The sequence below is a fragment of the Aspergillus heteromorphus genome (assembly GCF_003184545.1).
Source record: "Aspergillus heteromorphus CBS 117.55 chromosome Unknown BO70scaffold_82, whole genome shotgun sequence".
In the NCBI taxonomy this organism is placed as follows: domain Eukaryota; kingdom Fungi; phylum Ascomycota; class Eurotiomycetes; order Eurotiales; family Aspergillaceae; genus Aspergillus; species Aspergillus heteromorphus.
Window position 1 is genome coordinate 1 of NW_020290487.1, and position 59,247 is coordinate 59,247.

The 59,247-nt window shown below is 20.5% G+C and overlaps 5 protein-coding genes across 5 annotated transcripts; 4 read left to right on the top strand and 1 right to left on the bottom strand.

Moving 5' to 3' along the window:
* The first annotated feature begins 21,185 nt into the window (after positions 1-21,185).
* Positions 21,186-22,641, top strand: BO70DRAFT_367149 (uncharacterized protein). The gene is made up of 4 exons (XM_025544515.1): positions 21,186-21,793; positions 21,844-22,050; positions 22,103-22,255; positions 22,307-22,641. The coding sequence occupies exons 1-4, from the start codon at positions 21,413-21,415 to the stop codon at positions 22,541-22,543; spliced, it is 978 nt and encodes a 325-aa protein (XP_025394106.1). The 5' UTR covers positions 21,186-21,412; the 3' UTR covers positions 22,544-22,641.
* BO70DRAFT_391172 (uncharacterized protein) lies at positions 22,429-24,866 on the top strand. Its single transcript, XM_025546215.1, has 2 exons — positions 22,429-23,085; positions 23,150-24,866. The coding sequence occupies exons 1-2, from the start codon at positions 22,826-22,828 to the stop codon at positions 24,759-24,761; spliced, it is 1,872 nt and encodes a 623-aa protein (XP_025394107.1). The 5' UTR covers positions 22,429-22,825; the 3' UTR covers positions 24,762-24,866.
* On the bottom strand, positions 24,687-28,373 carry BO70DRAFT_347467 (rRNA-processing protein UTP21). The gene is made up of 5 exons (XM_025541591.1): positions 28,195-28,373; positions 26,582-28,087; positions 26,263-26,520; positions 25,554-26,192; positions 24,687-25,457 (listed from the first exon to the last, which is right to left on the bottom strand). Exons 1-5 carry the CDS (start codon positions 28,315-28,317, stop codon positions 24,873-24,875), a joined length of 3,111 nt encoding a protein of 1,036 aa, XP_025394108.1. The 5' UTR covers positions 28,318-28,373; the 3' UTR covers positions 24,687-24,872.
* A 15,580-nt stretch (positions 28,374-43,953) lies between these two features.
* On the top strand, positions 43,954-48,095 carry BO70DRAFT_325785 (inositol polyphosphate kinase VIP1). Its single transcript, XM_025540656.1, has 3 exons — positions 43,954-46,548; positions 46,599-47,943; positions 48,006-48,095. The coding sequence occupies exons 1-3, from the start codon at positions 44,157-44,159 to the stop codon at positions 48,067-48,069; spliced, it is 3,801 nt and encodes a 1,266-aa protein (XP_025394109.1). The 5' UTR covers positions 43,954-44,156; the 3' UTR covers positions 48,070-48,095.
* Positions 48,096-52,159: 4,064 nt separating this feature from the next.
* Positions 52,160-53,797, top strand: BO70DRAFT_367153 (diacylglycerol/lipid kinase family protein). The gene has a single exon (XM_025544516.1). The coding sequence runs from the start codon at positions 52,244-52,246 to the stop codon at positions 53,666-53,668; it is 1,425 nt and encodes a 474-aa protein (XP_025394110.1). The 5' UTR covers positions 52,160-52,243; the 3' UTR covers positions 53,669-53,797.
* The last annotated feature ends 5,450 nt before the right edge of the window (positions 53,798-59,247 follow it).

The following is a 59,247-nucleotide window of genomic DNA, read 5'->3' on the forward strand; positions in this document are numbered from 1 at the left end:
AAATTTTTATAAATATTAATTATAAGAAATTTTATATTAGATTATTTTTTTTTTCTTTATAGAATTTTTTAATAAGATTTATAAGTAAATTATTATTTATAAATATTTTTAAATAAATTATTAATATTAGTTTATAAATTTTATAAATTATAATATATTTTTTATAGTCTATAACTCTGACTACTTATAAATTATTATAATTTATTTTAATATTTATATATTCTTACAGCTGATAATAAATCTAAAAAAATTAATCTTTATTTATATAAAATAATACTTACTTAGTTTTATATATAAATCTATCTTAATTAAAATATATATAATTTTATAAATTTGATTTTTATATTTCTTAAATCTTGTAAGTATATTATAATATTATTAAATAAATAATTATAAAATTATTTAAATATTTTATAAATAAAAAATTTATAAAATCTTAAAATTCTATAGATATATTAGTTAGTTTAAATAATATAATTAAATATTTAAATAAGTTAAATTTTATTTAAAAAACTATTTTTATTTATAATCTATTATAATTCTTATTTTATAATAAATTTTATAAAAATTAAATTATATAAATTATAATATTTCTATAAGCTGATTAATATAGCTATTAATTTATAATAATAAATATTTATTTTAATAGTTTATTTATTTAATTTATAATAATTAATATATACTTACAAGTTTCTATTCTTTTTTTTTATAAAGAACTAATATTTAATAAATAATTTTAAATATTAATTTATTTTTAATTTATAGTTTTCTTTTAGATTAATCTTTAAAATAATATTTAATTATAAAAATAAGCAGTCTATTGTTTTATTCTCTGTAAATATTATTTATTAAATTATAAATTATTTTAAAAATATTTTTAAATCTGTCTTTTTATAAATAAATCTAATTATTATAATTTATAATTATTTAATTTTTAATCTCTTTATAAGAAATTTTATTATAATAATATATTATATTTTAATTTGTTATTTCTTATAAAATTTTAAATAATATTAATTAAATTTTATAATAGAGATTTTTATCTAGATTTATAATATATTTAATATAATTTTTTTATATTAGATATTATAATAATAATTTTTTTATAAATCTTATAATTATTTTTTATATTTATAAAATTAATCTTAAATATTATAGTTTCTTTTAATTAAATATTATTATTATTTAATAATCTTATAAAAATCTTTATAAATATTATTAATTATTCTGTAATTTTTATTATTATTATAAATATTAGATTTATTTCTACATTTATATTAATTACAATATTAAAATTTTTAAATAGATTAATCTTATTCTATATAAATAATTATTCTTATAATCTTAAAATAAAATATATTATAAAAGATATATTTACTAGTTTTTTATAATCTATTCAGATTATAAATTATTTCTTAAAATTTTTATTCTTGCACTAGTAATAATTTTTTATAATATAATCTTATTTTTTATAATTAAAATATTTTATTATTTTTATAAATATTAATACAGAGTCTTATAGAATAAATATTTTTAATATATTTAATTATAAGATATTTTTCTGTAGAAATCTCTTATAATAGCTTTAATTATTAAATTATTTTATTTAATTTATAAATAATAATAACTTTTTTTTATAAGTAATTAATCTTTTTATTTTATTAGTTAATATTTAATCTTAATTTTATAAGTAATATAATTAAATCTTATTTAATAATAAACAAATTCAGCTACTTATAAATTTTTTATTTTATATTTTATAAAAATAATTTAAAGAATAAATATAATTATATAATATTTAGTTTTTATATTTTATAATCTAATTTTATTTCTATCTTTTTTTAATATTATAAATATATAAAATTCTTTTTTTTATAAAAGATTATTTTTAAAATTTATAATTATATTTTTTATTTATAATTCTCTGAGTTATCTAGCTATATTTTATTAAATTTATAAAAATTTATTTAATTATTTTTTTAAAAGAATTTTATAACTTTATTTTTGGATAAATTATTAAATATATAATTTAGATAAATTATTATAATTTATATTTATTAATTTTTATTTTAATTATTAATCTCTGTGATAAATTTTTATTAAATAATAAATAAATAAAAAATAGTATAATTATAAATATTATAATATTTATTATTTTATAAAGAATATATATATATATTAATTTTTTTAATTTTATAGATAAGATATTAGGATTACTTAAAGATTTATAAATTTTTTTATTATTTATAAAAATTTTAAATCTTTATTCTAGTTCTATAATTTATTAAAATATATTTAACTATTTATAAAAATTCTTAGAGAATAATAAGATTATATTTATTTTAATTATTTTTTTTATAATAATTTCGCGGTTAATCTTTAGAAAATCTGAAAAATTCTTATAAATATAATATCTAATATTTTATATAGATATAATTATAATAAATTATTTTATAGATTTTAAGTAATAAAATTATAAGAATATATATTAAGATTATATAAAAAAAATATATCTATTATAAAATTAAAATAATATTTATATTATTTAAAATATTATTACTAGTTTTTTATCTAGTTTTTTTTATAAATAGATATATCTATAAGAATTCTGTAAATTATATATTATATTAATATAATTACTTCGCAAGAGACTGTCTCCGCAGTATAAGTATTTCTTGTGATATATTATATCACAAGGGTTATAAGGATTACTATTCTTACATATAGTATAGTCTGTATATATACATATGAATTTTTATAAAATAAAAGAATTATAAAATAATATATACTACTTTCTGAGTAACTATTTTAAATTATAAATAATTTTAAAAAATTATTTATAATAATCTAATTTCTTAACGCTTTTTAGAAATTAAATATAAAATAGTTTATATAATTTAATATATAAAAAATAACTATAATATTGATATTATATAAATATTATTTAAACTTTCCGGTTAATATAATAAAGACTTTTAAATTTATTAATTTGATAATAACTATATAAACTTTATATATTTTAAAGTTCTTATTTAATTATTATTTATAATTCTTAATTATAAAATATACTTTATAAGTATTATTAGACTTGATTTATTAAATTTAATATATTAATAAAAATCTTATTTTTTTCTTTCTATAAATAATATAAAAAATTTTAAATAAAAATATTATTTAATCTTATAATAAACTATTTTATATTATTTTATTAACTTTTTATATAATATAGTATTTAATTATAAAAATAGAATATATTTTTATTAAATAATTTTAATAGAATAATAATATTATATAATATTTTATTTAAAATATTAATATTAGTAGTATCAGCTATTAAATTAAATAAAATATTTATAATATACAGCTATTTTAAAAAATTAATAAATCTAATATTCTTATATCAATTAGAATCTACTTATAAAATTATAGTATATAATTATATATATTTTAAAAATTTTAAACTTAATTTCTTAATTTTTATAAATTATTTAAAAAATTAATTTAAGATCTTAGCTTAAGTATTAAACTGTTTTATATAATAAAATAAAAAGATATCTAATAAATTAATTTTATTATTATTAATAATTAATAAAATTTTTAATTACTGATATTAATATTAAAAAAGATAATTTAAATTAAGATTCTAATATAAGATCTCTGACTGAATTTATTATATATATATATTAATAAAAGAATTTAAAATTATAATTAGAAATATTCTTTTAATTATTTTATATTTTCTGAGCTATAAGAAATTATTAGTAATTAATTAATTAAATCTAATCTATAATTTTATAATTTAGAATTAAATAAAAGAATTAATAATATTAAACTTATAAAAATTAATAAATTTAGATTTATTATTTTATATAAATAGAAATTTAGATAAAATATATTAATAATTTTTAATACTTTAATTTCTAGTTAAAGAGTTAATTAAAATATTATCTAATTTATATTTAATATTTAAAAATAATAGTATAAAAACAGATTTTTTATAAAATATAATATTTTTAATTATAATATTATTTTTTAATTTTAAGTTAAATTTTATATAGATTTTTATTATAATTAATAAATTAATCTTTATTTATTCTAGAGTCTAGTTTATTATAGATTTTCTCTAATATAAGATATTAATATTAATAATTAAAAACTCTTTAATAAAAAATATCAGATTAAATATTATATAGAATCTTATAAAATATTATATTAATAATATTATAACTAAATTTATTTCTAATATACTTAATTATTTATATAATATAATTTCATAGAAATTAATTCTCTGTTATTATAAAGATATTTAGTCTTATTAAATAATAAATCTTAATTTTAATTATTTTATTAAAAACAGATTAATAATATAAAACAGAATATTAAATAATATTTTTAGATTTATAATAATTTTTTAAAAAACTATACTCTAATATATTATTTATATAAAAATATTTAATTAATATTTAAAATTAAATTAATAAATAATTTTATTATAAAAAAAACTTTTTCAATATACCTATATAATCCTTTATTATAAAAATCCAGTAGTATTTAATAATATAATTAATAAATATAATAAAATAAAAAATATTAATAAAGTCTCTTACAGAGATTAATCTATAAATATCTATATAAATAAAATCTCTTAATTTAAACTATAAGGATAGTAATCCTTATAATCCTCGCGATATATTATATCGCGAGGAATGTCTATACTGCGGAGACAGTTCCTCGCGAAGTAATTATACTAGTATAATATATAATCTACAGAATTCTTATAGATATATTTATTTATAAAAAAAGCTAAATAAAAAACTAGTAATAATATTTTAAATAATATAAATATTATCTTAATTTAATAATAAATATATTTTTTTTATATTATTTTAATATATATTCTTATAATCTTATTATTTTAAAATCTGTAAGATAATTTATTAAAATTATAATTATATAAAATATTAAATATTATATCTCCAAGAATTCTTCTAATTTTTTAAAGATTAATTATAAAATTATTATAAAAAAAATAATTAAAATAAATATAATCTTATTATTCTCTAAGAATTTTTATAAATAATTAAATATATTTTAATAAATTATAGAACTAAAATAGAGACTTAAAATATTTATAAATAATAAAAAAATTTATAAATCTTTAAATAATTTTAATATTTTATTTATAAAATTAAAAAAGATTAATATATATATATATTTTTTATAAAATAGTAAATATTATAATACTTATAATTATATTATTTTTTAATTATTTATTATTCAGTAAAAGTCTATCGCGGAGATTAATAATTAAAATAAAAATTAATAAATATAAATTATAATAATTTATCTAAATTATATATTTAGTAATTTATAGAAAGATAAAATTATAAAACTTTTTTAAAAAAATAATTAGATAAATTTTTATAAATTTCTTAAGATATAGCTAGATAATTTGAAAAATTATAAATAAAAAATATAATTATAAATTCTAAGAATAATTTCTTATAAAAAAAAAAAAACTTTATATATTTATAATATTAAAAGAAGATAAAAACAGAGCTAGATTATAAAATATAAAAATTAAATATTATATAATTATATTTATTCTTTAAATTTTTTTATAAAATATAAAATAAAAAATCTATAAATAGCTAAAGCTTTTTATTATTAAATAAGATTTAATTATAGTATTTATAAAATTAAGATTAAGTATTAATTAATAATATAAAAAGATTAATTATTTATAAAAAAAAAGTTATTATTATTTATAGATTAGATAAGATAATTTAATAATTAGAATTATTATAAGAGATTTTTATAGAGAAATATTTTATAATTAAATATATTAAAAATATTTATTTTATAAGATTTTATATTAGTACTCGCAGAAATAATAAAATATTTTAATTATAAAAAATAAGATTATATTATAAAATATTATTACTAGTATAAAAATAAAAATCTTAAGAAATAATTTATAGTCTAAATAAATTATAATAAATTAATAAATATATTTCTTATAATATATTTTATTCTAAGACTGCGAGAATAATTATTTATATAAAATAAAATTAATCTATTTAAGAAGATTAATATCTTGATTAATATAAATATAAAAGTAAATCTAATATTTATAATAATAATAAAAATTATAAAATAATTAATAATATTTATAAAAATTTTTATAAGGCTATTAAATAATAGTAATATTTAATTAAAAAAGATTATAATATTTAAGATTAATCTTATAAATATAGAAAATAATTATAAGGTTTATAAAAAAATTATTATTATAATATCTAATATAAAGAAAGTTATATTAAATATATTATAAATCTAGATAGAGATCTCTATTATAGAATTTAATTAATATTATTTAAAATTTTATAAGAAATAATAAATTAAGATATAATATATTATTATTATAAAATTTCTTACAGAAGAGTTAAAGATTAAATAATTATAAATTATAATAATTAGATTTATTTATAAAAAAATAAACTTAAAAATATTTTTAGAATAGCTTTATAAATTTAAAATAATATTTATAAAAAATAAAATAATAGACTATTTATTCTTATAATTAAATATTAATTTAAAGATTAATCTAAAAGAAAATTATAAATTAAAAATAGATCTAATTTATAAAATATTATTCGCGGAGCAGAAAATACTCTAAGAGTATTTATAAAAATATTTTATATATAAATAAATTTAATATTTAAAATTATCTATCAAAGTATTAGTTCTTTTTATAAAAAAAAATAAAATCTTGCAAGTATATATTAATTATTATAAGCTAAATAAATAAATTATTAAAAATTAATATTTATTATTATAAATTAATAGCTATATTCATTAGCTTATAAAGATATTATAATTTATATAATTTAATTTTTATAAAGTCTATTATAAAATAAAAATTATAGTAGACTATAAATAAAAAACAGTTTTTTAAATAAAGTATAGCTTGTTTAAATATTTAATTATATTATTTAAATTAATTAATATATCCGCAGAATTTTAAGATTTTATAATTTTTTTATTTATAAAATACTTGTATAATTTTATAATTATTTATCTTAATAATATTATAATATACTTATAAGATTTAAAAATATATAAAAAATAAATTCGCGAAGTTATATATATTTTAATTAAAATAAGTTTATATATAAAACTAAGCAAGTACTATTTTATATAAATAAAGATTAATTTTCTTAAATTTATTATTAGCTGTGAAAATATATAAATAAAATTAAAATAAATTATAATAATCTGCAAGTAATTAGAGTTATAGAATATAAAAAATATATTATAATTTATAAAATTTATAAATTAATATTAATAATTTATTTTAAAATATTTATAAATAATAATTCTATTTATAGATCTTACTAAGAAATTTTATAAAAGAAAAAAAAAATCTAATATAAAATTTTTTATAACTAATATTTATAAAAGTTTTAAGCAGCTAAAGATAATATTTATAAAAAATATTATAATTATTTATTTTAAGAAAAAAAAGTAAATATATATTAAAATAAATATATTTAATTTTATAATTAATAATATATTATTATAAAAAAATACAGATAGCTAGTAGACTTTAATTATATTTTATTTATAAAAAATAATTATAACAAAAAGAAATTATAAAATTTATAATTAAAAATTATTTATAATAATAAAATTATTTAAAAAAGAATATTACTAGCTAGAGAGAGCAGATCTTGTAATAAAGATATTTATTAATTATAAAAATCTTAAATATTTTATAATAAATCTAGAATTATTATAAAAATAGATATAATAAATATAATAATTTATAATATTTTAATTTTATTTTATTTATTATCTAGATATATAGAATTCTATAGATATATTTTTATAATATTTATATTATAAAAAAAAGACAGCAGTCAAGAATTATAAGAAATTAATTAAATTAATTTTATAATAATTATTTAATTTATTTAAATTATAAAAGCTAGAAAATATAAAAACAGAAGCTTTATTTATAAATATTAAATAGATTTTTATTTATAAATATATTTTAATTATATAGAAAATTATAGAAGAAAAGATAATAAATAATATTATTATTATAAAATAATTATATTATAAGAATTCTTTTATAAAGCTGCTAGTTATAGTATTTATAATATTGTTAAAAAATTAATAGATATAAAGAATTTACAAAGAACTAAGAGATTCTAAAAACTTTAAATTATAAAAAAAAATAAATAAATAAGATTTTATAATAGAAGAATTATAAAAATTTTTTATAAAAAATAAAATAATTATATATTTTAAATAAATATATTCTTAAGCTTTAGATACTTATAAAGCTATATAATAATTTTATTATAAATTACTTTATAAATAGAAAAATATTAGTATTAATATTATAATAATTTTAATAATTAAAAATAAATAATTTTATAAATAAATACTATCAGGCCTGCGGAGTATATTAAGATAATAGAATAATTTATAAAAAATAATAAAAATTATTAAAATCCTTATTTATATTTATAAAATTCTAAAAAAAATAATAATAAACTTTATTATTAATCTATCTGCAAGTGCTAGTATTATTAAGAATTTAAAAAAGATTTTTAATAATATTCTAATAATAATAAACTAATATAATAAAATAATTTATTTTATTTTTTTATAAAAAAATCTTAATAAAAAGAATCTTATAAGAATCTTTATTAAAGAGATTTTCTATTTATATAATATATTTATAAAAATTATTATAAATATAATAATATTTTTATAAAAAATTTCTAGTCTGATTTTATTTATATATTTATAATAAAAAAAAAATTAAATATAGCTTATTATCCGCAGATTAATAATTAAATTAAAAAATTAAATAATATTCTCAAGCAGTACTTATAAAATTATATTAATTTTAAATAAAATAATTAAATAGATTTATTATTTATTATAAAGTTTATATATAATAATATCTTATAAGTCTTTATAAAAAAATTATTTTTTTATATTATTATTATAAAATATCTATAAATTATTAAAATAAATTTTTATAAAAAAAGAAAAGCAGAGATTAAAATCTTTAAATAAATTAAATATATTTAGAAAATCTATATTAAAATAGAGAAAAATCTAATTTTTATTTATAAAAAATAAAAATAATTCTATAATTATAAAAAATAAATAAAAAGCTTTATATTAAAGAAGATAATTTAATTATTTATAAAATATTTTTTATAAAAATAGACTAGTAAAAAACTAAATTTATAAAATAAAATATTTTATTATATTATTAAATAAATAAATTTATAAATCTATAGACTGAAATTATTTACAGAATTATAAATATATAATATATTTTATATATTATTACTTTATAAATATTATAAAATAAATAAAATAAATTTATAAAAGTACTTTTCTATAAAAGAAAATAATTATAAATATTATCTAAAGATTTTATTAATCTTGCAGAGTTAAAATAGATTTTTAAAAATTTTAATTAAATAAAAAAAATATTTTAATAAAAATAATATTTAAAAATTAATTATAAATTTATATTATTTATAATTTTATAAGAAGTTTATTTATGAGTATAGTCTTTATTTAAAAAATAAAAAAATAAAAAAAAAATAAAATAATAAGATAATAGAAAAAATTATTTATAAAGATTTTTATCTAATAATAATTTAAAATATAAAATATAATAAATATTTACAGAGATAAAAATAAATAAATTAATTATTTAATTTATAAAAAGCAGATTTTATATCTAATTTAAATATAATTATTATATCTCTATTTATAATTATTATTAATATATATTATAAATATTCTTAAGCCCAAGAAATTATAATATATATTATATATTTAATTAGAGAAAGAGAGCTGATTAATTTTAATTATAAAAAAAATCTTATAAAGCTAGATCTAAATTTTTAGCTAGTAATAATTATTAAATTTAATAAAGAAAATAGATTATATTATTAGCTGTATAATTTAATATTTTTTTAATTAAATAAAAATTATAATTCTATTTAGAAAGAGAGATCTAATAAAATTATTAATATATTTATAAAAATATTAATAAATTAGTTTATTATAAATAAATTTATAAACTAAGTTAAAATCTAGTTTATAATTTTAATATTTTATAGAATAGATTAATTCTAAATAAATCTAAATATATTCTCTAAAAAAAAATAGCTTATTTATTTATTACTTATATATTATAAAAATAATAAGAATATTATTTAAAATAATATCTTTATTATAATAATAAATTATAAAAAAGACACAGGAAGATAATATTATAAAAAATTAGATTATTTTAAGAATCTTAGCTAATAAAATAATAAATTATATATAAATTAGTTTTTTATACTCTATAAAAAAGATAGATATTTATTATAAAAAAAAATAAAAAAATTAGAATAAAAATAATAATAATATTAGCAGCGGTGATAATAGCAGAGACAGAGATAATAATAATAATAATAATAATAATAATAATAATAGCAGCAGCAATAGCAGTCACAGAAACAGACTATTCTAATTTTATATTAATTATAAGATATAAAATAAATCTTCCTAAGAAATTACTTACCGCGGACGCTCGCGGGGAGAAGAGAAGAGAGAAAAGAGTAAAGAGAAAGAAAAAAGATAAAAGCCTAGTAATAAAAGCAGCAATTTCTTCGCGGGAGAAGGGGCCAGCGGATGCGCGGCGCGAGGAAGAAGAGAGTGAAGAGGGAGGAGAAGAGCAAAAGCCTAGTAATAAAAGCAGCGATTTCTTCGCGGGAGGGGGGGCCGGCAAATATATAATATAAAAAGAAAGATACTAAGATAGTTAGTTATAATTTCTAGATTAGATTATATATATCTCAGACTTATAAAATAATAAGTATTTATAAATTAATAAAAGATTATAAAATATTATATCTTATAATTTAATATAAATACTTCAGAGCCGCAAGAGTATAAAACAGTTATAAAAATATAAAATAAATTATAAAAATAAAAAATAATTATAAAGATATAAAATAAGCTATAAAGATTATAAAATAATTATAAAAATATAAAATAGTTATAAAGATATAAAATAAGCTGTAAAGATTATAAAATAATTATAAAAATATAAAATAGTTATAAAAATATAAAATAAATTATAAAAAATATAAAATAATTATAAAAATATAAAACAGCTATAAGAATATAAATAATTATAAGAGTTTTTTAAATAAGTACTTATTTATAATAATAATAATAATTAGAGAGAAGAGATCACAGAGATTAAAAAAAAAATTTAAAAAATAAAAAGAATTAAGAAAAAAAAAAAAGAAATTTAAAAAAAATATTTTTTTTTAGAACTCTAAGTTCTAAGCTCTAAGTTTTAATTTATATTTAAATTAGAAATATTATATTATATTTATTATTTAATTATAATTATAAAAATATTTATAATATTTATTATCTGGCTATAATTATAGAAATCTAAAATATAATAAATAATAATATAATTATAGCTATACAGAACAGCTGTAATAAGCTTATATAAAATAAATATTATAAAAAAAAAATATTTTTTTTTAATTAATTTCTTTATAAAAAAGATTTTACAGCAGAAATTTTAATAATATCTAATTTTTTATAAATAATAATCTTAAAAATTAAGATTCTAAAAAAAAGAATAATTATAAGAATAATAATTCTTATAATTTTTATAATATATTATATTATAAGAAATATTTATACTATAGAAACAGTTTTTTATAAAGTAATTATATTAATATAATATATAATTTATAGAATTCTTATAAATATATCTATCTATAAGAGAAACTAGATAAAAAACTAATAATAATATTTTAAGTAATATAAACACTATCTTAACTTTATAATAGATATACTTTCTTTATACTATCTCAACATGCATCCTTATATAAACTTAATATCTTATATTTTTTTTATTAATAGATAGAGTATAATCTTTATTTTTAAAATATAATTTATATAAATTCTAAAATATCTTCTTTAGTATTTATATATTAATTATATACTTTATTAAATTATAAAACTTATATTTAAAAATATAAATAGTCTAATAATAAATTAAATAAATTAGAATTAGTTTTAAATCAGAAAAGATTATAGTAATAATAATAAAAAATAAAAATTTAATAAAATTAATTTTTTTTAATATTTATATAAGATACTTAGTCTGTTTTAAGATATTTAATTTATTAGAACTCATATTATTAATAATGAAAAATAATAATAATTAATTAGAGTATATCTATAACTTTTATATTTATTAATAATATTAATAAGAATTATTAAGCTATCTAATTTAAACTTTATTTTAAGCTTTTTTTTAATTTAATAGATTAAGAAAAGATTATAAATTAAGATTAAAATATATTAAATATTAATAAGTCTTAAAAGATTAAGTCAGATTAAATAATTAATCTAAATAAAAAAATTAAATATAATATTATTATATCTATAAGTTCAGAATATTAAGTTTATAATTATATAAATTAATAAAATATATATATAATAATTAATAAAATATATTTTTAAATATATTATATAATATAATAATCTTAAATTTATTATTTAAAAATTTAAACTCTTTATAGACTTTTTAAATTACTTTATAATATTATAAAAAAGATTTATTTTATTAATAATAATATTAATAATAATAAGTAAATTTATAGAAGTATTAATATTAATATTTATATTATTAAAAATCTTAATAATATTAATATTCAGATTATTATAATCTATACTTAAGATATGTATTAAAATTAATTTAATAAAAATATTAGTAACTAATTCTAGAGTATTATTATTAATTATATTAGCTAAAGAATTATTATATTCTTTATTATAATTATAATCTTTGCTATAATCTTGTTTATTATTTTTATTTTTAATTTTATTCTTATTATTTATTTTATAATAATAATTACTTAATAAATAATTACTATAAAATTAATAATTATTATATTATATAAAATTATAATTTATAAATTTAAAAATTTAAAAAAGTTTAATTAATTAAAAATTAAAATTATTATAATTTTTATTATAATCTCTATTATAATTATAATCCTGTTTCTAATTATTAGTAAAATAAATTAATAATATTTTTTAATTATATTCAGAGACAGTGAATTTTTAATAAATATTATATAAATTAAATTTTAAGAAATTATTATAGCTAATTAAAATTAAAAATTATTATATTATAGAATTATTTTATAAGATAATTTAAAAATATATAAATTTAATTTCATTAGATAATTTAATTATCTTATATAGACTATTAATTAATTTAATCTATTTTTTTAAGAAGATAAAAAAATTAATATTAATAAAATATTTTATATTAATTATTTTTTAAAATTTAGAAAATATATTAATAATTTTTAATATATTATAAATCTTTTTAATCTTATTATATATATCAGCAGTAATTTCTATTTTTAAAATAAAAGAATTAATATTAGAATTAATAAGTTACTAAAATATACTTATTAAAAAAATTAACTTAATTTTATTTATTTAGATTTTTTATATAATTATTCTTAAGCTTCTTATTATATTATATATATATATTAATTTTATTATAAATCTATATTAATATAATAATAGCTTTAGTAATATTATTTAAATGTATAAAAGATTTATATATAAAAGTAACTGCAGTAATATAATATTAAAATTTCTTAAAATAAGATTTATTTTTAAAAATATTTTAATAATATTAATTCTTAACTTTTAGTATTTATATTAATAATTCCTTTTATTTAAAGAAGTTCTGGCTGTAATATAATTTAAAAAAAATATTAATTATTTTAAAATTAGACTTAGTAAAGTTTATATTAAATATATTAGAAAAAATCTCTGAAAATTTATAATTATTTAGAGATTATATAATAAAATAAAGAAAATTAGAGAAATATTTATTAAAAAAAATAAGAGTATATTATTAAAATAAATTATTTTAAATTAATACAATAAAGCAAATTATTAATAAAATTATAATATTAAAAAAAATAATAATTAAATATTAGAAAATATATTTAACAAAACATTTATCCAAGCAGCTATAATTATAAAAAAAAGTTTAAAAAAACTAAAAATATTAAAAATAATAATAAAATCAATTAGATATTAAATCAAAATAAAGTATCTAATAATATTTAATAATATTAAATCTAATACTAAGCAGAAGAACTTATAATCTATATAAAAAATATTAAAAAAATAGAAGATTAATTAATTTAACTAGCTAAAGATAGCTGTCTATTTAAGATACTGGCAGGATATTGAGTCATATAACTAATAATATAATATCACGCAATATAGTCTAACAAGTAATTATAGTCTATCAATTTATTTATATAAAAAATAAGATAATCTTGTTGAAATAAGTAGATTATAAATAATTATTATAAGACTCTTATGTGAAATTAATTATATATATTATGTTTTTAATATAAGCTAATCTCATATACTTGATACATTTCTTTTTTTAAAAATTCTTATTTAGATTTATTATAACATTTTCTTTAATCTGAAGCTTTCTAAGCTTTTTAACTTTAGTATATATTATTAATATCATAGTTAATAATTATATTAATAATATTTTAATTATTATATCATTAAGAATCTATACAAATTCAGGCTATCTTTATCAAGTTTTTTAATATATTTTTTAATTATTTTTTATATTGAAAAGACTTAATATTTATAATAATTATAATAAATATAATTAATATATTAGATATTTCGAATTATGATAGTTTATTTGAATTATTATTATTAAATTTCTCTTACTACCTTTTCTTTTTATTATTATATATATAATTCATAGTTGTTTTAATTTACCATATTATTGATTTTATTAAATCTTTATCTTTAAGTCAATTATTCTAAAATTTATAATTAGATAAATACTATTTATAATCTATTTTTTGTTTAAATTATTATTAAAATTAATATAATTAATATTTAAACTATTTATTATTTATAATATAGATTTGTGATTTAAAAGTATAAGCTTAAATTATAATATTACTTTTTTTAAGTAATTATCTTAATAAACTAATATTGTTTTTAATATTTAAAGAAGTGTTTAAAATAAAATACTATTTCTATATTTTTCTTATTTATTTTATTGAATTAGAGTGGCTAACAGCCAGGTCAGGTTAGATTAATTAGAATTTTTATATCTAATTATAGTATAACTAAAAGTCAGATAATTAATTATTTAAATTATTTTTAATATTAAGATTTATTTACTATATCTTTTTAAGCTCTAGTATAGTTAAGATATATTTAAATTAAATAATTATTAATCTAACTATTTTTATTATTATCTAAAAATATATAAAAAGAAGCTTTTTAAATTAAAAAAATATAATTAAAAAAATTAATATCTTTTTTATTATTATTTATTAGAAATAATAAGAAAATTCTAGTTATATTAATAAAATTCAGCTTTTTATAAAATTATTATTCTTATAATAAAAAATATATATAAAAATATATAATTATTATTTTATTTATATTATATATCTTAATTATATTATACAGAATACTAGAAAAATTATATATTAATTATTAATCAAAATATTAGAAATAAATATATTATTTTTATTCTATTATTTTTTCTAAATCAGATTATTTTTAGATTTATAAATAAGATATAGCTTAAAGAGCTATTAATAAAATTAAAAATAAATAAATAATTAAAAAAATTATAAATAATAAAATTATTAAAATAGAGCAGATTATATAGATTAAATAAATTAAATAAATTACATAAATTAAATAAATTAAATAAATTAAATAAATTAAATAAATTAAATAAAATAAATAAATAAAATAAATAAAATATACTAGATCTGTATTATAATATTATACTTTTTATAAAAAAATTTATAAAAGTTTTTTATAAATCCTTTTTATAAATATTTATTTTTTATTCTAGTTTATTATATCTTAAATAGCTTTATTTAAAAAAAAATTATCTTATAACTCTAGGTTTTAAATATGAATTTTTATTTATTAAATCTATTAAAATAAATAAAATATAGCAGATATCTTAGCTGTATATTAAAATATAATAAATTATATTTATATAAAATTATATCTTAAAATAAAATAAATTATATTTATATAAAATTTTATCTTAAAATAAAATAAACTATTTTTATAGAGTTTTCTGTTTTTATTTTTTTATATTTATTATTTACAGAATAGCTTTAGAATTATAAATTAATTATAATTATCTAATTTATCTTTAAATAATATTATTTAATCTTCTTTTTTTATTTCTCAGATCTTTATAAATAATAATACTTAAATTAAGATAAATTTCTTAAGTCAGATTTTTTTTTCTTTAAATCTTAAGATTATATATATTATAAAAAATCAGAAGATTATTCTATATTTAAATTTTTTAAAAAAATATTTTATTTTTCAGAATTAATAATAAAAAATAATCTTTTTTAAAGATTATATATAAACTTAAAAACTATTATTTTATTTTAATTAAAAAAAATTATTAATAATATAGAGCAGCTTTAAGAAAAATATATTATTTTTTAATAAAATCTTTTATATTTATTACATTATATATCTTTATATTTTATAATATTTAAGAATTAAAAACTTAGAAACTAGTTTTATAAGCTATTATTTTTATAAAAATTATAAAAAGAAATTATTATTCTTTATTAATTATATCTAAATAAATAATTAATTAGATACTGAGTAAAGAATTATTATAAATATTTATTTATTTTCTTAAAATAAATTTTTTTTAATTATTATTTTTTTTTAAATTTTTATAATTTATAATAAAAAGGATTTTTAGAATTAAGTTCTATATTTTATAATTATTTATTATTTATTATTTTAAATTATTAAATATATTTAATTTAAATAGATAATTAATCTTATTATTTTATTTTTTTATTAAAAATTAAATTTTTTTAATTAAATATAAATTAAAGAATATTTTATAAAATTATTTAAAGAGATATATATATAGCTGTTATTAAAAGTTTTAAATATTAGATAAATATTAATTATAGTAAACTATTAGATTAGTTTTAATTAAAAAATATTTTTTATTTTAACTAGATATTTTTTAATAAAAAATATAAATTATTATAAGATTTTACTAGATTCTTAATTAATATTTAAATCTTATATTAATAAAAATCTAGCTTTAATTATTTTATTAATCTTATATAAATATAATTTTATTTATTAATTATTAGATATAATAACTAATAATATTAATAATAATAATATAATATTTAATATAATTTTAGCTAAACTCTAAATTTAATTTAATTAAAATATTTAATTTTATAATATTTTAATTAATTTTAATTTTTCAAGAAATATTTAAAATTAATATTATATTTTTTTTATTTATATAATTTTGCTTATAATTAATATTTTTCTATAGAAATTTTAAATTAAAAGATTAAATAATATTGTTAAATATATAAAAAGAAATAATAATAAAAATCTTAAAATCTTTTTTAATATTTTAAGAATTTTTAAAAAAAATATATTTTAAAAACTATTTATAAAAAATTAATATAAAATCTTTTTTATAAAGAGCTTTTAAAATTTTTTTATTAATTAATTTATTATATTAATTTTTAATTATAGATTTAAAAGATTATATAATTTATAAATATAAGTTTTAAATATTATAAAAAATTCTTATTTATTTAATAACTTAAATCTAGCTTAGTTTATTATTTTTTTTAATTATAAAATTTATTAAAACTTAATTTATCTTATAATTTATTAAATACTTAATTTTTATTAAATAATTAAACATTTTATTTAGTATTATAAGTATAATAATAATAATTATTTTTATTTTATTATAATTAAATAAAAATAAATAAAATATTTTCTTAAGTTTTTATATTTTTTTTTATTTTTTATTTTTCTAAGAATAGTAAGTCTATTATTTATAAAATCTATAATATTTATAATAATATTTTTAATTATCTGAATTATTTAATTAATAAATTAAAAAAAATTAAATATTCTAAAAAAAAAATTCTTAAAAATTTATATAATATATATTAAAAGCTTTAAAAATATTATTATTATAATCTTTTAAATTTATAATTAAGAATTAATATAATAAACTAGCTAATAAAAAATTTTTAAAAATCTTTTATAAAAAAAGATTCTATATTAACTTTTTATAGATAATTTTTAGAATATATTTTTTTAAAAACTTTTAAAATATTAAAAAAGATTTTAAGATTTTTATTATTATTTTTTTATATATATTTAATAGTATTATTTAAGATCTTAATTTAAAGTTTTTATAAAAAAATATTAATTATAAGCTAAATTATATAAGTAAAATAAAAAATATAATATTAATTTTAAATAATTTTTAAAAAATTAAAATTAATTAAAATATTATAAAATTAAATACTCTAACTAAATTAAGTTCAGAATTTAGCTAAGATTATATTAAATATTATATTATTATTATTAATATTATTAATTATTATATTTAATAATTAATAAATAAGATTATATTTATATAAGACTAATAAAATAATTATAGCTAGATTTTTATTAATATAAAATTTAAATATTAATTAAAAATCTAATAAAATCTTATAATAATCTATATCTTTTATTAAAAAATATCTAATTAAATTAAGAAATATTTTCTAATTAAAACTAATTCAGTAGTCTATTATAATTAATATTTATTTATTATTTAAAAATTTTAATAATAGCTGTATATATATTTTTTTAAATAATTTTATAAAATATTCTTTAATTTATATTTAATTAGAAAAATTTAATTTTTAGTAAAAAGATAAAATAATAAGATTAATTATTTATTTAAATTAAATATATTTAATAATTTAAAATAATAGATAATAAATAATTATAAAATATAAAATTTAATTCTAAAAATTCTATTTATTATAAATTATAAAAATCTAGAGAAAAATAATAATTAAAAAAAATTTATTCTAAAAAAATAAATAAATATTTATAATAATTTTTTATTTAATATTTAACTAATTATTTATTTAGATATAATTAATAATAATTTTTTTTTATAATTTTTATAAAGATAATAATTTATAGAACTAGTTTCTAAGTTTTTAATTTTTAAATATTATAAAATATAAAGATATATAATATAATAGATATAAAAGATTTTATTAAAAAATAATATATTTTTTTAAAAGCTGTTCTATATTATTAATAACTTTTTTTAATTAAAATAAAATAGTAGTTTTTTAGCTTATATATAGTCTTTAAAAAAGATTATTTTTTATTATTAATTCTAGAAAATAAAGAGCTTTTTTAAAAAACTAAATATAAAATAATCTTTTAATTCTTTATAATACATATAATCTTAAGATTTAAGAAAGAAGAAAAAATCTGATTTAAAAAGTTTATTTTAATTTAGATATTATTATAATTTATAAAAATCTAAGAAATAGACAAAGAAGATTTAATAATATTTTTTAAAAATAAATTAAATAATTATAATTAATTTATAATTCTAAAGCTATTTTATAAATAATAAATATAAAAAAATAAAAATAGAAAACTCTATAAAAACAGTTTATTTTATTTTAAGATATAATTTTATATAAATATAATTTATTATATTTAATATACAGCTAAGATATCTATTATATTTTATTTATTTTAATAAATTTAATTAATAAAAATTTATATCTAAAGCTCAGAATTATAAAATAGTTTTTTTTTTAAATAAAATTATTTAAAATATAATAGATTAGAATAAAAAGTAGATATTTATAAAAAAGATTTATAAAAAACTTTTATAAAATCTTTTATAAGAATTATAATATTATAATATAGATCTAATATATTTTATTTATTTATTTTATTTATTTAATATATTTAATTTATTTAATTTATTTAATTTATTTAATTTATTTAATTTATTTAATTTATTTAATTTATTTAATTTATTTAATTTATTTAATTTATTTAATTTATTTAATTTATTTAATTTATTTAATTTATTTAATTTATTTTATTTTAATAATTTAATTATTTATAATCTTTTTAACTATCTGCTAGTTTTTAATTCTATTAATAGCTTTTTAAGTTATATTTTATTTATAAATCTAAAAATAGTCTAATTCAGAAAAAATAATAGAATAAAAATAATATATTTATTTTTAATATTTTAATTAATAATTAATATATAATTTTTCTAATATTTTATAATATAATTAAAATATACAGCTAAAATAAAGTAATAATTATATATTTTTATATATATTTTTTATTATAAAAATAATAATTTTATAAAAAGCTGAATTTTATTAATATAACTAGAATTTTCTTATTATTTTTAATAAATAATAATAAAAAAGATACTAATTTCTTTTTTAATTATATTTTTTTAATTTAAATTTTTTTTTATATACTTTTAGATAATAATAAAGATAATTAGATTAATAATTATTTAATCTAAATATATCTTAATTATACTAAAGCTTAAAAAGATATAATAGATAGATCTTAGTATTAAAAATAATTAAAATAATTAATTATCTAGTTTTTAGCTATATTATAATTAGATATAAAAATTTTTTTAATCTAATTATAATCTGGCGGTTAGATATAAAAATTCTAATTAATCTGATCTGATCTGGCTGTTAGCTACTCTAATAACAGATTATTTCTTTTATAAAGACTATAATAATATTTACTTTCCAAAAGTAAATATAATAAATAATTATAAAAATATAAAAGATAATAATATTTTTAATGAACAGCTTATTAATATTAAATCTTAAATAATTAAAGATTAATTTATAAAAATAGATTAAGATATTATACTATAGATAAATAGCTTTTATCTTAAAATATTAATATTTAAATTTTTTTTTCTAAATAGCTAGAAATAAGTAACAGATAAATATATTATAACTAGCTAGAAGATAAGATAATAAGATAAGATAAGATTATCTATACTACTAATAGCTGCAAGTGGCAACTACCCGTTGCGGCAAGTACAACTCCCCCCCTCTTCGCCGCCTTCGGCAGTAACCTATCATATAAGGTACTCCGTACATGCTGAGTACTAGTATTACTAGGTACGGAGTATCTACTTAGTACTCCTCAGATAGGTAATAGTCCTAGAAACAGAGATCCGAGCATCATCTAAACTCGCCCCTTCTTCATACATTTATTACGAACTGCGACATTCCTCTAAGAAAAATTTATAAATTATATATATCTTTATTTTTTTCAACTACTGATTTCTTACTTCTTTCTTACTTATAAATGCAGCTGAAGACGATAAAATCCACTCCATCACGCAATACTCAATATGACGCAGAACACGTCCTATGCCCAATTTGAGAATGGGCCAGGCTTAATCGCCACATTCCACCATGCACAGAAAGCGCCTATTATTCTTCGAAGACAACCTCATACCGAGAAAGGTCTATCCTCCTCATTGGGTGATAATCTGCCGGAGCCCGAAAACTATGGAGAACTCGAACAGCTGATGTTCTCGTGCCTACAATCCGGGGACGACAAATCTGCTCTGTTGTGTATTGAACAACTGTCAAGTCGTTTCGGTGTCTTTGATGCCAAAGTAGCCGGATTACGGGGATTGTTCGAAGAGGCGACTGCAGAAAGTGAACCTAGCCTGGAAGAATGTTTGCAGAAATATGATCTCGCGATTTCCGAAAACCCAGTCAACTTGGTCTGTTCTGATATATTTGTCGGTGATTTAAAAGCTAACCTCTTTGGCAGCCTATTTTAAAGCGTCGTATTGCACTTTTGAATTCACTTTCCAGACCTATGGAAGCCATATCCAACCTAAACAAGCTTCTTGAAGCTGTTCCTACAGATGCAGAAGCGTGGTGTGAACTTGCATATCTGTACCGATCTCAGGGAATGAGCCCCCAGGCAGTTTACTGTCTAGAAGAAGCATTGTTGATTGTCCCTTATGCGTGGAATGTATGTCCGTCTGTCATTTGTACGCCGCGGTCTGATAACTAATCATCTGTAGATTCATGCGCTGCTGGGTGAAACCCTGTTTTCAAGTGCCTTGTTGTCTGATTTGAATGAATCCTGTCAGCTACTAGAGAGGTCTATACGTTATTTTTGCCGCAGCGTAGAGCTTTGCACTGACTACCTAAGGGGGTTCTATGGTCTACTCATGGTAGGTGTCTGTTTCGCATTGGAAGATACAAAACTTCTCACATACAAGTAGGCTACATCACTATTAGGGGAGAAACGCCTGCAAAACCACTCGAAAGATCATCTTTCTCCGCAAAGGTCAAGCTCTTGGACAAGTACAAATTTCACCCTTGACGAACTCACCCTTTTTGCAAGGAAAAGGCTTGACGACATTGTGAGACATCGATCTTCCCATTATCAGCTCTGGAAAGGCGATCAAGGGGATCTAATTGCAGCCAAAGAACTCCTTCGTGGCATTGACAGTTCCTAGAAGATCATGTTGGATATATCTGCCTTGTCCGCGAAAAGGCGAAATAGAACTTAGATATGACCGCTTCACCACTATATAAGATCCAACAAGTCAGAAACCGTTCGATAAATGTGTAGGCCCCAGACAACCTTACATCATCTACGCCAAGTAACTATCATTTTCCTTAGCCTGATTAGGCTAGCTCTTTTCAACGTGGATCGCTTTGTCTTGGCAGGCAAGATTTCGGCCCTTGTCATGGAAGACCCATACCTTAATAAACAAGTATAGCCATACTCGAGCAAAATGGGAATCCCATTCCTCACTCGTCTCTTGTATCCATATTCACAGTCAGTTGTATTAGGACACAGTCCGGATCTAGATCGTGCAAAGTCCATCAAGTCTGTTGTCATAGATGGACCTAGTCTAGTATATCATATCTCCACGCGATTGCTATCGCAGTCTGATACTGGCCTCAATTATCCCGACGTGCAGCCGACTTGTGATGAAGTGAGTTGTGGATTTATCATCTTTCTTCTACAATTGGCAGCCCATGGTGTTAAAATGTACAGTATATGGCCGAGTTGTATATGTTTTAATTTGATATTTAGTGAGACTAATTGGTTATAGAGAAAAAATATGTTTTGATGGAGCTTTACCTGATGAAAAGCGCGATACTCGCCTTGCCCGATTAGAGAAATCGAGGAGAAAGCTCGAAGTTCTCCGTTCTAAAACAGCCCGCAGCTTTCCGGTTTCCGGCGACTCATACAAAGCTCGCACAATTCAGCCCGACACCATCTTTCGGAGGCGGAACTTACCTGCAAGGTATAGCCATGTCCCCGAGAGCTCTTTCATCGTCCCTGCAATTTTTGAGGATCTTAAGCAACGGTGGTGCCGAAAGAACATTGTCAGCTTCACGGGAGGTGTCCAAGGCATAGAAATGATCCCTCTCGACGACTTCCCCTGGGCGGATATGACCGTGATGGTTCCGGGAGAGGCGGACGCATATTGTGCCTACCTAGCCAAGCTTACGGGCTCTTCTGTCCTTACTAACGACTCGGATCTTCTCCTTCATGATCTCGGTGCAGCGGGCTCTGTTATACTTCTGACTTCAGTTGAAGTTGAGACTTACGATGCCTCTCAACCGGAACTTCTACATATCAGAGCTCTGAAGTTGTGTCCAGCATTGATCGCTCCTCGGCTTGGACTCAAAAGCTTGCTACCTCTAGCATATGAGCTCAAGAACAGTCCAGACAAAGGAATGGAACAGCTACTACAGCAATTGAAAACAACAGAGAAATCACCGGAAGAGCATCCGGAATATGTCCTATTTACGGATGAGTACCGGAGCAATGAAAGGTTAGGATGGGCAGCAGCGAGTTGGAGCTACCCTCAGTCTCTTGACCCAAGAATTTCGGAACTCTATTCCCAGTACGGATCTTGCAGTGGTAACTCACTTTCCAAATCTTTGAACATGTACCTTGTGGTCCTGAACGAAGATCCTACAAGACAGTGTGCCTGGGCAAAAGGCCAACTATACAGAAACATGGCTTACTCAACCCTCAACGTATTGCACCCAATCAACAAAAGGCATACCTTTGTTGATGAGTATGTCAGGCGAGGCGGAAGAATCGCAACTGATCACATGCCACTGAAAGAGAAAGAATGGATCTTGATGCAAACCAGGTCACTTCTGGGTGTTCTGAATATGACCCGTGATGCTTTCGGGATTGAAAGGACTTCACCAGTGTACTGGAGGATGTTTGCACTGTATGTAATTTATGATGGGTCCACAAACACAGTCCCAAGCAGTCTGTCTCTGATACAATTCCTGAGCATTGGATATATGGACAAAAGGCCAGATTGGGCAGACATCCATCTGCTAGCCCAGATTCAGTCTGTACTATATTCCTTACGAATGCTCAACCAGGTATTTGGGATTGCAGGCCTTACTGAGGATTCAGTGGCACAAACAAGAGCTGCATTGAAGCATTTACCACCGCTACACATTCTGGCTAGACCAGCATGTGAGATCATCAAGGAATTGAAAGTTGAGTGCTCTGTTAATGAACTTGTATGTCGACTTATGCAACTTCTAGGAGACAACACACATCAAGATATTTCTATTTGTGCACCGCAATGCAGCGATGAAACTGCAATGCAAACGCAAAACTATTTGCCTCCTGTGAAGCATGCACTCAGAAGGTCCTCTAATATATTTGAACACCTTTCGCAGCAATAACTACCATGTTTGCAGTGTTTGCTCTCACTTCCAATTGCATTTCCCTTTATCACGCACAAAAAACAGATGTGAGGATATATGTAATCTAAATAATTACTGAGACGCAAAATCTCATTGAGTAGACCGCAAAAAGCCAACAACTCCTCGGCAGTATCCCACTAGTCTAGCCAAACGCTCTGCCTCTCGCTGTAATGATTGACTCCATGCAGCAAGTGCAACCCTGAGATTATTGGGCTTATCTGCGTCTGACTTCGAGCATTCCGCCACAGCATCGGCATGTATCCTCAGAAAGACTGCCATCCAGGCATTGACAAGTTCAAAATCCTTTCTCACATCTAGACGGCTAGAGAGCGCGGAAACGAAAACAGTCAACTCACAGTAATCTTCTCGGACCTGTGGATCTAGGGACCTAATTTCAAGATCTGCCTTTGCAGGGGGCATGTTTTTTAGGTAGTCAATGAAGGTGTTAAAATCCCCGGACACATGTCCCAAATGCAAGAGATTGCTAAAACGCGTTCCTGAAACAGTGGGGTCTCTAAGACTTTGCATCTTCGAGATACGCGAGCGCTCAGCAACTGTTACTTCTGTTGATGTCTTCAAATCATCATTATCCGGGATTGTTTGCTCATAAGTAGCTGGTAGGAAGAATGGCGCCTTTTGAGGAGCTTTTGGCGGTTCTTTCGGTTTATTCCGTTCCTAGAATATGTCAGCCTTCAGGTAAAAATCTAGACTTAAAATGTACAAATTGGAAGCCAGAAAATCGTGAAAATTAAGCGCCAGGAGATAAGTTACCTTCACCAAGTTCAAATTAAGCAAGGTCTGCCATTTGCTCTTGGGAACGACGCTTAGCGTGACCATACCTCCATCGAGCTGTTCAATGGATGGTAATGGGCCGTCTACTTCAGGTTGTTCGAGTTCGTCCGAAAATGCAGCTTCAATAACACCGGGACCACTTTCACCAGACGAGGCAGGGACACTGACATCCAAGACGTTCCCATCGTCCACATTTCGAGTTGAGATTGGTATGAACAAGCTCTTGTTAGACCAAAGGCTTATGCCCACGCCATTCGCATGGGCAGTAGCTAGGAACTCGCCTGTTGATGACATTGCCAGGGAAGTGCATGTGTCTGAAAGCCGGAAGACATCAATGAGATGTCCGGTTGGCAAATCCCACACCCGAATTGTAGAGTCCATGGAAGCAGCAATGATCCAGCGACCGTCGTTCGAAAACGTAAAATCATTGATCTGACCCACACAACCCCAGAATTCGCGGATAATTTTCCTAGTTTCGACGTCGACAATGCGGATTGAAAGATCATCACAGCTGAATGCAACAAGCTCATTTGTGCGATTGCTCCGGAGTCCATTGATGGAAGTCATGGGAGACCAGTCAAGTTGATCGATAAGCAGTCCAGCAACGAGATCCCAGAACTAAAAGTTCCCACAGGTTGAAAGCCTGGTCAGTCATAGGACACAAGCATGGGGCGAAGTTTCGACTCACCTTCACTTTACCATCGAGTCCACAGCTGACAACAGTTCGATTCAGGCCGTCAATTAGCAGACCCGTGACCGCTTTTGTGTGCTTCATATCTTCATTGTTCGAGAAATGTAAATAGCTGAATTTATTGCTCAAATCACCTTTCGAGCTGCAGGCTGGAAAGCTCTGTCGGTGTAAACCAGATTGCATGTTAAACATATCAATGCAACCCCCAGCCGACCCTAGCAATGCAAATGTTCCACAACATGAAATGGCAACACTCTGTCATACACATTTCTTAGATTAGAGAAAAAGTGCCGGATGAAAATGTCTGTCCTCTTACCTTGACCTCAGTTCCGTCACTGGTTTCAAACGCCCATCGCCCGGCTTTCTTTTTCCCCCAAAACCACGTCCGAGCATACTTATCTCCTCGGTGGCCAGTCACCATGCTTTCCCAGCCTGTCTTGCTAGAATCGTCCGTCCTTGTCACTTTCGGGTTTGCCCAAACTGGGCCGGATGTCGTAACCCCCATTCCACCATCGCGGTTGAGAGAGCAGGCGATGCAAGTTATCTCCGGTGCTCTGAAGTCGCTTTGCATGTTCGTTTGGGGGGTTCCAGTAGCATCACTGGAAGGGACTTTGCGTTTGGTTTTGCTCTCAACAGCCCCCTGAGAAATCTCGCTGTTTTGGCTATCCTTCCGGACACTGAAGCCCCAAAGACTGCAGTCTTTACTCGCGCTTAGCAGCCATTTACCACTTGACTCAGAGCCATCCGATGCCGAAGGCAAAAAGTTAAGGGCGGTAATTGGCGCGGACTGTCCACTCCTTGAATGCAGAGGCCTGGGAATATATGAGAATGGAGATTGATCAAAGACCCAAGTCCTGAGCGAATTATCTCCTCCAGATGAGACCATCACCGGTTGACCATCCAGGAATTGTATGTTATTTAATCCTGACCCGGTCTCATTTGCGGAAGTTCTATGTGCCCGGCGAAGAACACCCATCACCTTCCCTCCGTTGTTCAGATCCCATATGGTAACATCTCCATTATCCATGCAACCCGTTGCCATAGCGCCGGGACTCTGACCATGTTCGCCTGCACCTAGGCCATCATTCCGAAAGGCAATAGATGTGATACTTGGAAGCTGAGGGGAGTCTGTTCGCAAAGACATAACAAGCTGGCCCGTTTCAACGTTGGAGATTGATAATGCTCCACTCTTGTGGGCGATGGCAATAAGAGACAGCACAGGACTCGGTTGAATAGCAGTAACAGGGCCGGCTAGCGGAGTCACTGGTAATACCGAGTATATCATCCTTCCTGTTTTAACATTCCATATATCAACCTTTCCATCGCAACGGCCGACGAACACTTTGTTGAGATACGTGGGCATGTTGCAGATTTGCCCAGTATACACCGGTTCCTCTAACGAGCCCTTGTTACCTTGAGGGCTAAGCGTGGTGTAATGTTCATATGATGGGTTTTTCCACACCTGGATGCACTTGCTACTGCAACCGACGATCCATGAACCGAAAACAAGTAACCGCTCGATCGGCTCGGAAAATCCTGAAGGCAATTCTAAAGACGCAACCTTTTTACCGCGCTTGAAAACCCAAATTCCTCCATTGCAGCCAGGACGAAGATTTCCCCATGCTGCAAAGACTCTGTCCTGCCAGGCGACAGTAGCAGTGATGATTTCCGGAGTTTGAGGTCTGCTTATAAAAACCAGACTAAGCCCTCGTTTCAGATCATATGTTTGCAAGCTGTGCCCGACAGACGTGGTAATCTGGAATGTCGCTTTCCCCAAACGAACACAAGTAAAGGGGACATTGGTGGATACTAATCCTAGTGCCTGGTAAAAAATTAGTATGCATGGAACAAAAGAGTTCTATGCCGAAAAAAGAGATTGCCTGATAGATTATGTGTTTCGGACGGACAAAGTCCTTCACTTTTACTTACCCGGTATGAGGAAAAGATTTTAGAACCGAGTGTCTGGGATGGCTTCCCAGTATCCTGGTCACTTGTTCTTTTCTGCCTTTTTGCAAGAGGTGTGTCGAGCACGGCATCATTCAGAGATGGCATTGCGTCGAATGATTATGCATAAAATTAGACATCAACGGCTGATCAAGAGGTTTAGGACTTGAACCTTGACCAAACCAAAAAGCAGGCGCCTGTGCTCATACGGAAATACTGTATATCCGCCTTTACGTACTACAGTACTCCGTACTTTGTTAGGTTTTCATATGTGGATGATTGGCACCGAAAAAAAGTGATAATGTCACCGCCTACTACTAGAAGTTAGCATAGCATGGCAGATCTAGCGGTTTGGCGCCCTGATCGGCCAAGGCCCCCTTTGCTAAATTGAAAAGCTAGTCACGTTTCACGCGCACTCTTTGCTATGCCTTGGTTAAACCTCCTGTAGTACTATATATCTAGTTGAGCCAGATATTGCGTGACAGTCTCCGTACATAGTAGTACTTACTTAATACCTAGTATGTAGGCAATTTAAACTCTCTACAGGGAATTTAATCTGCTTCCTATGTACAGCCAATATATGTAGATGCGCAGACTACACTTAATAGTTCGTGTATACCCGAGCCCTCCTGAGTGCTCGGGCCGGTATTGGTTGCTAAAGGCAAGAAGAGTGAAGATGTACCACCAAGGTACTGATAAGGGACTAACCCGTAAGAATGGGTGAAGACACTATGCTGCTTATAGACAGCTTTTGTCTTAAAATATTAATATTTAAAAAAGGTATTTATAAATAGCTAGAAATAAGTAATAGATAATTATACTATAACTAGCTAAAAGATAATATTAGGACAGTAATCCCTACAATACTCACAAGAGATATACTTGCAAGAGTTTCTGAATTAACCGATCCCTATGCGGCTTACCGCTCCGAGATCGCCTGTAGAGCAACCCCAATGTCTCAACAGAGTTGATATATTAATATTATCTTTCTTAAAAAATCAATTATTTTATTAAGTCATGTCTTTTAAAATTATTATAATATTTATAAATTATTATAAGATTAAGAATTAAATTTAACAGACTATCTATATATTAAAATATATTTAGAAATCTAATATTATATAATTTATATAAAAATATAAGATATTAATATTCAGACTCTGTATTAGATTAAAGAGTAGAGTTTCTTATAATAATTGAAAATATTTTTATTAAAAATTAAATAAAGTCTAGAATCTTGCTTTGCTATATTATATTTAATTATTAAATAAATAATTTATTTTAATTCGGCCAAAAATAATTATTTTGAGTTTTTGACTATAAATAATATATTTAAGAAAATCTATATTAATTCAATTATTTTAGTCTTTATAATTAGTGAGAGATAATTCTCTAGAAAACTTAAAAAATATTCTAAATATAAAAAGAAATATACTTAAGCTATAAATATTAATAAAAAGCAGGCTTATAATTCAGAGATACTTAAAGATTAATTTTAATAATATAGAGAGATTATATTAAAATATAAAATTATTTTTAATAATATATAAAACTTTAATAAGACAGGCTTTTAAATAAATATTAAAAAAAATTAATAAATTATTACTTAAGATTTTAAATAAAATTACTATATTAGAAATAATATAAATTAAAAATATATAATTATTATAAAGATAGTTAGTATAATTAAAAAGATCATATTTTTTTTATCTTAATATTAGAAAAGTATATCTTAAAGAATTAATTTAATTATATTAAAACTAGCTTATATATTAAAATTACTAAATCAGATTATATAATAAATAAGATAATATTTTAATAGATTTAATATTTTAATCTTACTATAAAATAATTAATTAAAAAAATATTAATTTCTAATCTATAATAGCTATAGATTCTATATAATATATAAATTTATAAAATATTATAAAAAGAATAAGATTATTTTTTTTATCTTAATTTCTTATTTAAGTTATATCTTATAATCTTTAGATATTAGAATTTTTTATATTTATAAATATTAATATAATAAAGCAATTACCGCGGCTATTTAGATTAATTATAAAATTTTTATTAAAAAAGATTTTCTAGCAGTATTTATCTTTATTTAAATTAAAATATTTAAATATTAGACTATAATCTATATAGTATAGATTTTATCTAATAAAATTAATTTCTTATAATTCTAAGATAATTATTTAAAAAATAATAGAGAAACAGTTCTATATTTTATTTAATAATATTAATAATTATAGCAATTTCTTCTTTAACAGTATCTTAATAATTTTAAAATAATTCAAAGTTATTACTAATTATCTTTCTTATCTAGAAAAACTTAACTCGGATTATAAATACTATTTAAATATATTAATTAAGAGATATATAATATAGATATATTTTATTAATATTTTAAAATAAAATTTAAATTAATCTGCAGCCGCAGTTCTTACTTAATTTAATTAAAAAAAGATTTTTAAATATTATCTATAAATAGACAAAGTTATTAGTAATAATAATCTTATTTAAATTAATTAAAATAAAAAGAAATATAATATTATTAAAAAAAGAACTTGCTTATATATAAAATAAAAAAAATTATAATTAAATTATATTAATATATATTAAATCAAGAATTAATTATATAATAAATCTAAATATCTAAAAAATCAGAATAATTATTAAGCTTTGTTCTTATATAAGAAATATCTAGTTTTATTAAAATTTAAAGAATTAATAATTAGTTAAAGAATTATATCTCTTGTCTGATTATATTAATATATTAACTCTGTTAAGATATTGGGATTGCCCTACAGATGATCTCAGAGCAGTAAGCCGCATAGGGGTCGGTTATTTAAATATTAATAATAATTATATAATTATACAAACTCTTTGAATCTATAATCTATATAAATTCTTATAGATATATTTTTATAAGAATAAGTCTAGCTAGTAAATTAGTAATAATAGTTTAAATAATATTATATTTATTTTAGCTTTATAATAGATATAATTTTTTATATTTTTCTATATAATTAATTTCTTAAAATTTTATTACTTCAATTTTATAAGATAATTTATTAAATTATATTTATATAAAATATTAGATCTAATATCTGTAATAATATTTTTAATTTTATAAAAATTATTTATAAAAAAAATAGAAATTAACTCTTTATTAATCAAAAGATTTTGTAAAAAATAAATATTCTTAAGTAAATTATAGTCTATAGAATTAAAAAAAAGTCTAGATATTTTTATAGAAATTAAAAGAACTTATAAATCTTTAAATAATTTTAAATTTTTATTTATTAGATTAAAAAAAATAATATATATATATATATATATATATATGTATATATATATATTTAAAAAAATAAATATTATAATACTTATAATTATACTATCTGTTAATTATTTATTATTTAATAAAAATTAACTGTAAGGGATGATATTCGCAGGATATATATACTTATAAGAGTAAAGCCTGTCTTCTTCTGAATATATCTAAGTATATATATAATATTCTAGAAGTCTATAAATAATTATAAATAATATTAATTTTTTAGCTTAGTAGTAATAACTTCTTTAAATTATAGTTTTATATATTTGTCTATAATAATTAATTATAGATTTAATTTTTATAATAAATTTTAATAAACTAAAGTTTATACTATTTAACTAAGAATTAATTTTAATGAAGTTAATCTAGTTATATAATTCTCTTAGTAATCTACTTATATATAACTATACTAGTCTGAGAAGATTAGTCTAGGATTTTATTATATATATTATAATATAATAAGATAATAATTTCTAAATAATATACTTATAAAATCAGAGAGTCTAGTTTAGAATTAAAGAGTTTATAATTAATTAAAGACCTGCTGTATAAGTCAGAGAGTTTATAAAAAAAATTTATTATAAAAAATAATATCTATAATATATATATATTTATAAAAATAAAATCTATCTTTTTTTAAATATATCTAAGTATATATATAAAATTCTTGAGATCTGTAGATAATTACAGATAATATTAGTGTTTTGACTCAGTGATAATAACTTCTCTAGATTGCAGTCTTATATTAACCGCGGAGATTAATAACTAAAATAAAAATTAATAAATTTAAATTATAATAATTTATTTAGATTATATATTTTATAATATAAAAAAAATTATAAAGTTTTATTAAAAACTTTTTTAAATAAGTTTTTATAAATTTCTTAAGATACAGCTAGATAATCTAAATAGTTATAAAAAAATATAATTATAAATTCTTAAAATATATTCTTATAAAAATAAAAAGACTTTTATATATTTATAATATTAAAAAGAGATAAAAGTAAAAATTAACTTTAGAGTATAAAAACCAAATATTTTATAATTGTATTTTTCTTAAATTATTATTTTAAAATATAAAAAGAAAGATTTATAAGTAATCAGATAATTCAGATTTTTCTATTATTAAATAAGATCTTATTATACTATTTATAAGACTAAGATTAAGTACTAACTAATAAAATAAGAAAATAAATTATTTATAAAATAAAAATTATATATTATGTACAGATTAAATTAAATTATCTAATAATTAATATTTTTATAAGAGATTATAAAAGAATATTTTATAATTAAAAATGTTAAAAAAGTCTAATTTATAAAGATTTTTATTAATATCTGTAAGAATAATAAAATATTTTATATATAGAAAATATAGCTATTAGACTAGTAATTATTATTATTATTAAAATAAATATTCTATGAAATAATTTATAATCTGAATAAATTATAAAAAGCTGATAGTGTTAGGGAAATAATTGGATTAAGCTAATTCAATAATTGACTGTTAATACAAAAGAAATTAATAAAGAAGAAAAAGAGAAAAAAAATAAAAATATCTAAGTTATATTTTTTTATCTCTTTTATATAATACTATTTCTTATCTTATTTAATTATTTATTTATTTATAATATATTAAAGAAAGTATTTGCGCTGATATTATTAAATCTTTAAAATTTAAAGAATTTATATAAGATCTTTATAGAAATATTTCTTTTTTAATTTATATATATTTATTTTATTTATAAATAATTTTAAAGTTTTCTGATTTATATATTAATTCTATTATAGAAAGAGTTTATTCTTTATATAAATAAAGATGTTTTATTTTTCTAGACTTTTTTAAACTTAGTTTCTTAAATATTCTGATATTTTTATATATTATTTTTATTAAATATCTTTTTTTTATATATTAAATATATTCTTCTTAATTTTTATAATTATAATTCAGAAATCTAAAATTAAAGATACTATTCTTCTAATATTTATCAATTATTTATATAATCTAATTAAATCTATATAAATTAATTTATATAATAACAAGCTTAATTCTGCCTGTCTATAAAATTATCTGAAAGAAAGGAGATATATAATTATATAATTTATAGCTTATAAGAATAAGTTCTTATATTTATTTTATTATATTAAAATATAGAAAGAAATATAAAGATTTCTTTTATATAAATTTATTATTTATATAAACTTTATATTTATTATATAAATAGATACTTATTTCTAAGTTTTATATAAATATAGCTAATATATATTATAATCTTTTCTTAAAATTAAAAGTAATATATTTATTATATATTATAATATTAATATTATTCTTATTATCTTCCACAGCTTATTATAATCTATTTTATATAATAATAATATCTGCTGTATCTTTTTTAAAGATATATAACTATTTAAATATTAGAATAGATTAGAGTGGCTAACAGCCAGGTCAGGTTAGATTAATTAGAATTTTTATATCTGATTACCAGATTATAATCAGATTAAGAAAATTTTTATATCTGATTATAATATAGCTAAAAGCTAAATAATTAATTATTTTAATTATTCTTAATATTAAGATTTATTTATTATATTTTTTTAAGCTCTAGTATAATTAAGATATATCTAGATTAAATAATTATTAATCTGACTATTTTTATTATTATTTAAAAATATATAAAAAGAAGTTTTTTAAATTAAAAAAATATAATTAAAAAAGAAATTAATATCTTCTTTATTATTATTTATTAGAAATAATAAGAAAATTCTAGTTATATTAATAAAATTCAGTGTTTTATAAAATTATTATTCTTATAATAAAAAATATATATAAAAATATATAATTACTGCTTTATTTTAATTATATATCTTAATTATATTATAAAATATTAAAAAACCTATATATTAATTATTAATTAGAATACTAGAAAGTAGAAGTAAATATATTATTTTTATTTAATTATTTTTTTTTAATTTAGCTTAGATAATTTATTATATTTTTATTTTTCATTCAAAAAAACTGAATTATTTATATTAGAAATTAAAGCTTTTAAAAAACCTCTATATAATATTATCTATTTAATTATTTTTAATAATTATATTTTTTAATAACTATCTAATTAAATATTAGATACTATATATTAAGAAATAGATTAATATCTAATTCTTAGTCTAGCTAAATAATAAAAATAATAATTCTAATTAAATAATGTTTTATAATTAATTTTCTGGATTTTTTATTAGCTACTAAATCAGATTATGTTTAGATTTATAAATAAGATATAACTTAAAGAGCTATTAATAAAATTAGAAATAAATAAATAGTTAAGAAAATTATAAATTATATATAAAATAATTAGAAAAAATAATTAGATTATTAAAATAAAGCAGATTAAATAAATTAAATAAATTAAATAAATAAATAAATAAATAAATAAATAAATAAATAAATAAATAAATAAATAAATAAATAAATAAATAAATAAATAAATAAATAGATAAATAAATAAATAAATAAATAAATAAATAAAAAAAATAAAATATATTAAATTTATATTATAGTACTATAGCTCTTATAAAAGATTTAATAAAAAATCTTTTTAAAATTTTTTTATAAAAATCTATTTTTTATTCTAGTTTATTATATTTTAAGCAGTTTTATTTAAAAAAAAATTATTTTATAACTCTAGGCTTCAGATATAAATTTCTATTTATTAAATTTATTAAAATAAATAAAATACAGCAGATATTTTAGCTATATATTAAAATATAATAGATTATATTTATATAAAGATATACTTTAAAATAAAATAGATTATTTTTATAAAGCTTTCTATTTTTATTTTTTTATATTTATTATTTATAGAATAGCTTCAGAATTATAAATTAATTATAATTAATTATTTTATTTTTAAAAAATATTATTAAATCTTCTTCTTTTATTTCTCAGATCTTTATAAATTATAATAATACTTAAACTAAGATAAACTTCTTAAGTCAGATCTTTTCTTCTCTCTTAAATCTTAAGATTATATATATTATAAAGAATTAGAAGATTATTCTATATTTAGCTTTTTTAAAAAAACTCTTTATTTTTTAGAATTAGTAATAGAAGATAATCTTTTCTAAAGACTATATTTAAATTTAATATTCTATATTCTTTCTTATTTCTTCTATATTAGATTCTGTAAAAATCTTTTTCAGAGTATAATATATTTCTTAAGATAACTAATTAAGCAGATTAAGTAGTAGACTATATCTAAAAAATATTATTATACTATAATTAAATATATATTATATTTTATATATTATCTATATAAAAAGAATATATATATTATAAATTAATCTATAATTATTAATCTATCTACTATATCTGATCTTTTTAATTAATAAATATAAATAATTAAAATAATAGTTATATTTTAATCTAATTTTAATTATATAATTAAAAATTTTTTATATCTTAATCTGATTATCAGATTATGGCCAGATTAAGGTTAAGATATAATAGTCAGATTAAGCCACTCTAGAGTAGAAAGATTTTTTTATTCAATTTATTTAGTTCTTAGAATACTTATTTTCTTTCTAGTCTATTAATTAAAAAATCAGATAATTAAAGAGATTATTATAAATATTATAAATTTTATAAATAATAGATCTACTACTCTTAAAGAGATAGAAAATAAAAAGAAATATAAAAACTTAAGAAGATATTCTATTTATTTTTATTTAATTATAATAAAATAAAGATAATTAATATTATTATATTTATAATACTAAATAAAACTTTTAATTACTTAATAGAGATTAAGTACTTAATGAATTATAAGATAAATTAAGTTTTAGTAGGTTTTATAGTTAAAAAAAAATAAACTAAATTAGATTTAAGTTATTAAATAAATAAGAATTTCTTATAATATTAAAAACTTATATTTATAAATTATATAATCTTCTAAATCTATAATTAAAAATTAGTATAATAAACTGGCTAATAGAAGTTTTTTAGAAATTCTTTATAAAAAAAGATTTTATATTAATTTTTTATAAATAGCTTCTAGAATATATCTTCTTAAAAATTCTTAAAATATTAAAAAAGATTTTAAAATTTTTATTATTTTTTTTTATATATATTTAATAGTACTGTTCAAGATCTTAATCTAAAGCTTTTATAAAAAAATATTAATTATAAACCAAATTATATAAATAAGACAGAGAATATAATTAGAGTGGCTTAACCTGATTATTATATTTATATCTTAACCTTAATCTGGCCATAATCTGATAATTAGATTAAGATATAACTATTACTATAATTATTTATATCTAATAATTAGAAAAATCAGATATAGTAGATAGATTAATAATTATAGATTAATTTATAATATATATATTCTTTTTATATAGATAATATATAAAGTATAATATATATTTAATTATAATATAAATATAATAATATTCTTTAAATATAGTCTACTGCTTGATCTACTTAATTAATTATTTTAAGAAATATATTATACTCTGAAAAAGACTTTTATAAAATCTAATATAAAAAAAAAAGAAAAATATAAAATATTTATTTTTTATATTATCTAAAATAGTAATTATAATAATATAAAAATTATAAAAATCAGATCTCTATCTTTATCTAAATATATATAATAATTAAAGACTTAGATAAGATTAGTTTCTCTAATTCTAATAATAATCTATTCTCTAGATTATTTTTAAGATTATTTATATTCTTATTCTTATTAATATAGAAAATAATAATTATTTTATTTTTTTTATTTCTTAAGTATAAAAATAATTACATCTAGATTAAGATTATTAAATATATTCTAATATTCTTTATTTATAATAGAATAATTAATATATATTTAAAATATAATTAATTTAAATTATATTAGAATAAAAACAGCTCTGGCAATAATAGTAAATAGTTTAAGAATTATTAAAAAAATATTTAATATTAATATTATTAATTATAATTAAAAGAAAATCTCTAGCTATCTGATAAAGAATAATCTATTTAAATTAAATATATTTAATAATTTAAAATAATAAATAATAGATAATTATAAAATATAGAACTTAATTCTAAAAATCTTATTTATTATAAATGATAAAAATCTAGAGAAAAATAATAATTAAAAAAGATTTATTTTAAAAAAATAAATAAATATTTATAATAACTCTTTATTTAGTATCTAACTAATATTTTACTTAGATATAATTAATAATAATTTCTTTTTATAATTCTTATAAAGATAATAACTTATAGAACTAGTTTCTGAGTTTTTAATTTAAGAAAATAAAAATAAAAAATTTTATAAAGATAATTTATTTTATTTCAAAATATAATTTTATATAAATATAATTTATTATATTTTAATATATAGCTAATATATTTACTATATTTTATTTATTTTAATAAATCTAGTAAGTAGAAATTTATATCTAAAATCTAAAATTATAAAATAATTTCTTTTTTTAAATAAAACTATTTAAAATATAATAAACTAAAATAGAAAATAAATCTTTATATAAAAAATTTATAAAAACTTTTTATAAAACTTTTTATAAGAACTATAATATTATAATATAAATCTAGTATATTTTATCTATTTTATTTATTTATTTTATTTATTTAATTTATTTAATTTACTTAATTTATTTGATTTATTTAATCTGCTTTATTCTAATAATCTAACTATTCTTTCTAACTATTCTGTATATAATCTATAATCTGTTTTTAATTTTATTAATAGCTCTTCGAGCTAAATTTTATTTATAAATTTAAAAATAATCTAATTTAGAAGAAATAATAGAATAGAAATAGTATATTTATTTTTAATATTTTAATTAATAATTAATATATAGTTTTTCTAATATTTTATAATATAATTATAATATATAACTAAAATAAAATAATAATTATATATTTTTATATATATTTCTTACTATGAAAATAATAATTTTATAAAAAACTAAATTTTATTAATATAATTAGAATTATTTTATTATTTCTGATAAATAATAATAAAAAGAATATTAATTTTCTTTTAATTATATTTTTTTCATCTAAAAAACTTCTTTTTATATATTTTTAGATAATAGTAAAAATAGCCAGATTAATAATTATTTAATCTAGATATATTTTAATTATACTAAAGCAAAAAAAATAAAATAAATAAATCTTAATATTAAAAGTAATTAAAATAATTAATTACTTAATTTTTAGTTATATTATAATCAGATATAAAAATTTTCTTAATCTAATTATAATCTGGCAGTTAGATATAAAAATTCTAATTAACCTGATCTGACCTGGCTGTTAGCCACTCTAAATATAATATTAATTTTAAATAATCTTTAAAAAATTAAAATTAATTAGAGTATTATAAAACTAAATATTCTAATTAAATTAAGTTTAAAATTTAGCTAAGATTATATTAAATATTATATTATTATTACTAATATTATTAATTATTATATCTAATAATTAACAGACAAGATTATATTTATATGAAATTAATAGAATAATTATAGTTAGATTCTTATTAATATAAGATTTAGATATTAATTAAAAGTCTAGTATAATCTTATAATAATTTATATTTTCTATTAAAAAATATTTAATTAAAATAAAAAATACTTTCTAATTAGAACTAATCTAATAGTTTATTATAATTAATATTTATTTAATATTTAGAAATTTTAATAGCAGCTGTGTATATATTTTTTTTAAATAATTTTATAAAATATTTTTTAATTTATATTTAATTAAAAAAACTTGATTTTTAGTAAAAAAATAAAGCAGTAAAACTAATTATTTATTTAAATTAAATATATTTAATAATTTAAAATAATAGATAATAGATAATTATAAAATATAGACTTTAATTCTAAAGATTCTGTTTATTATAAATTATAAAAATTTAAAAAGAATAATAATTAGAAAAAATTTATTTTAAAAAAATAAATAAATATCTATAATAACTCTTTACTTAGTATCTAATTAATTATTTTTTTAGATATAATTAATAATAATTTCTTTTTATAATTCTTATAAAAATAATAATTTATAGAGCTAGTTTCTGAGTTTTTAATTTTTAAATATTATAAAATATAAAAATATATAATATAATAAATATAAAAGATTTTAAAAAATAATATATTTTTTTAAAAGCTGTTTTATATTATTAATAACTTTTTCTAATTAAAATAAAATAGTGATTTTTAAGTTTATATATAATTTTTAGAAAAGATTATCTTCTATTATTAATTTTAGAAAATAAAAAGCTTTTTTTAAAAAGCTAAATATAAAATAATCTTTTAATTCTTTATAATATATATAATCTTAAGATTTAAAAAAGAAGAAAAAATCTAACTTAAAAAATTTATTTTAATTTAAATATTATTATAATTTATAAAGATCTGAGAAATAAAAAAAAGACTTGATAATATTCTTTAAAAATAAATTAAATAATTATAATTAATTTATAATTCTGAAGCTGTTCTTAGAGTGGCTTAACCTGATCATTATATCTTAACCTTAATCTGGCCATAATCTAACAGTCAGATTAAGATATAAAAGATTTTTAATTATATAATTCAGATTAGATTAAAATATAATTATTATTATAATTATTTATATCTAATAATCAGAAAAATCAGATATAACAGATAAATTAATAATTATAGATTAATTTATAATATATATATTCTTCTTATATAAATAATATATAAAATATAATATATATTTAATTATAATATAAATATAATAATATTCTTTAAATATAATCTACTGCTTAATCTTCTTAATCAGTTATTTTAAAAAATATATTATATTCTAAAAAAGACTTTTACAGAATCTAATATAAAAGAAATAAAAAAAAATATAAAATATTTATTTTTTATATTATTTAAGATAATAATTATAATAATATAAAAATTATAAAAACTAAATCTTTATTTTTATTTAAATATATATAATAATTAAAAACTTATATAAGACTAATTTTTTTAATTTTAATAATAATTTATTCTCTGAATTATCTTTAAGATTATTTATATTTTTATTCTTATTAATATAAAAGATAGTAATTATTTTATTCTTCTCTTATTTTTTAAGTATAAAAATAATTAAATCTAAATTAAGATTATTAAATAAATTCTAATATTTCTTATTTATAATAAAATAATTAATATATATTTAAAGTATAATTACCTTAGTCTTTAATTATATCAGAATAAAGACAGCTTTAATAATAATAATAAATATTTTAAAAATTATTAAAAAATATTTAATATTAATATTATTAATTATAATCAAGAAAAAATCTCTAATTATCTAATAAAGAATAATCTATTTAAATTAAATATATTTAATAATTTAAAATAATAAATAACAGGCGATTATAAAGTATAGAACTTAATTTTAAAAAATCCTGTTTATTATAAATTATAAAAATCTAAAGAAAAATAATAATTAAAAAAATTTATTTTAAAAAAATAAATAAATATTTATAATAGTTCTTTACTTAGTATCTGATTAATTATTTATTTAGATATAATTAATAATAATTTCTTTTTATAATTTTTATAAAGATAATAACTTATAGAACTAGTTTCTAAGTTTTTAATTAAAAAAAATAAAAATAAAAAACTCTGCAAAGATAGTTTATTTTATTTTAAAATATAATTTTATATAAATATAATTTATTATATTTTAATATATAATTAATATATCTGCTATATTTTATTTATTTTAATAGATTTAATAAATAAGAATTTATATCTAGAGCCCAGAGTTATAGAATAGTTTTTTTTAAATAAAATTATTTAAGATATAATAAATTAAAATAGAAAATAAATCTTTATAAAAAAAATTTATAAATAGTTTTTATAAAATCTTTTATAAAGACTATAATATTATAATATAGATTTAGTATATTCTATCTATTTTATTTATTTATTTTATTTATTTAATTTATTTAATCTATTTAATCTGTTTAATCTGCTCTATTCTAATAATCTAACTATTGTTTCCAATTATTCTATATATAATTTATAATTTATTTCTAATTTTATTAATAGCTCTTCGAGCTATATCTTATTTCTAAATCTAAGAATAGTCTGATTCAGAAAGAATAATAAAATAAAAATAATATATTTATTTTTAGTATTTTAATTAATAATTTAATATATAATTTTTCTAGTATTTTATAATATAATCAAAATATATAATTAAAATAGAGTAATAATTATATATTTTTATATATATTTTTTATTATAAGAATAATAATTTTATAAAAAGCTGAATTTTATTAATATAACTAGAACTTTCTTATTACTTTTAATAAATAATAATAAAAAAGATATTAATTTCTTTTTGTATTATATTTTTTTAATTTCAAAAGTTTTTTTTATATACTTTTAAATAATAATAAAGATAGCTAGATTAATAATTATTTAATTTAAATATATCTTAATTATACTAAAGCTTAAAAAAATATAATAGATAAATCTTAATATTAAGAATAATTAAAATAATTAATTATCTAGTTTTTAATTATATTATAATCAGATATAAAAATTTTCTTAATCTAATTATAATCTGGCAGTTAGATATAAAAATTCTAATTAACCTGGTCTGACCTGGCTGTTAGCCACTCTAGCTGTTCTATAAATAATAAATATAAAAAAATAAAAATAAAAAACTCTATAAAAATAGTTTATTTTATTTTAAAATATAACTTTATATAAATATAATTTATTATATTTTAATATATAGCTAAAACACCCGCTATATCTTATTTATTTTAATAAATTTAATAAATAGAAATTTATATCTAAAGCCCAGAGTTATAGAATAGTTTTTTTTAAATAAAATTATTTAAGATATAATAGACTAGAATAGAAAGTAGATATTTATAAAAAAGATTTATAAAAGATTTTTATAAAATTTTCTATAAGAATTATAATATTATAATATAGATTTAATATATTTTATTTATTTTATTTCTTTATTTTATCTGTTTAATTTATTTAATTTATTTAATCTATTTAATCTGCTTTATTTTAATAATCTAATTATTTATAATCTTCTTAATTATCTATCTTTTTTTAATTTTATTAATAGCTCTTTGAGCTATATCTTATCTATAAATTTAAAAATAATTTAATTTAAAAAAAATAATAGAATAAAAATAATATATTTATTTTTAATATTCTAATTAATAATTAATATATAGCTTTTCTAATATTTTATATAATATAATTAAGATATATAGCTAAAATAAAATAATAATTATATATTTTTATATAAATTTTTTATTATAAGAATAATAATTTTCTAAAAAGCTGAATTTTATTAATATAATTAGAATTTTCTTATTATTTCTAATAAATAATAATAAAAAAATATTAATTTTTTTTAATTATATTTTTTTAATCTAAAAAGCTTCTTTTTATATATTTTTAAATAATAATAAAGATAATTAAATTAATAATTCTTTAATCTAAATATATCTTAAATTCTTAATTATACTAGAGCTTAAAAAGATATAATAAATAAATCTTAATATTAAGAATAATTAAAATAATTAATTATTTGATTTTTAGTTATATTATAATTAGATATAAAAATTTTCTTAATCTAATTATAATCTGGTGATTAGATATAAAAATTCTAATTAACCTGACCTGATCTGGCTGTTAGCCACTCTATTAATTTCAAAAATTATAATAATATTAAAAAAAACTTATTTATATATAAGATAAAAAAAGAGTATAATTAAATTATATTAGAATATATTCAATTATAAATTTATTATATAATAAATTCAGATATCTAGAAAATTAGAGTAATTATTAAATCTTATTTTTATATAAGAAATATCTAGTTTTAGTAAAATTTTAAAAATTAATAATTATTTTAAAGAATTATATCTCTTATCTAATTATATTAATATCTTAACTTTGTTAAGATATTAGGATTATTCTATAAATAATCTCAGAGTAGTAAACTATATAGGGGTCAGTTATTCTGTATAAAACATTTTTAAATACATTTCTAAGTAAGTATGTACAGAGCAAAGCTATATTGTTCATTGGTTATTATCATTTGCAGGAAGATAATTCAAGCATAAGTCACAGCTTATCACTTGTAACCAGTTAATTAGAGTGGAGGCCCCGCACTTATTTCCAAGATTAAATGAGGTGCCTGTTCTTGTATACAGATGTATATGCACACAGCTAAGTAAAGTATATAAGTATGGTATCAATAATAAGTAAGACCTAGTAGGTACTAGGTAGCTTTAACTTTTGTAAGCCATGTTCTTGTATAAATCCGGTGAATAAGAAACATAGTTATAGAGAAATTACATGGTAAATGTACTGTGGCCTCATTGTGAGAAAATGCCACCAAACAGACAACTGTGTAATGGTCAGTATAGTTACATCATTGATAATGCTTTGTCACCCGTGAACCTGTGAATTCTTTCCATCGCCGGCCAGAACCTCCGCACAGAAGTTCCCCCCAACAACTCTAGATCGTTTTGTTCACCACCTTTATTTTCTCTTCTCTTGTTTACAACAAAGAGGCATGTCATCAATGGATCCGATTTATTCTATTTCAGAGGCAAAGATAGACTCGCCAAATTCAGTATCAAGCGTTGAATCCGATCAGACAGACAAGGGCGCTCTCAGCTTACAACATGATCCCACGACATCGGGGTCTTCAAAAGATCAACCGAGTGGGGTACACGCCCATCAGGTCAAGTCATACAAACCTGATGTACTTTCGGATAATTGCAATGCTGGCCAGGCCTCTTCCACACGGTCGTCCAGCCGAGCACCTAGACGACTCAGTGGGAGCACAGCAGCAAGCTCTGTCAGTGAAGCTGAAGTCTCTGAATTACCGAGGCTAGGGAGGATTGGCGTCTGTGCTTTGGATGTTAAAGCTCGCAGCAAACCCAGCCAGAATATTTTGACACGCCTTCAGTCCAAAGGTGGTTTTGAAGTAATTGTCTTTGGTGACAAAGTGATTCTTGACGAAGCAGTAGAGAATTGGCCCGTGTGTGAATTCCTGATCGCATTCTTTTCCGATGGCTTTCCGTTGGATAAAGCCATCGCATATGCGAAGCTTCGGAAACCATTCTGTGTTAACGACTTACCAATGCAAAAGGTATTATGGGACCGGCGACTCTGTTTGAAGATTTTAGATCAGATGAATGTCCCAACGCCCAAGAGACTGGAGGTTAACCGCGATGGTGGACCTACGCTGGAGTCACCCGAAATTGCCGAGCATGTATATAATATGACTGGGGTTAAACTTGAGGGCCCAAGTGACGGTACTGGAGGCGGGGCCTCCAGAACAATGAACGTGAGGATGTCTGATGATGGCGATTCTCTAATCGTTGATGGCAAGGTTTTCAAGAAACCTTTTGTCGAAAAGCCGGTAAACGGTGAAGACCACAACATCCATATCTATTTCCCCAACGACCAGCATTACAGTGGTGGTGGCAGGAGACTTTTCCGAAAGGTCGGGAACAAAAGCTCCGAATACGACCCCGAGCTCGCTGTTCCCAGATCAGTGACAGAGAAAGGCACAAGCTATATATATGAGCGGTTCCTGAGGGTCGACAATTCTGAGGATGTCAAGGCTTATACCGTTGGGCCGGACTTTTGTCATGCTGAGACACGCAAGTCTCCTGTGGTTGACGGACTTGTTCGCCGCAATACTCACGGCAAGGAGCTGAGGTACATCACTAAACTGAGCAGAGAGGAGGCAGCCATTGCTTCAAGGATATCGAATGGATTTGGCCAGAGAATTTGTGGATTTGATATGCTCCGCGTGGGAGACAAAAGCTATGTCATTGATGTAAACGGCTGGAGTTTTGTCAAAGATAACAATGACTATTACGACAGATGTGCAAACATCCTGAGAGAAACCTTCTTGAATGAGAAGTGCAAAGGTTTAGGGGTCTTGGAGCCCTCTGACGCCGTTTATACGGATCCAGCTTATTCGTGGAGGAGTTCTGTCTCCCACAGGCAGACACTGAAAACTTTGTTGAAATCCCCCAGTGCATCAAAGCTCTATGGGAACCAAGCTGGCTTCAAAAGCCCTGACACAGGTTCGTCGGAATCCATTGTCACGAGATCAATAACCTCGCCGCCTGGTGAAAAAGCCGATAATGGAAGCAGCAATGTAGATCCAGATGGTATAGAAAAGAATTCGTCTTCGAGGATCTACGCCACGCACAATCTCAAATCCTCTACTCCTATGGACTTACCTACTGAGGGGGCGCCGCCGCCAGCCTCTAAGCACTCATGGAAACTCAAAGGAATGGTGGCAGTCATCAGGCATGCCGACCGCACACCAAAGCAGAAATTTAAATTTACATTTCATAGCCAGCCTTTCATCGACTTACTGAAAGGACACCAAGAAGAAGTCGTCATTAAAGGTGAAGCTGCACTTGCAAGTGTCTCAGATGCTGTCAAGGTTGCAATGGTACAAAATCTTGAAGATATGGACAAGCTGAAATTGCTCCGTACGTCCCTCAAGAAGAAAGGCGGCTGGCCAGGGACGAAGGTTCAAATCAAACCGATGTTTCGAAAACGGAAACCAGAAGAATTGCGAGGGCAAACACCACCAATTGTCCCGACAACATCACTTGCTAAAGGCCATCAGGAGGACCATTCAGTATCTGTTAATCCCCAGTGTCCCTCGGAAAACGATTGTTCAAGCAGGCCACAGACGAGAAGTGACTCGATATCCGGCGCAACGTTCTCGAGGTTCTCTGCTGCAGAAAACGACCTAATCTTGGACAAACTTCAACTTGTAATCAAGTGGGGGGGTGAACCAACTCATGCAGCGCGCTACCAATCACAGGATTTGGGGCTTAATATGCGTGATGACCTGAAATTAATGAACAAAGAGGCGCTGAATAATGTCCGCATCTTCACAAGCTCTGAGCGACGAGTGAGCACAAGTGGTAAGTCACCACTCTGGTTCTTCTGGGTTCCATCTAACCAGAAGGCGTAGCCCAAATTTGGGCTTCTTCTTTTCTTGACCAGAAGGAGCTCCCAGAAAACTTTATACAAATACGGAAAGATCTTTTAGATGACTCGAATGCTGCAAAGGATCTCATGGATAAGGTCAAGAAGAAGCTAAAGCTTCTTCTGCGCGAAGGATCGGCGCCTTCACAGTTCACTTGGCCAAAAGACAATATTCCAGAACCGTCAATCGTACTTGCTACTGTTGTTGAGCTGATGAAATTCCATCGGGATGTCATGAGGCATAATTTCCGAAGTCTTGAAGAATCATCGTGCCGACCACTAGGAACAGGTGACATAGACGACAAAAACATAAGCTCATCTCAGTCTGAGGTGAACATCGAGAGTCAGGCTTTCGCTTCAATACAAGGACGCTGGTGTACTGGCGAGGATCCTATCTTATTCAAAGAGAGGTGGGAGAAACTTTTCGCCGAATTCTGTGATACTGAAAAGGTCGATCCCAGTAAATTGTCCGAGCTGTACGACAGCATGAAATTTGATGCACTTCACAATCGGCAATTCTTGGAATGGGTATTCATGCCACCTGATAGTGATGAGAGTGAAGATGAAAAGTTCGGCCCTATTTCGAAAACACCTAAAAGAGACGATTCTATGGATGATTCTAGATCCAACAATGACGGGATGACCTACGACAAACATGATGAACAAACAGAGGGATCTCTCTTTACGCATCGAATTGGATGGAAAAGGCGTATGCGCGCATTTGAATTAATGCCACATTTCCGGGCACTCGATGACAGTTATGACCACTATTTCAAACTGTATCCTGGCTCTAGCTCAACGAAAGCCAAGGTGGATGGAAGACTTTCCAAGCTGAGAGAGCTATACAAGTTAGCCAAGGTACTCTTTGATTACGTAACTCCTCAAGAGTACGGAATCACAGACACAGAGAAGTTAGAAATTGGCCTCCTGACCTCCTTGCCGCTTCTTCAGGGAATAGTGAGGGACTTGGAAGAGGTTCAGGCGTCGCCAGACGCGAAATCATTCTTCTATTTTACTAAAGAATCCCATATCTACACTCTCCTGAACTGCATTCTTGAAGGAGGTATTCAGACCAAGATTGCCAGAACCGCCATCCCCGAGTTGGACTACCTATCCCAGATTTGCTTCGAACTTTATGAAGCTAAGGATTGTGAATCATCGACCAATTCATATTCAATTCGGATCTCGATCAGTCCGGGATGTCATGCTTTTGATCCTCTAGATGTGCAGCTTGATTCCAGACATGCAATCGGCTGCGCCCCAAGAAGGAGCTTGACTGCTCATCAGGATTGGAAAGAAGTTATTGAGACTCTCAAAGCAAGATTTGACACGTAAGCAATCTTTCCTCTACCATATTCATCGAAATACAGCTGAGATATCAATCAATGTTTAGGGTCAAGCTCCCGAAGACATTTATTGCAGTGAACCTAAGTGATAAACATGGGCCAAGCCCATGAAGGGCATGCAAATCATAGACAGCTCCTAATTAATGATAGTTGTTTTCCAGTTACATTTTGTATCGTAGGCACCTGCTTTTTTTTCTTGTAGAGATATGCAGAAATGGCAGGGTGCTTTAAAAGTTTTATAATAGCGACTTCATAGCAGTTACAGAGTAAGGTACTTCAAGGGTATACTGTATCCGGTATAATATCCGCTCAAAAGGGGTGAAGCCTGTTAAAAGCTCCCTTTGGGCAGGTATTTAGTGCATAACCGACCCCTACACGGCTTACTGCTCCGAGATTGTCTGTAGAGTAATCCTAATTAATATCTTAACAGAGTTAATATATTAATATAATTAGATAATAAATATAATTTTTTAAATAATTATTAATTCTTTAAAATTTAATAAAACTAGATATTTCTTGTATAAAAATAAAGCTTAATAATTATTTTAATTTTTTAAATATTTAGACTTATTATATAGTTAATTCTTAATTTAATATATATTAATATAATTTAATTCTAATCTTTTTTTATTTTATATATAAAAAACTTTTTTAATAATATTATATTTTTTTAAATTAATTAATTTAAATAAAACTATTACTACTAGTAACTTTATTTATTTATAAATAATATTTAAAAATCTTTTTTAATTAAATTAAGTAAGAACTATAACTGTATATTAATTTGAAATTTATTTTAAATTTTTAACAAAATATATTTATATTATATAATTATATATTTCTTAATTAATATATTTATACAGTGTTTATAATCTGTATTAAAATTTTTAAATAAAAAAAATAATTAATAATAGTTTTAAATTATTTTAAAATTATTAAATAAAATATAGATTTTGTTTCTGATATTTTTTAAATAATTATTTTAAAATTATAAAAAACTAATTTTATTAGATAAAATCTATATTATATAATCTAATATTTAAATATCTTAACTTAAATAGAGACAAGTTTGTTATAGGGTTCTCATACAAATCCTCTAAATCCCAAAGGCTTGGCAATATCTGTATAAATACTCTGTTTGATATACTGTGATTAAATAAATAATTAAATAAAGTAAGAGATAGCACTATATAAAAAAAATAAAGAAATATAATTTAAATATTTTTTTTATTAATTTCTTTTATATTAATAATTAATTATTAGATTAGCTTAATCTAATTATTTTTTTAATATTATAAATTAATTATTATTAAGAGATAATCTTTTAAGAATTAAGAATTATTTAATATATAAAAATATTAAATAATAAAAGCTTAATTATAAATCTAACTAAAAACTCTATAATAATATAAAATATTATTATTTATATTAATAATATTATTTTTTATTTAATATTTAATTATATAATTCTAAACTTATTTTTTAGATTTTAAATTTTTTTAGAAAGAATTTTAACATATATTTTCTTTTCTATAAAAAGCTTTATATAAAATTTCTTATTAATAAAAAGTATTTTATTAATAAGTACTTTTTATTAATAAGAAATTTAGCTAGCAAATCAGCAACAATATTTTAAGTAATATTATATCTATCTTAACTTTGTGATAGATATATCTTCTTTATAGTATCTCATACAATCAAGCCCTTATATTTTTATTTTATATTATTAAATTTATTACTATTTTAAAAATCAGATAATGTATAATTATCAGAATTAATAATTAATAATAAAAAGAATTTATAATAGAAAAGATTCAGAATAAGAGATATATAAAAAATTATAAAATATAATTCTAATATAAGATTAAATAGACTAAATATATTTATATAACTTAACAATTAGTCTCTACTTTATAAGAAACTAAAACTCTTAATAATCAATTAAAACTTCAAAATAACCTCTAGATTTTCAGATAACTGACTAATAATATTATTTAATTAATAAAACCTTTTTAAATAACTAACTAATAATATTTTCTAACTAATAAAAATTTATCTCTTATAGAAAAAGATAAAAAGATAATAACAAAAAAAAAGTAGAAAAATTTCTTTATTTAATTTATTTAATTTATTTAATTTTTTAATTTTTTAATAATAATATAAAAAAGCAATACAGTGCTTGTAGATTAATATCTTATTTTATTTTTATTAATATATATATATAATAAATTTTAAAATTTTTTTATTTATATTCAGAGTAATATCTATCTTAGTATTTAAATAATTTCATATTTTTGAAGAAGATAAAATAAATATTATTAATATATAAAATAAACTGCAGCAGATTATAGAAAATAATAAGAATAATATTTATATATAAAAAATAGATAGTTCTTAGCTAATAAGAAAAGAATTATAATATATATTAATAATATTTATATAAGACTTAAAAATAAATATTTATTTACATAATAAATAATAAATCAGTATAAATAATAAATTTATATTAAAAAAAGTTTTATATTTTTTTATAGATTAATATAATATAATTAATAAAAGATCTTGTTTTCTTAAGTTATAAAATATATAATAATATATTTACTCTTTTCTTGAGAAAACTTGTAAATAAATATAATAAGCTTATTAATATATAGATTAGTCTAAGCAGATTTAATAGAATTATATAAAAACTAAATAAATATTATAAAAAAGATATTTTTAGGCTTGACTTTTTTAATTATAATTATAAAAATCAGAAAGAAGTTATATTAATATATAAAAAAAAATAAAAAGAAAATTAATAAAAAATTAATATAAAAATATTAGATTATTTGCAGAACTATATTTAGAAATAATAAAAAAATTAAGAAATTATTATTTATATAAAGAGTAAATTTTTTATATAATAAAAACAATATATAAATCAGAAATCTTGAAGTTATTTAAAAACAGAATAAATATATATAAAATAAAAAGAAGAATGTTATTATAAGATTTTTATATAAATTCTTTAAATTTTAAAGATTTAATAATATTTATATAAATACTTTGTTCGATATGCTATAATTAAATAAATAATTAAATAAATAATTAAATAAATAATTAAATAAATAATTAAATAAAATAAGAAATAGTACTGTATAAGAAGAGATAAAAAAATATAACTTAAATATTTTTTTTCTTTTTTATTAATTTCTTCTGTATCAACAGTCAATCATTGGATTAGCTTAATTTAATCATTCCCCTAACTGATTTATATAAAGTTTCTTAAGTATATTATTTATAATTAAAATAATTATTTTTAATTAAACTAAAATAAATTATTTATTAAAAAATTACATATAGTATAATAAAACAAGTTTCTAGACTTTATTAGAGTGGTTAATAATTAAAATACAGATTAAAAATCAATCTCTTAAAAAGTATATTTAGATCTAAATAAATTATAAAATACAAGTTCTAAAATTATATTTAAAGATAATCTAATATTTATTTATAAATTATATTTTAATCATTATTTAATATAGCTAATTTATATTTAATATATAATTAATTAATTATAGACTTATTTTATATAATAATTTTTAATTATTAAATATTTTATAATAATATCTGTATATTATATAATTTAAGAATTAATTATATAATTATCTAGTTATTAATTAAATAATTATTATATATTTATTTTAATTCTTATAAAATATTTTAACTATTATCTAAATTTCTTAACTATTTTTATTAATCTATCCTGGCTGTTAACCACTCTAGACTTTATTTAATTTTTAATAAAAATATTTTTAATTATTATAAGAAATTCTCTTTTATAATTTAATATAAAATCTAAATATTAATATCTTATATTTTTATATAAATTATATAATATTAGATTTATAAATATATTTTAATATATAAATAATCTGCTAGATTTAATTCTTAATTTTATAATAATTAATAAATAATATAATAATTTTAAAAGATATAACTTAATAAAATAAATAACTTTTTAAAAAAGATAATATTAATATATTAACTCTTTTAAGATATTAGAATTACTTTATAGATAATCTCAGAGCAGTAAGCTGTGTAGGGGTCGGTTACTCTGTACTGTGTAGTACTAAGGTACCTATTACCCCGCTAACAATTACCGCGCGCTTCACTAGTACGAAAGTACTGCCAGGTAGGTAGGTAGGTGGTAGGTAGATAACAGCATGTCTTTTAACATACCACCCCCAAAGTTTTCTTCGTCTCAAATTCCCACGAAGATCTCGGGAGGACTTTTATTTCTATGGCTTCCACCCTGGATGCTGATGCTACCGATGACGAGTGCTTCAATTACGTTATCTCAGGCGACAGTCTACGATGTAGATCTGAGCAGCCTCAGAAAGAATTTACCATTGCCCTTGGCAGCATAATTTGTATCATACCCAAGGAAAAGTACGAAGGAACCGTGTATATTCTGCTATTCCTTCAAGTTGATGGAAATGAGGATTTTGATCCCAGGAGCCCCTGCACGTTGCTCGGCAGTGTTCAGCTAGCTACGGTACCCTCGTCCTTGTCACATTACTTGTGGACACACATGCCCCATCATCTTTGTGCTCCCGGCTCCGAAGCAAGGAGCATAGATATTGTTATATCAACTGTATCCGGAACAGGAACAGGACAGAGCTTTTATAGCAATATCCTACAGCCACTTCTGTCACATATCGGTGTCACAGGATATGAGCTTCACGAGACCAAATCAACGCAAACAATCACGGAACTATGTCATGCAAGGTTCATCCCGCGTGCCGGGGAAAAGCTTCCACAGACAATCATTCTCTTGTCGGGTGACGGGGGCTTAACTGACATCATAGATGCCTTCCACAGTACTGTTAAAACAACTATAATTCCTCCAACCATTGCTCTCATTCCAACAGGAACAGGAAATGCTATGGCAAATTCCTTAGGGTCGCTAGCGTACCCAGCAAAGGGGTTGGTGGCTTTATTGCAAGGTGTCTCAGCAGATATACCTACTTTTGCGGCAAACTTCTCCCCAGGCGCAAGATACATCACAGATGAAGGCCGTGGAAGAGCATCCATTGCACACATCTTAGGAGCTGAAGGCCACCACAAGATCTACGGTGGTGTTGTTGCGAGCTGGGGTGTGCATGCTGCATTGGTTGCCGACAGTGATACCATCGAATATCGCAAATTTGGGGCCGATAGATTCAAGCTAGCCGCAAAGGAAATACTTTTCCCTTCAAACGGCGCTGAAACCCACAAATTTCTGGGGGCCGTCACTCTCTTCAAATGGGACAATCAAGCCAAGAACAGACGTGAGGAGATCCTGGGGCGCAAGGAGCACATGTATGTCCTGGCAACCCTTGTATCAAGCCTTGAGAAGGACTTCATGATCTCCCCTCTATCTAAGCCTTTGGATGGGGGGCTGTGGATAATTCACTTTGGACCAATGTCGCCAACAAGAGTACTGGAAGTTATGAGTTCTGCGTATAAAGGGGGACAACACGTGAAGGACGAAAGCGTGTTTTACGACCAGATTGAAGGCTTTCGAATTGAGTTCTGTGAGGAGGAAGAGAGATGGAGGCGAGTTTGTATCGACGGCAAGATTATCGCTGTCGAAGCTGGGGGTTGGATGGAGGTACATAAAGAGCCCAAGAGCTTACTGAAGATTCTGCTGCTGGGGAATTCTCCATGCGCCAACAGCAGCTGAAAGTGGAACCATGCAGCTCATCCAACTCGTCGTCCAAACAATAATGGTGTCTTACTTAGCTACCTAAAGTCATTATCTATTAGAGACCTTCTGCAACGGTCATTTATCATTAACATTTCAATTCAAAATCGGGTATAGCGGCCCGCCCCTAGTAATCAACTATAGAGTCATTTGAAAAATATTTACAACTGACTAATCTGCTTAATAAGTGAAGTGGATCCTCAGGGGTGTAGGGGCTTCCGGATGCTTCACTTGTACACAGCCTAAGGCGCAGATGCAGGATGCTAGTAATAGATAGAATAAATACTTCTAAGTATTATAATATTAATATTCTGAGTACTTAGAGATTTTTATCTAATATTTATTAATAGATTCTTTTTAAGAATTTATTTATTTATATACTTATTTAGCTGGAATAGAATAATTATATTTTATTTTTAATAAATTAGAATAGAATAATCTTTTATTTATAAATTTAATTATATTATATTACTCTTCTTTATTTAAAATATAATTAATTTTTTAAAATTAAAATAATTAAAATAAGTATAAATTAAAGATATATTAAATATCTAAAATAATTTAAATATATTAATATATTAGAGCTGATTCTTCTGCTTATCTAGTTAAGTTTTAAATTTTTAATAAAATATATCTAATTAATTTATATAAATATTTTAATTAATTTATCTGCTATTATATTCTTTATAAATAGATAAATAATTTAAATCTTTTTATTTATAATATAATTATAAATAATATAATATTAGATAAATATATATTTTATTTATTAATAATTTATTAAATTTTCTATAATCTTAATAATATTCTGATTATTTTTATATAATATAATCAAAATATCTTAATATATAATATTCTTTTTAATTATATATAAAAATATCTATATTAGATTTAGAGTGGCTAACAGCCAGGTCAGGTCAGGTTAATTAGAATTTTTATATCTAACTGCTAGATTATAATTAGATTAAGAAAATTTTTATATCTGACTGTAGTATAGCTAAAAATTAGATAATTAATTATCTTAATTATTCTTAATATTAAGATTTATTTACTATATTTTTTTAAGCTTTAATATAATTAAAATATACTTAGATTAAATAGTTATTAATCTGACTATTTTTATTATTATTTAAAAATATATAAAAAGAAGCTTTTTAGATTAAAAAAATATAATTAAAAAAAAATTAGTATTTGTTTTATTATTATTTATTAAAAATAATAAAAAAAATTTAGTTATATTAATAAAATTTAGCTTTTTATAAAATTATTATTTTTATAATAAAAAATATATATAAAAATATATAATTACTGCTCTATTTCAGCTATATATTTTAATTATATTATAAAATATTAGAAAAATTATATATTAATTATTAATTAGAATATTAAAAATAAATATATTATTTTTATTTTATTATTTCTTCTGAATTAGATTATTCTTAGATTTATAAATAAAATATAGCTTAAAGAGCTATTAATAAAATTAGAAATTAATAAATAATTAAGAAGATTATAAATAGTTGAATTATTAGAATAAAATAGATTAAATAAATTAAATAGATTAAATAAATTAAATAAATTAAATAAATAAAATAAATAAATAGAATATACTAGATCTATATTATAATATTATAATTTTTATAAAAGATTCTATAAAAATTTTTTATAAATTTTTTTTATAAATATTTATTTTTTATTTTAGTTTATTATATCTTAAGCAGCTTTATTTAAAAAAAGAGATTATTTTATAATTTTAGACTTTAGATATAAATTTCTAATTATTAGATTTATTAAAATAAATAAAATATAATAGATATCTGAGCTGTATATTAAAATATAATAAATTATATTTATATAAAATTATATCTTAAAATAAAATAAACTGTTTTTACAAAGTTTTTTATTTTTATTTTTTTATATTTATTATTTACAGAATAGCTTTAGAATTATAAATTAATTATAATTATTTAATTTATTTTTAAAGAATATTATCAAGTCTTCTTTTTCTATTTCTCAGATTTTTATAAATTATAATAATATTTAAACTAAAATAAGTTTTTTAAGTCAAATCTTTTCTTCTTTCTTAAATCTCAAGATTATATATATTATAAAGAATTAAAAGATTATCTTATATCCAGCTCTTATTAAAATATATAAAAAACTTAAAATATATCTAGATATTAAAGATATATAGCTTCTTAAAATATCTTTAATTAAACTAATATAATTTTAGATATTATAAAATATATTAATATTCTTATTTATTAAAAGTTTTGTTATAATTAATTTTTTATTTTTTATTAGATAGCTAGAGATTTTCTCTCGGTTATAATTAATAATATTAATATTAAATATTTTTTTAATAATTCTTAAGATATCTATTATTATTACTAGAGCTGTCTTAATTCTAATATAATTAAAGTAGTTATATTTTAAATATATATTAATTATTTTATTATAAATAAGAAGTATTAGAATATATTTAATAATTATAATTTAGATTTAATTATTTTTATATTTAAAAAGTAAGAGAAGAATAAAATAATTATTATTTTTTATATTAAAAAAAATAAAAATATAAATAATTTTAAAAATAATCTAGAGAATAGATTATTATTAAAATTAAAAGAACTAGTCTTATTTAAGTCTTTAATTATTATATATACTTAAATAAAGATAAAGATCTGGTCTTTATAATTTCTATACTATTATAATTATTATTCTAAATAATATAAAAAATAAATATTCTATATTTTTTCTTATTTTTTTTATATTAAATTTTATAAAAGTCTTTTTCAGAGTATAATATATTTTTTAAAAAAATTAATTAAGCAGATCAAGCAGTAAGCTATATCTAAAGAATATTATTATATTTATATTATAATTAAATATATATTATACTTTATATATTATTTATATAAAAAGAATATATATATTATAAATTAATCTATAGTTATTAATCTATCTGCTATATCTAATCTTTTTAATTAATAAATATAAATAATTATAGTAATAGTTATATCTTAATCTAATCTTAATTATATAATTAAAAATTTTTTATATCTTAATCTGATTATTAGATTATGGCCAGGTTAAGGTTAAGATATAATGATCAGGTTAAGCCACTCTAATTAGATTACTTATTTAATTATCTTAATAATAATAATATACTCTGTTTTAGTAAAACTCTAAGTAATAATAATTTATTTCTTATTAATTTAATAAATAAATAAGTTATTAATTATTGTTATATATTTAGTAGTTAATCTTTTTAATCTTATATTAATATATATTAAATTAATATATATAATAAAAATCTTTTTTTTATTTTTTTTAATAAGAAATATTATTCTATAGCTCTTAGAGTGGCTTAACCTGACCGTTATACCTTAACCTTAACCTGGCCATAACCTGGCGGTCAGGTTAAGGTATAAAAAATTTTTAACCGTACGGTTAAGGTCAGGTTAAGGTACAACCGTCACTATAACCGTTTATACCTGCCGGTCAGGAAGGTCAGGTATAGCAGGTAGGTTAATAACCGCAGGTTAATTCGTAATATATACATCCTTCTTACATAGATAATATACAAAGTGTAATATATATTTAATTACAGTATAGACATAGTAATATTCTTTAGATATAGCCTACTGCTCGACCTGCTCAACCGGTCGCCTTAAGAGGTATACTACACTCTGGAAAAGGCTTTTACAGAACCTAGTATAGAAGAAATAAGAAAAGATACAGAATATTTATTCTTTATACTGTCCGGGACGGTGATCATGATGGCGTAGGAATTGTAAAGGCCGGGTCTCTATCTCTACCTGAGTACGTGTGATAGTCGAAGACTCAGGTAAGGCTAGTTCTCCTAATTCTGATAATAACCCATCCTCTGGGTCATCTTCAAGATCATCTATATCCTCATTCTCACTAATATAGAAGGTAGTAATCACCTCATCCTCCTCTTGCTCCTTGGGTGTAAAGATGATCGAATCTGGATTGAGATCATCAAGCATATCCTGATACTCCTCACTTATAGTAAAACAATCGATACACATTTGAAGCATAACTGCTTCAATTATATCAGGATCGAGACGGCTCCGGCGATAGTGGCAGATATCTCGAGAACTGTTGAAAAGACGTTCAACACTGACACCATTGGTTGCGACCGAGAGGAAATCTCTAGCTATCTGGTAGAGAATAGGAAACTGATCACGGCGGGACTTCCAGTAAGCAAGAATATCAGTATGCCCTGTAGTACCTGGAATCGTATTAGTTCGATCGAAGATGTCTTAAGAAGCTACATACCTTCAATATCTAGATATGCCTTAAGTTCTTCGCACGTCTCGACGAGAGCTGGATATGGGACAATCTTCCGATTCTTCGCGACGCGTGTAATCTCGAGATTTGGGGGAGGAGGAAAGATCTGACTTGAGAAGCTTATCTCAGTTTGGGCATTATCATGGTTTGTAAAGGTCTGAGAAACGGAAGAAGAAGGCTCGATAGTATTCTCTGAAAATAAACCAGATGACTGCAATTGACTCATGATTCTGAAGCTGTTCTGCAAATAATAGATATAGAAAGATAGAAGCAGAAAACTCTGCAAAGGCAGTTTGTTTTGCTTCAAGACACGACTTCGCGTAAATGTGATCTATCATATTTTAACATGCAGCTGAGGCGCCCGCCGTATCTTATTCATTTCAGTAGGCCTAGCAACCAGGAATTCATATCTGGAGCCCAGAGTTATAGAATAGTCCCTTCTCTTAAACAGAGCTGCTTAAGGCATAATAGACTAGGGTAGAAAGTAGATATTCATAGGAGAGGTCTGCAAAAGGCTTTTACAGGATCTTCTATAAGAGCTGTAGTATCACAGTGCAGACCTAGTGTACCCTGTTTACCTGTTCTACCCGTTCGACCTGTTTGACCTGTTTGACCTGTTTGACCTGTTTGACCCGCTCTACCCCAACAACCCGACTGTCCGCAACCTCCTTAACTGCCTGCCAGTTCCTGATCCTGTTGGTAGCTCTTCGAGCTACATCTTGTCTATGAACCTGAGGATAGCCTGACCCAGGGGAAATAGTAGAATAGAAGCAGTATATTTATTCCCAGTATTCTAATTAGTAGTTAATATATGGTTTTTCTAGTGTTCTATGATATGATTAAGGTGTACGGCTAAAACGGAGCGGTAATTATATATCTTTACACATGTTTCTCGCTGTAAGAACAATAATTTTATAAAAAGCTGAATTTTATCAACACAACTAGGATTTCCTTATTATTTCCGATGAATAGTGATAAAGAAGATACTAATTTCTTTCTCAGTTATATTTTTTTAATCTAAAAAGCTTCTTTTTATATACTTTTAGGCGACGGTGAAGATGGCCAGGTTAATAACCGTTTAACCTGGGTATACCTTAACCGTGCTAGAGCTTAAAAAGGTATAGCGGGTAGGTCTTGGCGCCAAGAACGGTTAAGACGGTTAACGCCCGGTTTTTAGCTATACCGCGGTCAGGTATAAAAATTTCCTTAACCTGACCATAACCTGGCGGTTAGGTATAAAA

What these genes read in the sequence shown, in the direction of transcription:
- BO70DRAFT_367153 (XM_025544516.1), top strand. Translation starts at nt 52,244, where the DNA reads ATGGCTTCCACCCTGGATGCTGATGCTACCGATGACGAGTGCTTCAAT.
- BO70DRAFT_325785 (XM_025540656.1), top strand. Translation starts at nt 44,157, where the DNA reads ATGTCATCAATGGATCCGATTTATTCTATTTCAGAGGCAAAGATAGAC. An exon ending in GCGACGAGTGAGCACAAGTG is followed by an intron (nt 46,549 to 46,598) that starts GTAAGTCACCAC and finishes CAGAAGGCGTAG; the next exon opens with CCCAAATTTGGGCTTCTTCT. An exon ending in CTCAAAGCAAGATTTGACAC is followed by an intron (nt 47,944 to 48,005) that starts GTAAGCAATCTT and finishes ATCAATGTTTAG; the next exon opens with GGTCAAGCTCCCGAAGACAT.
- BO70DRAFT_347467 (XM_025541591.1), bottom strand. Translation starts at nt 28,317, where the DNA reads ATGCCATCTCTGAATGATGCCGTGCTCGACACACCTCTTGCAAAAAGG. An exon ending in GTGACGGAACTGAGGTCAAG is followed by an intron (nt 26,521 to 26,581) that starts GTAAGAGGACAG and finishes TGTGTATGACAG; the next exon opens with AGTGTTGCCATTTCATGTTG. An exon ending in GACTCGATGGTAAAGTGAAG is followed by an intron (nt 26,193 to 26,262) that starts GTGAGTCGAAAC and finishes GGGAACTTTTAG; the next exon opens with TTCTGGGATCTCGTTGCTGG.
- BO70DRAFT_391172 (XM_025546215.1), top strand. Translation starts at nt 22,826, where the DNA reads ATGGGAATCCCATTCCTCACTCGTCTCTTGTATCCATATTCACAGTCA. An exon ending in GCAGCCCATGGTGTTAAAAT is followed by an intron (nt 23,086 to 23,149) that starts GTACAGTATATG and finishes AATTGGTTATAG; the next exon opens with AGAAAAAATATGTTTTGATG.
- BO70DRAFT_367149 (XM_025544515.1), top strand. Translation starts at nt 21,413, where the DNA reads ATGACGCAGAACACGTCCTATGCCCAATTTGAGAATGGGCCAGGCTTA. An exon ending in CCGAAAACCCAGTCAACTTG is followed by an intron (nt 21,794 to 21,843) that starts GTCTGTTCTGAT and finishes CCTCTTTGGCAG; the next exon opens with CCTATTTTAAAGCGTCGTAT. An exon ending in TTGTCCCTTATGCGTGGAAT is followed by an intron (nt 22,051 to 22,102) that starts GTATGTCCGTCT and finishes AATCATCTGTAG; the next exon opens with ATTCATGCGCTGCTGGGTGA.